Source organism: Salmo trutta, chromosome 37, assembly GCF_901001165.1.
Source record: "Salmo trutta chromosome 37, fSalTru1.1, whole genome shotgun sequence".
NCBI classification, from domain to species: Eukaryota; Metazoa; Chordata; class Actinopteri; order Salmoniformes; family Salmonidae; genus Salmo; species Salmo trutta.
The window spans coordinates 27,506,032-27,567,330 of record NC_042993.1 but is presented as its reverse complement, the minus strand read 5'-3'; the positions used below and the strand labels follow the sequence as shown (position 1 = coordinate 27,567,330).

At 42.1% G+C, this 61,299-nt stretch overlaps 3 protein-coding genes across 3 annotated transcripts; 1 reads left to right on the top strand and 2 right to left on the bottom strand.

Moving 5' to 3' along the window:
- Nucleotides 1-2,406: 2,406 nt before the first annotated feature.
- On the bottom strand, nucleotides 2,407-11,289 carry LOC115177192 (smad nuclear-interacting protein 1). The gene is made up of 4 exons (XM_029737756.1): nucleotides 10,992-11,289; nucleotides 5,279-5,402; nucleotides 4,490-5,118; nucleotides 2,407-4,231 (listed from the first exon to the last, which is right to left on the bottom strand). The coding sequence occupies exons 1-4, from the start codon at nucleotides 11,156-11,158 to the stop codon at nucleotides 3,979-3,981; spliced, it is 1,173 nt and encodes a 390-aa protein (XP_029593616.1). The 5' UTR covers nucleotides 11,159-11,289; the 3' UTR covers nucleotides 2,407-3,978.
- A 74-nt stretch (nucleotides 11,290-11,363) lies between these two features.
- Nucleotides 11,364-18,812, top strand: dnali1 (dynein, axonemal, light intermediate chain 1). The gene is made up of 7 exons (XM_029737758.1): nucleotides 11,364-11,507; nucleotides 11,639-11,737; nucleotides 11,981-12,117; nucleotides 12,253-12,422; nucleotides 12,669-12,847; nucleotides 13,370-13,534; nucleotides 18,645-18,812. Exons 2-7 carry the CDS (start codon nucleotides 11,657-11,659, stop codon nucleotides 18,678-18,680), a joined length of 768 nt encoding a protein of 255 aa, XP_029593618.1. The 5' UTR covers nucleotides 11,364-11,507; nucleotides 11,639-11,656; the 3' UTR covers nucleotides 18,681-18,812.
- On the bottom strand, nucleotides 18,813-48,078 carry LOC115177191 (nucleolar GTP-binding protein 2). The gene is made up of 16 exons (XM_029737755.1): nucleotides 47,884-48,078; nucleotides 47,396-47,486; nucleotides 47,069-47,163; nucleotides 46,628-46,767; nucleotides 38,516-38,700; nucleotides 38,172-38,238; nucleotides 37,416-37,574; nucleotides 29,586-29,699; nucleotides 28,810-28,938; nucleotides 23,593-23,697; nucleotides 22,703-22,861; nucleotides 21,972-22,079; nucleotides 20,927-21,420; nucleotides 20,310-20,386; nucleotides 19,664-19,746; nucleotides 18,813-19,492 (listed from the first exon to the last, which is right to left on the bottom strand). Exons 1-16 carry the CDS (start codon nucleotides 47,945-47,947, stop codon nucleotides 19,349-19,351), a joined length of 2,214 nt encoding a protein of 737 aa, XP_029593615.1. The 5' UTR covers nucleotides 47,948-48,078; the 3' UTR covers nucleotides 18,813-19,348.
- Nucleotides 48,079-61,299: the final 13,221 nt, after the last annotated feature.

The following is a 61,299-nucleotide window of genomic DNA, read 5'->3' as shown; positions in this document are numbered from 1 at the left end:
TATCAATGCATGCACACAAACTATCTAGGTCAAATTAACTGTTGGATTTACAGAGGCTCTTCTACGACCTCTGCTGGCGTAGCCAGAAATTCGTTGGGTTGGCCTGCAGAAATGTTGCTATTGAGATACGTTTGTCGTTTTAGAGCTAATCTCATGCTATTCTACACATTTTGCTATGATGCTGATAGAAAATATTGCTATTTTAAAGCTAATTTCCTGTAATTCTACACATTTTGCCGTGGGAGAAAGTGTGTTTATTTCCATATTGTAATGTGTCCTGTGTTTTTTAGCTTGCGTGTCTCAGAGCTCCATGTCTTATCTGTACGCACGGACCACTCCATAAGTAATACTTTTGTCACCTATTGGCCTGTAGAATTATTATTATTAAACATGTATTCATTAAACTGGTAACGGGGATCTTCAGATAAGTCTTGTGAGGCTTGTTTGCCTCTTGAGCAAAACAACCGACATGTATGTATTCATGAGATAAGGGTGATATGTGCAGAGGTCGTGGATTGAGATATAGCCCATGCAGAAATATATCCGTTTTAAACAGACGGATTTTGGTGGGGATTTTTTCATGTTAATTTGATTTCCGCAGGGCCGTGGAAATTGTATAGGGTTAATATGCCATATTTCATATTTGGGCAAAGAGCTCCATGTTTAATAATGGGATGGTCCATAGTGAGGGGCCATAGCTACAATGGTACTGGTTTCACCTGTGAGCTGGATTTACCTTCTAGCTTTGGTATGTGAGATGTGTGGGAGGCCGTCCATAGCCTGGTATACCCCAACCTGCTATAGTTGGTTTAGTAGGGTAGGACTGGTTAAGGCTTAAGTTTTCAATTTAGATTGAACTCTGTATTTTGAGTCTGTTCATTTTGTAAAACGTAAATGATGTAAATATTCATTCCTTCATTGGATTTCATCATTCACCGGGAACCACCTTTCACTGTTAAAAAAAAAACGGGACATTATTTTGCACCTGATTTTGCTGACTCCTGCTACTTACTGCCTATAAGGCTGCATCAACATTGAGTCTCTACGTCTAATCAGAGACAATTTGGCATTTTTCAAGCTAATTTCCTGCAATTCTACACATTTTGAAATGGGGCAGAGACGTTTTGTTGTTGCAGCTTTAAAGCTAATATCCTGCAATTCTACACATTTTGCTATGAGGCAGAAAACCAGAACTGTGTTATGTTCCAAAAACATTTCAAGGGGAATACAAGAAGTATTGATGGAGTACTATGGAGCCTCCAAGTCCCATGTTGCCCTGGGTTAAGAACATACACTGTAGAAAAGGAGCTAGGCTATGTGTTATATTTGTTCTTAATTTCGACATTAATAGTAGAATGATAGTGTTTCACAATATTCTTTCCACAAAAAAATGTATTAGGTCACACAAAATTGCATTTATGGGTAGAGCCTTCTTATTGGTCAACAAAAGACGACCATATCGTGGTCAAATTGACAGTTTCCTTTCGCTTCCGTACAGGTTAGCTGACGTCACAACAACGATGTGCGTTTACAACGGGCAGTAGGCCGTGTGTTGTGGTTCTGGATGGCCAGATAAGCTAGCCAGATAAACTAGCCAGATAAGCTAGCAACAATGACAAGACACTGACATGTGGTGAATCCTTAGTGGCTCGTTTCAGCTCAGTTGTACCATGTCTTATTTGTAGGTGTTTTGACTGATGTCCCATCTATGTTAATATGGCCAAACAAATGACTAGCTATCTAACCAACAACCTAACGATGTATTTGAGAAAGAAACAAGTGCTCATTGTGCAACTTTGTGTTTTCAATAAACATTGGAGATGGACTATGTTGACAAATGCTGTCAGAAATCTATGCCAACCCCGTGTTTTGCCCCATAGTTGCGCACTTGTTGGTTTTGTTGCTAAACAATCAATCCCTTCTATATCCTATATCCCCAAAGTAAGATTCCACAGCCACAAAGTCAAAATTGGCTACAAAAAAATAGGTTAGGGTTTAATTTAAGGTTAGCATTGCGGATGTTAGGGTTAAATTCAAATGTTAAGAGAAATTGTTGAAATGGGCGGGGTTTATGACTTTGTGGTTATAGAAACGCGTGACGACAAATCGACTGGGGCCAGCAAATCTCATCGTCAAATCGACTGGGGCCAGCAAATCTCATCGTCAAATCGACTGGGACCAGCAAATCTCATCGTCAAATCAACTGGGGCTGTGCGATTTCTACATGTTTGACGTTTGCTGTCCCCAGTCAATTTGACAAGAGACAGTTCGTCTTTTGTTGACCAATAAGGCTGCACCATTAGAATGCAGTTGTGTGTGCCCCCAATAACATTATTTGGGAAATATATTATCACTGTATAAATTAAGGACATTTAAGGACTTTCATGAAATTACAATACAAAAATGTTACATCTAGCTTTTTTATTATTACATTACATTGTATTGCATTACACCCTCTAAACTTACTCGACAGATACCAGTCTTTGGCCAAAATATGTTAAATTTGCTGTGGTTAGCAATATTCATGTAATTTTTTTTATCTGGCAGTAGCTCTGTGGCCCACTATTTGAGAACCACCTGGGGTATTCAACTCTTAATTAACCTACGAGGTCCAGAGCCTGCTGGTTCTCAGTTCTACCTGATAATTAAATGTACACACCTGGTGTCCCAGGTCTAAATCTAGTACCTGGGGGGAAAAAAATAAAAATGCAGTGTAACTGGCTTTGAGGTCCAGAGTTAAGTTTGTGGGGTCTACGTGATACTATTACTGACGATATGACGGAAATGAGAAAACATTACTCACCCAAAGCAGCGCGGCATAGGACTGCAGGCAAGGCTAAATAAACTGAAATAACTGTGGTTACCAGAATTTTGGGTACATTAGTCTGTAGAGCCTGCGAAATTTACATCTGGTTTATAACTTGATGTGGCTTACTGTGTGGTTACGATGGTTTACTTGAACATACATTAAGCATCAAGGTTATGGCGAACAAATATCAACAAAACTAAGAGTCGTTCACAACCTTTATGTACAATACAAAATATCTAAAATGGAACTACAATGCAAATGGTGTTCAAAAAAGTAAAAAACAAAATTGTCTTTGTTGTGGGAATAGTCATGCTGTACAGTGTGGTATGAGTTTTCTCCAGAAACCTCCATAGCCTACAGTCAATTCGGTGGTAAAGACTGAGTAAACGAGAATACACTGCGACACATTTTTTCCTACGTCAAAAGCAGCACACATTTAAAGCAGATACATACACGCGTATGCTGTCTTTACTCCTTGTTGCAACGCTCAAATACACTATATGATGAATCCAGCGTTCACATTCAATACATCCAGTGTATTTACAGTTAAGGTCTGGACATAGGCTAGCCTTCAGCAATATACTAATTTGTATTCAATGTTCTATTCCAAAAATATAATAAAAATAATTTTTTGTAAAGTAACTTCTTTCTGGCATTGAGCACTTGTGTTGAACATAAGCAGTCAGATATGGGGGGGACTCAACCACACGACTGATCTTAAGCTAATGTCCTGAGAATAGAGAGTACTGAGACCTGTTACTGCAGGTTAAAGCAGGTTTTTATGACCGCCAATTAGAGACCACAAAGACTTCTCCTACCACTTTTTTTTATTTATTTGTTCCGTTAACCCTGAAAGCTGCTTAACCCAACACGCCATGGGTTCAGTTCATTGTTCCATCCGTGTTAAGGAGATGGCCAACAGGTGGTAGGCATCAGTGAACATTATTTTCCAACAATACACTTGACTGGAATAATCCGTGGCCCTGTCAGAATACTTGAAAGAACGCACATTTCCTTCCTTGTTTCCCTGAGGTAAGAACATATTTACAAAGCAAAATCCTACTATTTTCAACAATCCAACCATTTAAGCTCTGTAATTACTTCAAAAAGGAAAGCAGGACGAAAGGACGCATGTCCCAACTATTCGAAAAGGCTCGGAGGTCTTGCATTCACTCATCCAGGCCCTCGTCATCTTCCTCCGCCCTGGCGTCCACTTCGGCTGTGTCGGAAAACTCATGCAGCAGGACGTACTCGCGGCTACTGAAGCCAAACTTGAGCACGTCCTTCTCCTTGAGCTCGTAGTAGCGCTGCGCCTCAATGCGCTGGTTGTTCAGGTAGGTGCCATTGCCCGAACCTAGGTCAATGATGTAGGGCTTCACCCGCCGCCCGCCAGTTCCATCCGAACGCGTGAACTCCACCAACCTGGAAATCAGCAGACACAGAAAGAACTACATTACCCAGAGCTTGAAAGTGTCCCAACCTAGAGATTGAAATCACATAAACACAACAGAACTACATTAACCAAATGTCAAAAGCGTCAGACCTCAACAAAATGTTGGGAAATTATGTAAGCAGGAAAATTACAATTTCAAAACAGAGACCATTTTCGAAGGATTAGCAACTAAACTAATGTCATCCCGAGGGCCTGATTTGAGCAACCAAGTGATTGTCAGATCTCACCTGTACTGGAACACAGCGTGCTGTTTGGAGCAGGAGGGGTGGTCGATGGGGATATCAGCAATCTTCCTCTGCCGCCCCATCAGGTAGGCACTCTGCCTGTGGACGTACATGACCGGGAGCTGCTCATCGTTCTTGAAGGGGTACAGTCGCCACCTGCGCTTGGGGATGCGAGCCTCGGGGGGCTCGTTGTACTTGATCACTTCCCCCCTGAACGTGTTGGTATCTTCCGTGAGCGCACCAGACAGTTCAAAGTTGGGCTTCTCTTTATCGACTGGGGGGCTGTCTTTGCCCTCGCCCCCCTCTTGGGTACCTTGTCCGAAAGCTTGTCGCTCGTCATTGTTCTCCTCAAACCGGTGCCGGTTGTCCCGTCGTTGATTGTCATGCTGCTGTCTCTCTGCCTGCTGCTCCTGGAAGGAGCGGGATTCTCGCTCTCTGGGCCTGTCCCCACCTCCACCCCGCTCTCTCTCTCCTCGTTTTCTCTCCCTGGGTCTGTCAGACTCTCCGTGTCCGTCAGCCTGCTCCCACCTACTTCGCCGCACTGGTGGCTCCGAGGGCTCTGGCATGTTGTTGCGGTCACGCCTTCTATGGTCATCGGCACCTCGGTCAGCACCGCGGTGGTCACCCTGCTCCTATTGGGGAGACAGTGGGACAAGAGCATTAGCCTAATTCCCGAGTCAAAATTACTTGGTAAAGTGTTAATAATGAAAGAACATATTTGCTGCATTAAATGTTTTACATGAATGCATTTCCCCAATTGTTACATTTACTCATAAGTAGAGACAGAATCACCCGCTTTATTTTGACATCGGCACCGCGGGGAGAGCTTCGGCTCCTGCCGGTGTTTTTGGGCGATCTGTCTCGTCTTCCCAACGCCCTTCTACCTGGCGAATGACCTTTTGCCCTGGGTGGCGATCTAGTCAATCAAATCAACAAGGAAAGGCTTTAAAACCAATAGTTAATTTAACACCAAGGCTAGCTAGCTACAATGGACTGCTCCTACTGGATTCTTCTCTGAGCGACACGTGACAAATAATTCGTAATACGGGGTTTCGACATACAGGATGGCCGCTGGCCTTGGGAGTCAATCATCGGTGTCAGTGGCCTGCTTGGGCCAGTGAAAATAAATATTGTAATAATGCTATTTTCAATCTGGGACATAGATTTGATGAAAAACAGAAATTCCCAAAGCTGTTACTTCTTTAGGCACATTATTTATAACACGCAGCGCACACATAGCCGTTGAGACGAATAATCTGTCGGGCAGCAAGAGGATGCAGCTCAACAGGTTGTCGCGTAGAGCAGCTCACAGAAGAACGACAGCAGCAGCAGGGAAGACGTTTCAACTTATGATAACTACCAGTAAAAGCTAAGGCAACAATAGTTATGCAAACCGGGTATTTAAAAAGTTTGGTCCGAAGTCATGGTTAAATCTTTGCGATGCGCAATTCAGTCATCCGGCTCTGTTTGAATGAACAAATTGTAAATGCTTTACTAAAAAAAAAACTTCCCAATTTGTTTAGCAAACTCTGGCATCACATTTAGGCTACATGGTACAGTACAGAAACACCATTAGCCAAATTGTCTCTTGCTAGGGTGCGCGATTGAATTGAAAGGCAACAACACCCCCCTCCAACACTACATTTTTTCCAGACCTCAAAACTGGTCTCCTGATGTGGTTTAATCATTGTTTGGGACTTAGAACATCAAATTTTTTATCATTTTCTATATATAAAAAGATTTTGAGTGAAAACCAGACAAAAAAATAGGAAAACCCAGAAACTGGGAAAAACAAAACTGGGGAAATGGAATTTAGAAAAAGATAGCAGGACCCTATAAAATCAGTTGACTGTTAAAAACCACGAATAACACCTTTTGAGATTACATTAAGGTTTTATAAACAATCAATGTAAATATTATATTGTCAAGTTAAAATGCAATTATTAGTGTATGGAGTGTAGGTTATTATAGGCTACTTGCTCAGCTCGCAAAATATGTATACAATCAACTGATATTTATATTATCCACGCATTATCCTTTTTCCTGTGACATCTTGGCCCAGGACAGTATATAATTTATTCCATTTGGACCAGTAGCTTTCAGTTGGCACTGGGCCGGTGTGCCACTGGTAAATTGACCATTTATAGCTAGTCTGATTAATCAGGCTGTAATACAGAACTGGTATATACAGCCTGAAACTAATGACAGCAAAATCATGTAAATGTTCCTTAAAACAAACTTTACCTTGTTCCGAACCATATACCTACCGGCTCTCTAAAAAGTTGGGTAAAATTGAGAAAATGAAGGACAAACCACTCAGACAACCAGTAATGTTTAAATGTAATTTTATTCAACATTCTGGAGGCATGAGTTTCGGGCTGCGTACCAATTAACTGTGTATTACTGCCTGATTAATCAGACTAAACACATACAAGGCCCTCCCTCGTCATCCGTCGGGCAAATCTGACCATGACTCCCTTCTCCTGCTTCCTGTTAACAAACCAAAGCTCAAAACAGGAAGTACCAGTGATGTGGTCAATATGGAAGTGGTCGGAAGCAGACGCGAGGCTACAAGACTGTTTTGCTAGTACAGACACTTGTGATATGTGGCAGGGCTTGCAGATTTATTTTATTTAACCAGGTAGGCTAGTTGAGAACAAGTTCTCATTTGCAACTGCGACCTGGCCAAGGTAAAGCATAGCAATTTGACACATACAACACAGAGTTACACGTGGAACAAACAAAACATACAGTCAATAATACAGTAGAACAAAAGAAAACAAAAAGTCTATATACAGTGACTGCAAATGAGGTAAGTTAAGGCAATAAATAGGACATGGTGGCGAAGTAATTACAATATAGCATTTAAACACTGGAATGGTAGATGTGCAGAAGATGAATGTGCAAGTAGAGATACTGGGGTGCAAAGGAGCAGGATAAATAAATAAATACAGTATGGGGATGATAGCCCATCTGTTAACAGCCCATCTATGTACAGGTGCAGTGATCTGTGAGCTGCTCTGACAGCTGGTGCTTAAAGCTAGTGAGGGAGATTGTTGCAGTTCGTTCCAGTCATTGGCAGCAGAGAACTGGAAGGAAAGACAACCAAAGGAGGAATTGGCTTTGGGGGTGACCAGTGAGATATACCTGCTGGAGCGCGTGCTACGAGTGGGTGCTGCTATGGTGACCAGTGAGCTGAGATACGGCGGGGCTTTATCTAGCAGAGACTTGTAGATAACCTGTAGCCAGTGAGTTTGGCGACGAGTATAAAGCGAGGGCCAACCAACGAGAGCGTACAGGTCAATGGTGGGTAGTGTATGGGGCTTTGGTGACAAAACGGATGGCACTGTGATAGACTGCATCAAGTTTGTTGAGTAGAGTGTTGGAGGGTATTTTATAGATGACATCACCAAAGTCGAGGATCGGTAGGACGGTCAGTTTTACGAGGGTCAGTTTTACGAGGGTATGTTTGGCAGCATGAGTGAAGGATGCTTTGTTGCGATATAGGAAGCCGATTCTAGATTTAATTTTGGATTGGAGATGCTTAATGTGAGTCTGGAAGGAGAGTTTACAGTCTAACCAGACACGCAGGCATTTGTAGTTGTCCACGTATTCTAAGTCAGATCAGCGAGCAGGTGCGGGCAGTGATCGATTGAATAGCATGCATTTAGTTTTATTTGCGTTTAAGAGCAGTTGGAGGCCACGGAAGGAGAGTTGTATGGCATTGAAACTCGCCTGGAGGTTAGTTAACACAGTGTCCAAAGAGGGGCCAAAAGTATTCACAATGGTGTCGTCTGCGTAGAGGTGGATCAGAGAATCACCAGCAGCAAGAACAACATCATTGATGTATACAGAGAAGAGTCGGCCCGAGAATTGAACCCTGTGACTGCCAGAGGTCCAGACAACAGGACCTCCAATTTGACACACTGAACTCTATCAGAGAAGTAGTTGGTAAACCATGCGAGACAATCATTTGAGAAACCAAGGCTGTCGAGTCTGCCAAAAAGAATGTGGTGATTGACAGAGTCGAAATCCTTGGCCAGGTCGATGAATATGGCTGCACAGTAATGTCTCTTATCGATGGCGGTTATGATGACGTTTAGGACCTTGAGCGTGGCTGAGGTGCACTCATGACCAGCTCTGAAACCAGATTGCATAGCGGAGAAGGTACGGTGGGATTCAAAATGGTCGGTAATCTGTTTGTTAACTTGGCTTTCGAAGACCTTAAAAAAGACAGGGTAGGATAGATATAGGTCTGTAGCAGTTTGGGTCTAGAGTGTCAACCCCTTTGAAGAGGGGGATGACCACGGCAGCTTTCCAATCTTTGGGAGTCTCAGACGATACAAAAGAGAGGTTGAACAGGCTAGTAATAGGGGTTGCAACAATGTCGGCAGTTAATTTTAGGAAGAGAGGGTCCAGATTGTCTAGCCCGGCTGATTTGTATGGGTCCAGATTTTGCAGCTCTTTCAGAACATCAGCTATCTGGATTTGGGTGAAGGAGAAATCGAGGGGGCTTTGGCGGGTTGCTGTGGAGGGTGCCGGGCAGTTGACCGGGGTAGGGGTAGCCAGGTGGAAAGCATGTCCAGCCGTAGAGAAATGCTTATTGAAATTCTCAATTATAGTGGATTTAAAGCCCATTTTTCCGGATGACTGTGATATCTAATTCGCAAAACAGATCCACAGATAACGCAATCTCAATTGCACTTCACAATGCCCTCTCCCACCTGGACAAGAGCAGAAATAACTATGCAAGTATGCTTTTCAGACTACAGCTCAGCATTCAACACCATAGTCCCCTCCAAGCTCATCACCAAGCTAGGGGACCCAGTGACTGAACCCCTAACTCTGCAACTGGATCCTGTGTAGGCAACAATAACTCTGCCACGCTGACCCTCAACACAGGGGCCACTCAGGGGTGTTTGCTTATTCCCCTCCTGCACTTCCTGTTCACCCACGCAGCTGCATGACCACGCACGACTGCAACACCATCAAGTTTGCTGACAACACGATACTGGTAAGCCTGATCACTGACGCCGATGAGTCAGCCTACAGGGAGGTCGACAGTCTTAGAGTGTGGGTGGAAAGATTTGGCAAGGGACCTCTGACCCTCAAAAAGTTCTACAGCTGTACCATCGAGAGCATAATGACAGGCTGCATCACCCCTCGGTATGGCAAATGCAACGCCCTTGACCGCAAAGCACTTCAGAGGGTGGTGCAGACAGCCCAGTACATCACAGTCAGAGGAAGGCTCGAAAAATTGCTAAAGACTCAAGCCACAGACTATTCACGCTGCTGCCAGGCGGAACATCGGCTCTCAGGCCAACAGGCTCCAAGCCATAAGACTGCTCAATAGCCAGTTAATGGTACCAGAACTATCTGCATTGACCCTACGCACTCACTAGACTACATACACTGACACTCCCACAGACAATACAAACTACACACGCACACACTCATTTGCTGCTGCTCTTTATTTTACTCAATCTATTCTGATGCCTAGCGACTTCACTGTCCTCATGTGCATATCTACCTCAAATTGCTCGTACCTATGTACATTGACCTGGTACTTGCTGTATATACTGTCAAATCAAAATCAAACAATGAGGCTATACAGGGGGTACTGGTATTGAGTCAATGAGCTGAGGTACAGGTTATGGTAGGGCCATTCTTGTGTATTTTAATAATTGGGAAGGGCTCGTAAGCAAGCATTTCACGGTAAAGTATCCAGTGCTTGTGACATTTTTATTTGAGTTCTAGCTAGCTATCACTGTTTCCAGTCAACTAACATTAAATGAGCTAGCTAATTGAGGGAAAACTAGGCGGCATTCAGTCATTTACTTTGCCCACTACCACCTCATAAGAACTAAATACAATCCTGACACCGTGTTAACGTTTAGAAACGTCAATCATCACTTCCATACGTCTTAAAAGACATATGGAACTTATCAGCGAGAAATAAATAAAAAAATACACTCAATCTAACAGTTTTGCAGATTCATTCAGCTATGGTTCAACTATGCTTACACTGGTGGTCGGTCGCCTCGTCTTCAGAAACAAGCGCTTTAACGTGGATATATTTCAGTGTGGAAACACTAACCTTAATCCAATCAAGGCGTGTATCAATTTAACTTTTTATTTTATTTGTATTAATATTTATATGAAAAATAAGATCATGCTTCCAAAGCCGTACCGCCAGCGACGCGTGTTAATGTTCAGATTGAGCGTCGGTGCTCATAACAAAACTCGCCGTATAGAAGACGCCTTTGTTTAAAGACTTGTGTAATGTAATGGAACAAGAGTCGTGATCGAGGGCTAATTGAGGGTTATAAGACTAAAGCACAACAATAACGCCTACTAGTTAGCTAAATCGTTAGCTTGCTCAATCGTTAGCTTAGTGGCTAGCTAGTTGCTATTATTGATATTGTGTAACATCATGGCCTTGCAACCCTACGGTGTAATTTGTGTTCGCTAGCTACAATACTATACACCCATGAAATCAGGCTACCTGCTTGTTCGTCTCCTCTGCGGCGGTGGGCTTGGGCTGCCGTTGGACCCCGAACTCGAGCGCCGTGATCTCTGGGGCCTAGCTGGGCTGTGTTTCTCTTGTTTGATTTTCGGTTTTGAGTCCCGCACCGGAGATTCCACCATTTTGTGCCGCCTCTCTTTTTCCATTATGAACCTTAACCAATAGTTGAAAATCGACTAAATAGAGGTCATTGCGAATACATATGTATAAAAAGTGATCAACAAACTCCACTGCAAACGCTGACAAAGTTCTCTATTGTGCGCAAGGAAACGCGTTTCCGCTTCCGGCAGAACGCTTTAAATATTTTTCACCGTGACTATGGACTAGTTCACTTTAGTTCCGTTGTAATATTGCAGACCTATTCTATCATCTTTTCAATAAGGTCGTACACCTAGACAATGTTATACTTAAATGTATGTACTTAATTTTCCTTCCACATTTCATAGCGTCAAAGGTTTGAAAGAACTCAATCATGCCTTCGAGCAGCTCGGATAGGTTAGTGAGTAGCGCAAGGAATTAAGTTGCCATGGTGAAAATAAACAATTAAACGTCTTCAATTCACATTTCAACAACACACATTCCTTGAGACATTACCTGCTACAACCAAACACTTTTTTTATGTGTAGTGTAATCAAAGTATCACAATGATTCCTCCGGCTGATTCTCTGCTGAAATATGACAACCCAGTCTTGGTGAGCAGAAACACAGAAAAGAAGTCTCCAAAGGTAGGATAACGTTAACAAAACACGTTTTAATGCTGGCTGCTAACGTTAGTTACAGTAGCTAAATGTATCCATGTAGTGGTATCTAACATACATTATGTCCACTGTCATTATTTTGAAATCAATGTCATGCCAATGTTCCTAGTGAGCTGTGAGATGTCAATCAATTGCATTTTTTTTTTTCTTCAACAAACTGGCTGAAGATTGATGTTCTTCTAATCTAAATTATGTGTACTGCAAATTCAGGCACGACCCCTGAAAGTGGCTCCCCAACAGCCTGCCATGACTGGCCCTGTGCCACCTCCACCCAAACCCAAGACCCCCTCAGCCGATACCAACAAACAGCAAACCGAGGAGATCCTTAATGCCATCCTACCACCCAGGTATGACATGACATCTTTACTGATAACACCCTTCTCCCTATTTTTTCCTCTTAGGGAAATTAACCAATATTCCTGGTTTTGCAAAACCTGAAATTTGACAACCCTGTGTTAATCTCAGTTCTACCACTGTTACAGGGAATGGATGGAAACCAACCAGCTGTGGGTGCAGCAGGTGTCCAGCACGCCGTGTACCCGCATGGACGTGGTGCACCTACAGGAGCAGCTGGATCTGAAGCTGCAGCAGAGACAGGCTAGGGAGACAGGCATCTGCCCAGTCCGCAGGGAGCTCTACTCCCAGTGCTTCGGTAAGGAGACAGGGGAAGGCAAGACGAGATGAGATGCATGGACGGTAGTAATAGTAGAAAAGTGTGTTGGATACAAATCCTAAAAGCTGGGCCAGTTTTCAAGAGGACCTAGATTAGGCTAGCCTCAAGCTGGTTCTGAACTAAAAATCAATTTCACTGGGTTTAATCTGTGTCCGGGAAACTGGTCCTAAAGAATGTTGCATTGTGAGTTTGTGTTTAAAACTCTAAGCCATTGATTGCCTGTAGATGAGTTGATCAGACAGGTAACCATCAACTGTGCTGAGAGAGGACTGCTGTTGTTGCGTGTGCGAGACGAAATCCGTATGACCATTGCTGCTTACCAGACACTGTACGAGAGCAGTGTGGCCTTTGGCATGAGAAAAGCCCTGCAGGCTGAGCAGGGCAAGTCTGACATGGAGAAGAGGGTAAGGAAATGGGTCACACACAAACATTTTACACTTTTCTAAAAATAAATTCGAATTTTACGACCTTTGCATCATTGTAGATTGACCTCTACATTTAGAATGCTTGACCTGTCTGCAGTGTCACTGGAAAACTTTTCAAGCAACCAAGCTAGTGTAGACCAGCAGAGGGAGCCATCTTCCTAGCCCTCATGGCTGCATTTACACAGGCAGCCTAATTCTGGTCTTTTTTCCACTAATTGCATCTTTTGGTCAATCACATATAATATTTTCACAGATCTTTTTCAGAGTTGATCTGATTGGTTAAAAGATCAAATTAGTGAAAAGAAATATCAGAATTAGGCTGCCTGTCTAAACCCAGCCCATGACGTCAGAGAACGCTCAGCTTTTACCACTTCATCTTACAGATAAAGCTAAAGAGAGTGAATGAAGAGAAACAATCCAAGTGAATGGACTGCTGCACCATTGAATGATTAAAAACCTTTATTACCCCAAAGTGAATTTCATTTGCATCTACTTGTGTAGATCTCCGATTTGGAGAACGAGAAGCGGGACCTGGAGAGACAGGTTAACGAGCAGAAGGCCAAGTGTGAGGCCATTGAGAAGAGGGAGACTGAGAGACGGCAGGTGGAGGAGAAGAAACACACAGAGGAGATTCAGTTCCTGAAGAGAACCAACCAGCAGCTCAAGGTAAAGGCGTTCAGTCATCATCATTGTGCGGTCTTGCCAACTCCTATGTGCATTGTCATGCCAAATAAGGCAGCCAGGATTTTCCTAACTCATAGAAAGTCTTTAAAATTAAATCAATCAATTGATGTCATTTGAAATATACTTTACAAAAATATACATGCAACATCAAAAGTGTTGGTACCAGCTGAAATTATCCCAGAAACTTTCCACATACACAAAAAGCTTTTCTGTCAAATGTTGTACAGAAATTAGTTTACATCCCTATTAGTGAGCCTTTCTCCTTTGCCAAGATAATCCATGCACCTGACAGGTGTGGCATATCAAGAAGCTGATTAAACAGCATGATCATTACACAGGTGCACCTTGTGCTCGGGACAATAAGACCACACGCTCCCTCAACATTTTTGAGGGAGCGTGCAATTGGCATGCTGACTGCAAGAATGTCCACCAGAGCTGTTGCCAGAGAATTTGATGTCAAATCAAATCACATTTATTTGTCACATACACATGGTTAGCAGATGTTAATGCGAGTGTAGCGAAATGCTTATGCTTCTAGTTCCGACCATGTAGTAATATCTAACAAGTAATCTAACAATTTCACAACAACTACCTTATACACACACAAGTGTAAAGGAATGAATAAGAATATGTACATAAAAATATATGAATGAGTGATGCCCGAACGGCATAGGCAAGATGCAGTAGATGGTATAGAGTACAGTATATACATATGAGATGAGTAATGTAGGGTATGAAAACATTATATAACGTGGCATTGTTTAAAGTGGCTAGTGATACATTTAATTACATCAAGATGGCAAGATGCAGTAGATGGTATAGCGTACAGTATATACATATGAGATGAGTAATGTAAGGTATGTAAGCATTATACACTGCTCAAAAAAATAAAAGGGAACACTAAAATAACACATCCTAGATCTGAATGAATGAAATAATCTTAAATACTTTTTTCTTTACATAGTTGAATGTGCTGACAACAAAATCACACAAAAATAAATCAATGGAAATCCAATTTATCAACCCATGGAGGTCTGGATTTGGAGTCACACTCAAAATTAAAGTGGAAAACCACACTACAGGCTGATCCAACTTTGATGTAATGTCCTTAAAACAAGTCAAAATGAGGCTCAGTAGTGTGTATGACCTCCCTACAACGCCTGGGCATGCTCCTGATGAGGTGTCAGATGGTCTCCTGAGGGATCTCCTCCCAGACCTGGACTAAAGCATCCGCCAACTCCTGGACAGTCTGTGGTGCAACGTGGCGTTGGTGGATGGAGCGAGACATGATGTCCCAGATGTGCTCAATTGGATTCAGGTCTGGGGAACGGGCGGGCCAGTCCATAGGATCAATGCCTTCCTCTTGCAGGAACTGCTGACACACTCCAGCCACATGAGGTCTAGCATTGTCTTGCATTAGGAGGAACCCAGGGCCAACCGCACCAGCATATGGTCTCACAAGGGGTCTGAGGATCTCATCTTGATACCTAATGGCAGTCAGGCTACCTCTGGCGAGCACATGGAGGGCTGTGCGGCCCCCCAAAGAAATGCCACCCCACACCATGACTGACCCACCGCCAAACCTGTCATGCTGGAGGATGTTGCAGGCAGCAGAACGTTCTCCACGGCGTCTCCAGACTCTGTCACGTCTGTCACATGTGCTCAGTGTAAACCTGCTTTCATCTGTGAAGAGCACAGGGCGCCAGTGGCGAATTTGCCAATCTTGGTGTTCTCTGGCAAATGCCAAACGTCCTGCACGGTGTTGGGCTGTAAGCACAACCCCCACCTGTGGACGTCGGGCCCTCATACCACCCTCATGGAGTCTGTTTCTGACCATTTGAGCAGACACATGCACATTTGTGGCCTGCTGGAGGTCATTTTGCAGGGCTCTGGCAGTGCTCCTCCTCTTCCTCCTTGCACAAAGGCGGAGGTAGCGGTCCTGCTGCTGGGTTGTTGCCCTCCTACGGCCTCCTCCACGTCTCCTGATGTACTGGCCTGTCTCCTGGTAGCGCCTCCATGTTCTGGACACTACGCTGACAGACATAGCAAACCTTCTTGTCACAGCTCGCATTGATGTGCCATCTTGGATGAGCTGCACTACCTGAGCCACTTGTGTGGGTTGTAGACTCCGTCTCATGCTACCACTAGAGTGAAAGCACCGCCAGCATTCAAAAGTGACCAAAACATCAGCCAGGAAGCATAGGAACTGAGAAGTGGTCACCACCTGCAGAACCACTCCTTTATTGGGGGTGTCTTGCTAATTGCCAATAATTCCCACCTGTTGTCTATTCCATTTCCACAACAGCATGTGAACTTTATTGTCAATCAGTGTTGCTTCCTAAGTGGACAGTTTGATTTCACAGAAGTGTGATTGACTTGGAGTTACATTGTGTTGTTTAAGTGTTCCCTTTATTTTTTTGAGCAGTGTATAAAGTGGCTAGTGATAAATTGATTACATCAATTTTTACATGATTAAAGTGGCTAGAGTTGAGTCAGTATGTTGGCAGCAACCACTCGATGTTAGTGATGGCTGTTTAACAGTCTGATGGCCTTGAGATTGAAAAACAGCTTCTGTCTCTCGGTCACCGCTTTGATGCACCTATACTGACCTCGCCTTCTGAATGATAGCGGGGTGAACAGACAGTGGCTCGGGTGGTTGTTGTCCTTGATGATCTTTATGGCCTTCCTGTGACATCGGGTGGTGTAGGTGTCCTGAAGGGCAGGTAGTTTGCACCCGGTGATGCGTTGTGCAGACCTCACTCCCCTCTGGAGAGCCTTACAGTTATGAGCGGAGCAGCTGCCGTACCAGGTGGGGATACAGCCCGACTGGATGCTCTCGATTGTGCATCTGTAAAAGTTTGACTGTTTTTGGTGACAAGCTGAATTTCTTCAGCCTCCTGAGTTTTAAGAGGCGCTGCTGCGCCTTCTTCACCACGCTGTCTGTGTGGGTGGACCATTTCAGTTTGTCTGTGATGTGTACGCCGAGGAACTTTCCACCCTCTCCACTACTGTCCCGTCAATGTAGATAGGGGGCTGCTCCCTCTGCCATTTCCTGAAGTCCACGATCATCTCCTTTGTTTTGTTGACATTGAGTGTGAGGTTATTTTCCTGACGCCACACTCCGAGGGCCCTCACCTCCTCCCTGTAGGCCGTCTCGTCGTTGTTGGTAATCAAGCCTACCACTGTAGTGTCGTCTGCAAACTTTATGATTGAGTTGGAGGCGTGCATGGCCACACCGTCGTGGGTGAACAGGGAGTACAGGAGAGGGCTGAGAACGCACCCTTGTGGGGACTAAGTGTTGAGGATCAGCGGGGTGGAGATGTTGTTACCTACCCTCACCACCTGGGGGCGGCCCGTCAGGAAGTCCAGGACCCAGTTGCACAGGGCGCAGGTATTCCTCTTGTATATTTCTCTACCATAAGCCACCACCAACAATTTAGAGAATTTGGCAGTACGTCCAACCGGCCTCACAACCGTAGACCACGTGTAACCACGCCAGCCCAGGACCTCCACATTCGGCTTCTTCACCTGCGGGATCTTCTGAATCCAGCAAACCGGACAGCTGATGAAACTGGGTTTGCACAGCTTTAGAATTTCTTCACAGTCCGCTTATCTGCGTGCTCGTTGACCTGACTGCAGTTCGGCGTCGTAACGGACTTCAGTGGGCAAATGCTCACCTTTGATGGCCACTGGCACGTTGGAGAAGGGTGCACTTCACGGATGAATCCCAGTTTCAAACTGTACCACAGGTATTGAAGAGTGGGACAACATTCCACAGGCCACAATCAACAGCCTGATCAACTCTACGCGAAGGAGATGTCGTGCTGCATAAGGCCAATGGTGGTCACACCAGAAACACTGGTTTTCTGATCCATGCCCCTACCTTTTAAAAACTTCTTTTTTTTATTTTTTATTTTTTTTAAATCTGTGACCAACAGATGCATATGTTATCCCAGTCATGTGAAATCCATAGATTAGTGCCTAATGAATTTATTTAAATTGACTGATTTCTTTATATGAACTATAACTCAGTAAATATTTGAAATTGTTGCATATTGCGTTTATACTTTTCAGTGTCTTCGGAAAGTATTCAGAACCCTTGACTTTTTCCACATTTTGTTAGGTTACAGCCTTATTCTAAAATCGTGTTTTCCCTCAATCTACACACAATACCCCATAATGACAAAGCAAAAAAACAGGTTTTTAGAAATGTTTGCTATAATTTATATTAAAAAAATAACATTTACTTAAGTATTCAGACCCTTTACGCAGTACTTTGTTGAAGCACCTTTGGCAGCGATTACAGCCTCAAGTCCTCTTGGGTATGACGCTACAAGCTAGGCGCATCTGTATTTGGAGAGTTTCTCCCATTCTTCTCTGCAGATTCTCTCAAGCTCTGTCAGGTTGGATGGGGAGCGTTGCTGCACAACTATTTTCAGGTCTCTCCAGAGATGTTCGATCGGCTGGGCCACTCAAGGACATTGAGACTTGTTTGGCATTTGTCTGTTGAAGTGTGATTCATCACTCCGGAGAACGCATTTCCACTGCTTGAGAGTCCAATGACGGCGAGCTTTACACCACTCCAGCCGATGCTGCTTGGCCATGGAAAACCCATTTCATGAAGCTTCCGTTGAACAGTTCTTGTGCTGACGTTGATTCCAGAGGCAGTTTGGAACTCGGTAGGGAGTTCCAAACTATGCGCCAGCACTCGACAGTCCCGTTCTGTGAGCTTGTGTGTCCTACCACTTCGTGGCTGAACCGTTGTTGCTCCTGGACATTTCCACTTCACAATAACAGCACTTAAAGTTGACCGTGGCAACTCTAGCAGGGCAGAAATTTGACGAATTGACTTCTTGGAAAGGTGGCATCTTATGACGGTGCCACGTTGAAAGTCACTGAGCTCTTCAGTAAGGGCATTCGACTGCCAATGTTTGTGTATGGAGATTGCATGGCCGTGTACTCAAACGTATACACCTGCCAGCAGCGGGTATGGCTGAAATAGCCAAATACAAAAGTATGTGGACATCCCTTCAAATTGGTGTATGTATATTTGATAGATATTTTTAACATTTCAATTTCTTATCCTTTACAGGCCCAGCTGGAGGGGATCATTGCCCCAAAAAAGTGATTCCTTCATTCCACAAGTGATCTATATCCAGCAGATTTCAGATGGTCCAACACAGCAGTATGTAATAAAAGTCTACTTCATAACCATAAAGCCTTGTGTTACTATAGCAGAATAAAATGTAAAAAAACCAAATTATTTGTTCATATTCTTTATTTTATGGTATGACATGTATATTTGGATAAAAATTGTCACTTGATGTTTTTTTTTCATCCAAAAGTGCAGTACATATCCTGGGTGCCAGTGTTTCTGCTCTCTAGCCAACTCCTTATGGAATTGTCGTGCCAAATTTGACAGTTCCATAAGGAGTTAGCAAAATAATGAATACAGACTGGCACCCAGGCTATGCAGTACAAGTGTACTTTTTTTGGGGGGGGGGGGATGACAGACTCATCCTTTCACTTTGCAGTGAAGCTCCATATGAGTTTAAGTAATAGTTTGACGCAAGTGATCATTGTCACTTCGCTGAAGGTCACTCAGGATCAGGTTAATGCGTCAAGCATTAAGAGGTTAATCAAAACCTAATTTACTCAATGCCCCTTACCCAAATCACTTTCCATCAAGATACCAAGAGTAGGTACCAAGATTCTTAAAACAATTCATTACAATGACATGGTCATTAAAATAAATATTTGTTAGAAATATCCCAGTTTGGTCTCATGGACCCCAGACTAGCGCTTCAATCTCTTGGCTTTCTTGCCCTCGCTGGGCGCCGTAGGTATCTTTCTGTTCTTGTTCTTGTTCTTGACGTTGTGTGTTTCGTAATAGCGCGTTCCAACTTTCTTCACCTTCTGAGCACGATCCGCTGCTCTCCTCTGCAGGGGGGGGGGGAGACAAATGAGGGAGATTTAAGCCTGAGGAAGAACAGTGCCTTCATTCATTCCATTAACAATAGCGGTAGGGGAGCGGCCATCCATCGAAGGCATCCAGTCTAGATAGATAGGCCTGTTTGATGTCAAACAACAGGGTAAGTGAACACGCAGTACCTGCTTGGATGTTAGACTTCTGTTTGGACGCATGGGCTCCTCTGCCTCATCGGTTTTCCTCTTCTTGCCAACCTGTGTTACGGCTGAAGAACAAAAGGTTGGCCAGTAAGTGGATGACCCGTAGGCATGGAATTACTAAAACACTTAATATGACATTCCCATTCTATTTATATGGTTTGATTGCTTGTTTGGTTTCAGTTTGACAGCGGTCTTTGGCCAAATACCTACTCTAATTATACATTCTATCTGCTGCTATCCATGAAAACTTGTATAAAGTCTGTACTTTGTGTAAAGGAAAGTGCATATTTTGCTAGAAGGCCCTTTTATTCTTTGATGGAATACATTTGCCGGGTTAAAAGAAAATACATCCCATGACTGAAACTTAAGTTGATCTCAGATCAAATGTCTGCAGAGGGAAGTGAAACTCCCCTTTCATGTAAAAAAATAATCATGACCATTATGCTTTTAGGGAAAGAGGATCATTTTGTACATGTATTAAACTGCAAGGTAGACCAATTCCAGTCCTTTTCAATTGGAAAAAGAATCCATATGACAGAAATCCATGACAGAACTTTAACCCCTGCATTTGGCATGTCAGGTAAGCCCACAAAGGAAAATCACAAATAAGTTTAAATGAAGTTGTTACCTTTAGGTTGAGGTTTATTCGCCGCCTGCTTCACTTTCATGTCTGTGAGCACTTTGTCAGAGAATGCCTTCGGAATCCTGTACAAAAAAAAGAACAGTAGAAAGAGTCGTCACATATAACCTCATTACTCCCCAGTTTAGTCCTGTTGGAATTTGCTGAGCCGACAATGGAAAGCAAATTGGCCGCAGACGACTCTTATTTGACGTTGTTGAGCGAGGGCGTGAGCTGAAGTTCACCAGCGAGAGAGACAGTTGGTGAGTACGCGGAACATGACATAAATGGTGATGGAAAACCCCATCTATCAGACATAACGGTATGAGCAGCTGCCAATCCCCAGGTGCCTGGACAGTGAAAAATGGGGCATGTTTCACCTCAAAGGACCCAGGCACCCTTCATCTCTCTACGGCTTCGTCCCAAATGGCATCCCATTTCCTACATGGAGCACTACTTTTGTAGTTCACTATATAGGGAATAGGGTGCCACTTGGGACAGAGCTATGCCTGTCTTTTGGACAAGCTCTGGGGTTGATGTGGGTTTGTTAGAAAATAATAAAGCACATCTTCAGAACAAGACTGAAATGATAAGTGGTGGGGAGAACTGAGAAGAATAAGACAAACCGGATGGCGGAGAAGCGCTTGAGTCTGGCCCGGTCCAGGAACTGCTTGTACTTCGCAATCTTCCCATCCAGCTCGCGGATCGTCTCACGCGAACTCTTTTTTTCCTCCACCTTGGCAGGCTGACCGGCTGGGGTGGCGGCGGCACCCTCAGCATCTCCAGCTGCTGTTTCCCCACCCCCCTTCTCTTCATCTCCATTTTCCTCTTCCTCATCCACGTCCGAGCCGGATAGGTCCGAAAAAACGAGGTAGTCGGTCTGCACGGGTGCCAGGTCTTCATCGTTGAACTCGGGCGCCACATTGATCTTGCCGAAGTTCTGCCGTACGTTAGAGAGGATCTTCTGCACCTGCTCATGTTTGTGTTTCTGCTGCTGCTGGGCCTCCTGCTCGGCCGACACGGCAGCCACCACCTCCTCGCTCTGCTCCTCTGTTGCTCCTTCTTCCTGTACATGCTCTGTAGCTTCTGGTGCCCCCTCCACTGGTAGTACATCCTTGCCCTGAAAACAACACACCAGTCAGTACAACTTTCATAATCATGGCTAGGTTCCGGTTCTCCTGAAGTGTGAACTTGCACACTCATTCAACATGGATTTTAAAATGATGGAAACTCCCTCCAGCCAATGCTTACACCAATCCAAGAGGGAGTGTGCAAGTGCACACTTCAGGAGAAAGGTAGAGAATCAGGATGCATGCAGACCATGTGTACATTTCAGATTGAGTGGACAAAATTGCCCACCTGCCATCTTGTTGCTCACCTGAAAGGACCACAAAGACAATAAGACTTTGGGTTTTAGCCTCAATCATTTTAATGTATGCATTGTTGTCCCTGGCTGGAGCAGCTTTATCTATTTTTACTTGTCAAATAAAGCAAATAAAAAAAGAACTTGAGCAAAGAAAGTCAATGTGGCAAGGCCTGTGATGATATTTTACATTTAGCCAGAGGGTGGCAGACTCTAACCAGAATGTGTGCTAACATTACTGTTGAGAATGTCTCTATTTTCGTATGCGAGGGAGAGGGTTTTATTCCGGCCGTTCGTCCACCTCTCACCTCATGCTCTCCCTCACAGCCAGGGGGTTTTACGAAAAAGGGGATGCGTCCTCTCTGCCAGTCGTTCAGCACCATTTTGGAGACACAGGGAAGGTCTGGCTCACCCCCCTGCAACAGATAATGCATTAGGGAAACATGAGAAGAAAATAAAGTAGGAATAAATGGAGCGTCCTTATATGCCACTCGGGATTGATGGGTTCTAAGTAAGCTTTCGGGTCAAGTGTAGAATTTCAAACTGATCAAGAAAATGGCCCAAACAAAAACAGAGTATGTTTAGGGAAGATCATTTTTACCACTGACCTACAGCTTGTCAAATACAAAGATATATCCTGAATATAACATACACCTTTCAGGACTAAAGTATATTGTGACATTCAAATTCCCTTGACCACAAAGAGTTAGAAAGATAATTCAGATAGATGAAAGATGGTCAGAAATGAAGACAAGCAGCCCAGACCATGTAGCCTGGTGGTCTCAGATCTGTGCCATCTTGCCAATCCATATGGTCATTAGCATGCCAAACAACAATCATACCCTGTACTGCAATTACCCTGTACTGTGACTTCAGCCCCCATTGATACACTCCAGGGTTATGTTAATTAAGTACCAAACGAGACAACTGACTGAAACAGGGAGGGACTATCCGGTCGTGTCCAATAAGAAACACTTCTGTTTTCGGTTAAAATGTTTTCCCTACAGTGTGCGCTAATTAATATGACACAGGTCCTGACCTTAAGGAGTTTGCCCATGCGCATCGCCAGTTTCTCCAGGAAGTCCTCTGGGGAGCTCCAGGTGGGGATGCGGTACGTCTTCTGGATGTACTCTGGTTTGGCCCGCTCTAGCACCGCCGGGATATGCTCCTCCGGGTTACGGATCTTCTCCACTTGCACCTGGGAAACAGCAGTGAAGCATACAGTGATACAATTGTTAGGTTAGAAATGCTACAGGTTTAGACATGGAAGTATAAAAATAAAAAAAAATTGGTGAGAAAGTTAGACGCACAAATATCATACCCCCTAGACATGCTAACCTCTCACCATTACAATAACAGGGGAAGTTAGCAATTTGTTCATCTAACTTTCTTACCCATCATTATTCACTATTCATTAAGGACTATCTGTAATCATGGTAGCATCCACATTAATATACAAGCGTTTAGAAACATTCTATTCTCCATGAAAGTGACTTCAAAATGATACAGTATTTACCTTTCATTTCTATTGGGCACAAAATTATCTGAAACGCAACTAAAACAAACTACAAATGCATCCAACGAGTTCGTAGAGTCACAAGCTTGATGAAATCACTGCGTGCTAGGAATATGGGACCAAATACTCAACTTTAATACACAAGTGAATTTGTCCCAATATTTTTAGTCCCCTAAAAGTAATTTCCAAACAGATTACCCAACATGGATGAAAATATCCTCAAATTAAAGCTGACTGTCTGCACTTTAACCATTTCAAATCCAAAGTGCTGGAGTACAGAGCCAAAACTATTTTCCACTGTGCCAATACTTTGAGCTCACTATATAACCCTGCCTGCTCAAATAAAACAATAAAAAATGGTTTACTACAAACAAAACAACCATATAGATTATTGATGGAGAAAAATAACATACCACTCCTTTCAACACGATGTCGCTCTCGCTGTCTTCAGAGGGGTAAACTACACCTGGGCAGTCGATGAGGAAGATGCGTCGCATCAGGGTGATGTACTGCCACACCTGGAAGAAGAGATGTAGCAGAAATGAAGACCCTACTGCATCAACAAAACAGATCTTAAAAAAAGAGGACAAACCATTCAGAGCGCACCCCAGAACCGTCCACATTTACTTTGTCAGCCAACAAGGTGAGTAGAACTAGCGAACAGCAAAAGCACTAGTTTATGTCAATCTACTATCCCCCATAGTACAAAAGTTGAACTAGTGTATTCTGCCATTAGCGGGAAAACACGATTATCAAAAGTGACCGCAAATGCAATTATGAATGTAATGCTTTTATTATATTATGGTGAAAATTATCTTCCTCAAACTTGAAACTCACGAGTTGTGCATGTATGCCAGTTAGGCTCTATACCCACTGTAAAGCGGATTAACTCGTTTCGTTTTAAGAAGGTATTTTGCTACTTTGGTTGTGATATAAACCTTAACAAAACATATACAGTAGGCCTACATGAGGTGTTGGAAAAGGTGGGCCAAACAAGCCCCCATTAACATCGACGGGGCTGTAGTGGAGCAGGTCGAGAGTTAAGTTCCTTGGTGTCCACGTCACCAACAAACTATCATGGTCCAAACACACCAAGACAGTCGTGAAGAGGGCACGACAACACCTTTTCCCCCTCAGGAGACTGAAAAGATTTGGCATCGGTCCCCAGATCCTCAAAATGTTCTACAGCTGTACCATCGAGAGCATCCTGACCGGTTGCATCACCGCCTGGTGTGGCAACTGCTCGGCATCTGACCGTAAGGCACTACAGAGGGTAGTGCGTAAGGCCCAGTACATCACTGGAGCCAAGCTTCCTGCCATCCAGGACCTATATAATAGGCGGTGAAGCGGAAAGCCCAAAATATTGTCAGAGACTCCAGTCACCCAAGTCATAGACTGTTTTCTCTGCTACCGCACGGCAAACGCTACCAGAGCGCCAAGTCTAGGACCAAAAGGCCCCTTAACAGCTTCGACCCCCAAGCCATAAGTCTGCTGAACAATTAATCAAATGGCCACCGGACTATTTACATTGACACCCCCCCCATTTGTTTTGTACACTGCTGCTACTAGCTGTTTTATCTATGCCACTTCACCCCTACCTACATATACAAATGACCTCGACTAACCTGTACTCCCGCACACTGACTCGGTACCGGTGCCCCCTGTATATAGCCTCGTTATTATGTTATTGTGTTACTTTATTGGTAAATATTTTCTTAACCAACAGTGCAGTTCAAGAAGAGTTAAGGGCTTGTAAGTAAGCATTTCATGGTAAGGTCTACACTTGTGTTTGGCGTATGTGACAAATAAAGTTTGATTTGAAGTCACAAAAAAAGGTATGCATTGTTTCTTGCCTTACACTGGGCATCATCCACAAGTGATAGGCTAATATTGTAACCCATCAAACTATTCTTGATTTAAATATTCTTTACATATACACTAAATAAAATCTGCGAAATGTATTTAGAATGGAACATTATCATGCACCTGTCTCGAAACAGGGGCAGGGGGAAAAAAAATACATGTAATCTATGCTTAAATAGCAAATGGAGGATGCTTTTCTCGTGATTCATTTTCATGCCTGCCAGGTAGGCTATACTCCTGTTGCAAAGACAAGCAATGTGCTTAATTCTAGGAAAGTTGAGATATATAGTAGACCTAGCCTATAGAAAGGTGATGGGAACCTCTTCTTTTTAATAGAAGCCATCACTCTGTTTTCTTACGCAATTGCATAGCCTATAGAAATGTTGCGGAACATGAGCTCTCATGAAGTGTTTGACAATGCAAATGTCATCAAAAATATAAAATCAGAGTGATTAGAAGGACAGAGCGCCGAGTACCTGGCAGTTAGCGAGTTTGGTAGGCTACTAATGATCATCAGCCGTATCAGAGCTTGGAGAAGCCTAATTAGCATGACTAAACAGTCACGTAGAATTTGACTACCTTCATGACTGCTGGTGTGGCGGTAATACGGTCACCGTAACAGCCCTAATCAGGGCCCTAATCACCGCCGTGTTGTCGGCAAACTTAAAGTGTTGGAGTCGTGCGTGGCTAGGCACCAAAACTGGGTGGTTGGTAATTTATAGTCTTACAAATCTATACATACGTTTGTTCATTTCAATGATAATCAATCATACAAAACTAGATTCTATCCACTTCCTCATTCTCTGACTAGTTGTTGCATAGAGATCGCAATGTTGTATGGGTCTCAAATGGCGCTGCCCGTGTGCTTACAGACGCTAGAATGGGACAGATAAAACATTACTAGCTCTATAAATCTCTATGCAACAATGGGAAAATAATGAGAAAGTGGATAGAATCTCAGATCTTATGATTATCAGTGAAATCACGTTTCACATTGAATTTATAAACTACAAAATGGTAAGACCTATTTTTAATGTAAAAGTTTATGTCACTCTGCACACAAGCTTGTTAGCTAGTTCTGGTCTAGCGCGCAACTCCAGGCAGCATTACGTGTAATGTCCAACGTTAGTTAAGCCAAATCTCTGAAATTCAAAGACATTAAAGTAGGTATAATTCTGTAGGCCTAATTCAGATAATGCATGTCATAAGAACAAGATGCACAGTGCTCTCCTCACCCACAAAATGTCAGACCCTACACTACGTGCACAATTATTAGGCAAGTGAGTATTCTGATCTTAGCATTATTTCTATGCACATTTTCCAACTCCAAACCATATAAACTTGAATGCTTATTGGATTTAAATCATTTTCAGGTGATATGTATTTGTGTAATGAGGGAGGGTGTGGCGAAAGTGAATAACATATTCAAGGTGTGCGTAATTATTAGGCAGCCTCATTACCTCAGGTAAAATGGGCCAAAAAATAGATTTAACTGACACTGAAAAGTCAAACATTTTAAAATTCCTTTCAGACAGATGCAACACTCTCGAAAAAACTATTGAGGCGTGACCACCGGACAATCAAATGTTTTGTTGCGAATAGTCAAAACGCATGGAGAAGAACAGGCACAAATTAACTGCAAAAGACTTGAGAAGAATTAAACGTCAAGCTACCAGGAACCCATTATCCTCCAGTGCCACCGTATTCCAGAACTGCAACCTACCTGGAGTGTTCAAAAGTACAAGGTGTCAAGTGCTCAGAGACATGGCCAAGGTCAAGAAGGCTGAAACACGACCACCACTGAATAAGATTCACAAGTTGAAGCATCAAGATTGAAAAATCTGTCCTCAGGTATTATTTCTTTGCCCAAAGGTTTTATGGACAGATGAAATGAGAGTGACTCTTGATGGACGGGCCCGTGGCTGGATCAGTAATGGACACAGGGCGCCACTTTGAGTCAGGCGCCAGCAAGGTGGAGGACGGGTACTGGTATGGGCTGCTATCATTAAGGATGAGGTAGTTGGACCTTTTCGGGTTGAAGACGGACTGAAACTCAACTCCCAAACATACTGCCAGTTTCTGGAAGATTCTTTCTTCAAGCAGTGGTATAGGAAGAAGTCCTCAGCATTCAAGAAGGCCATGATCTTCATGCAGGACAATGCTCCATCACATGCATCCAAGTACTCCACTGCTTGGCTAGCCAGCAAGGGCCCCAAAGATGCCTGAATAATGACCTGGCCCCCTTTCTCACCTGACTTAAATCATATTGAGAACTTCTGGGCCCTTCTCAAACCTGAGGGAAGACAATACACTTCTTTGAACAGCATTTGGGAGGCTGTGGTTGCTGCTTCAGCAAAAGTTGATCGTGAACAGACAGACTCCATGGATGGAAGGCTCATGGCAGTTATTGAAAAGGAGAGTGGCTATATTGGTCACTGAATATTTTTGAAAGGCCAAAAATGTTATTTAATTGTCATTGTGTGTTACTTATCTTCTACACTTACTCTAAAAATGTAGAATAAACAAGTGAGTGGGGAGAAATTATTTTTGTAATTTAGTTGCCTAATAATCGTGCACACATATATTCCTGTGAAAAAAACAAAAAACTCACTTTCCTTTGTTAAACACTCAGGTTTGAGGTACATAACATTTGATTGACTGAAACCATTGTGTTTGTTCAACAATAAAATGAATCCTGAGGAATACATTTTGCCTAATAATTGTGCACGCAGTGTACACTTGTCTGTCCAATGCATGTACATAGCTTGCCCGCTCCATAGCAAGCAGCTCTATCCATTGGTGAAGTAATTTAATGTTGAGGTAAATTGTTAAAAGTATCGATTTCAGAGGTTTAAAAAGGAACACAAAATAACAGACTAAACAACTGGGAAATGATTTCAGTTCCAACCCCTGGTAAGGTCCCCTGCTTTTGAGAGGAGCTGGCCACTGTACTAAGAATCACATTGCTTTTCTCTTCTGCCTGAAAACCAATACTCATATCCCCATTTGGACAACGGAAGGAAACATTTGACAAGCTTTTTCTTCTTCTTTATACACAGAACATAAAACGCATTGCACATCCATTCAAACAACCAGGGCGAGAGAGAGAGAGTTAGACAGGAGGGCCAGCCTAATGCTGAACAACCTTGTTTGGCCACAGACAGGCAGACAGACAGACAGACGCTAGCAGCCTCTGGCGAGAGCCACCTTGCAATGGGCGATAAACTCTCGCTGGTTACGCGCCGATCTGATAGATCCCAAAGCGGAGGGGGAAAAAAAAACGTTGATCTCGTTTGCACGCTCACAGCTCTAGCAACAGACAGCCAACTCCGATACTATCACCCTGAGTGGGGTTTCCAGACCTCCAGATCCACCGTTTGGTTCCAAACAGGATGAACAGGTCCAGAGAGAGGAACTGAAGAATGAGGGTTATTGTTTCTTGCTTTTTGGCCACGTCTCTGCCAGGTATCAGACGTGTATAATCGAGGCGGAGGGTTTAAATACATATACTTCAGCGCATCGTTGGGAAGTTACTTAGGATATGAGTAGCACACTGATACACAAACAATGCAGCCGCCAACATTCTATTCTGTGCTCTCTCTTAGCAATCAAGGGAATTGCGTGAGATCGTCCCCCCTGCATTGGCCATTATTGAGATTACATGGACGTATGTACATTGCTCATCATGACACCCCAGGTATCAACATGGGCTTATGTTCAAGTGTTTTTATTTTAAAAAGGTATATTTGAGGGGAACAATACCATACCTTGGTCTCACCGGCGAGGGGTGCCACGTTGCAGACCTTCTTGGAGCGTAGCGTGTTGATGACGGAGCTCTTTCCCACGTTGGGGTAGCCGATGAACCCAACGCTGATCTGCTTCTTGTCTGTGTGGAGCTGAAAAGGCAAAACAAGTTAAAATAGCAGTTTCCTGAACAACAGTCTATACTTAACCCATCTTCAATTCCGGACAGCAACAACTCCAGACCACACTTTGATGTTGGCCAAAACTAATAAAACACGTGACCATGTAATCTAAAAAAGCTTGTTTTCACAGGCAAAAAATAGCTACTGGAAGCAGATAAGTCTACACCATGGATCAAAAATCTGTCAAAACCAAGAGGTAGGTATAAATATTAGTCTCTAAACTTTTCTCCCGAAAGGTAAAATTCTAACAGCCACTTTTTTTGTACAACCCGATCATGGCAACATTGGTATGTTTTTCCTATTCAACACGGTTATCTTAAACCCAACAAAGAAATTGTCAGCGATATACCTTTCAACTTGATTTAACTAAGCCTGTGCTCTCCTGAGCATCCAAGGCCCTGTTTTATGGCCCGTGCGTACCAAAAATAGCTTGGCAGCAGATGTGAGGACCCCGTGCGGAGCCGTATGCTCATAAGGGTGGTTAGAGTCGGGTGCCATGACAAAAGTTGGCCATTTGTACCAACCTCTGCTCCTTAGGGACCTACTTTTGACCAAATGGGGAGTTTAGTTCGGTCCGTGTGGAGTGGGGGACTCGTGTGTGAGAAGGCGGTGCCTACCTTGCCAAACTGCCTGAGGAGTTGGATGAGGGAGCCCTTGCCGAACGAGTTGGTGAGGCTGGCATGGAAGGCCAGGGTGGGGTACTCGGCGGAGAGCACGGCTACCCAGCGTTTCTGGTTCGAAGACAACAAAACAGACAGACCTAAGTCAGACAGACATGGACATACATTTACTCTATGTGAAATGTTAGTTTGCACAGCACGTGTGTCAGTATGTCGATAATAGTCTACAAACCAGGCGAATATCAAACACATCAAATATCCTGCAAGTATGTACAATTCAGTTGGCCATTGAACAATTTATGTATCATTGCTCTAGGGGTCGGGCAGAATCTTCTCCTATGCTGATGGAGTAAATAATATACTTTTGAGCGGGAATGAGAGGTGGTTACACAAGATTAGCACTGAAGAATAACCCATTTAAAACACAGGCACAAACAGTGTGTCATTTCAATGTAAGTCTGACATTCATTCATAATGTGTGCTGAACAGTGCATCTCCAGCAAAATCCTGCAGCACATCATGAAAACAGTTGGCGCGGACACCATCCTTCCTGTTTTGGTGACCCCCGAATCCATCCACCCACACACACACACACTATTTGAGGCCACAAGCTACCCTTTGTCAAGGTAGAGCAAGCATGATACGGGATTGAAAGAAAAAAAAAGTTGTGGATAACTACTTACATAAAACTCCTGAGAACATCAACTCACTCCAGAAAACAATTGACATAGAAGGCATTGCCAGTCTTGATCATATATTAGTCTCTTGATCAAACACTACTGAGCCAAACCAAACTGAGCTGGTTTATTTTCCATCTGCCATAGTTGCTGGAACCGTGTTGAAAAAGACAATGTGAAAAGAAAGACAGCTCAGTACAGTTTGGGCCGGCACAATAGCATGAACGGGGTACATGTGTAGGCTTGGCCAGAGGTGTGGACTCGAGTCACATGACTTGGACTCGAGACGGACCGAAATCACAATGATGACTTGAGACACGACTTGATAGAAAATAAAACTTGAGACTTGGAGCCTTAAGACTCTGGACTCAACTTAGACTTGAAATGATCTGGGCAGGTTGTGTCACTACTCACCATGCAGCCAGACAGCATCGCACTTGAAATAAAACGGATTGGCTTGTGAAACGCACACTCGCCCCTCTGATTGGACCAGCAAGCTGTCAATCAACACAGGTCGGGTGGGGGCAGAGCATCAAGCAACAATTACTAGCATAGCTGGTCTTACCGTGTGTCAAAATTGCTTGCAATTGATAATTGAGTTACGAAGCTTGCATTAGGAATTTGTTGCTAAATTAAGAATTACAAAATCAAAATAATGAAAAGGGCTGTCTGGTAGCCTCAATAGATGGTCACAAAATCGTTTGTCTGTAGGACTATAAAAAAAGGTTCTATCTGCACAAAGCATAGTTCTGAGATATTGAGCATCAGATTTAACATACTAGATATCAGAACTGTTTTGTAGTGAATAATAATTGTTTTAACCCATTAAAGGTCCTCACCATAAAAAAGGTACCTAAAGTAGAGTATCAAAATCCTGCAACATTAGAAAATGATTTACCATCTGCAATTGCAGATAGAACTTCATGACTCTGAAATGTCAATCTTTGTTCAGCCATAAGTTTGACACTTGTTCTATGTTCAGTTTTTAAGAAGCCTTTAGCTATTTGAATCGGCAGGGACTGGGAAACTGGTCAGAATTGAAGGATCAGACGAATTACTGTCATCACTGAACAACGATGTGACATTTACTATATATTTTTTTCTTCCTTTATTTAACTAGGCAAGTCAGTTAAGAACAAATTCTTATTTTCAATGACGGCCTAGGAACAGTGGGTTAACTGCCTTGTTCAGGGGCAGAACGACAGATTTTGTACCTCGTCAGCTCGGGGAATCGATCCTGCAACCTTTCGGTTACTAGTCCAACGCTCTAACCACCAGGCTACCTGCCACCCCTTTAAAGATACGTTTTTTGCTTGTGTGCCATTATTGCTGGTTAGACTAGCCTAAAGCATACAGTGCCTTGCAAAAGTATTCACCACCTTGGCTTTTTTCCTATTTTGTTGCATTTTATTTGGATTTCATGTAATGGACATACACAAAATAGTCCAAACTGGTGAAGCAAAAAGTATTATTACCTGTTTAAAAAGAAAACTGAAAAGTGGTGCGTGGATATGCATTCACCCCCTTTGCTATGAAGCTCCTAAATAAGATCTGGTGCAACCAATTACCTTCAGAAGTCACATAATTAGTTAAATCCCACATGTGTGCAATCTAAGTGTCACATGATCGCAGTACATATACACACCTGTTCTGAAAGGCCCCAGAGTCTGCAACACCACTAACAAGCGGCACCATGAAGACCAAGGAGCTCTCCAAACAGGTCAGGGACAAAGTTGTAGAGAAGTACAGATCAGGGTTGAGTTATAAAGAAATATCCAAAACGTTGAACATCCCACAGAGCACCATGGCACTTCAACAAACCTGCCAAGAGAGGCCACCCACCAAAACTGACAGACCAGGCAAGGAGGGCATTAATCAGAGAGGCAACAAAGACAACCCTGAAGGAGCTGCAAAGCTCCACAGCGGAGATTGGAGTATCTGTCCATACGACCAGTTTAAGCCGTACACTCCAGAGCTGGGCTTTAAGGAAAAGTGGGCAGAAAAAAAACATTGCTTAAAGAAAAAAATAAGCAAACACGTTTTGTGTTTGCCAAAAGGCATGCGGGAGACTCCCCAAACATAAGAAGGTACTCTGGTCAGATGAGACTAAAATTGAGCTTTTTGGCCATCAAGGAAAACGCTGTCTGGCACAAACCCAACACCTCTCATCACCCCGAGAATACCATTCCCACAGTGAAGCATGGTGGTGGCAGCATCATGCTGTGGGGATGTTTTTCCCCATCGGCAGGGACTGGGAAACTGGTCAGAATTGAAGGAATGATGGATGACGCTAAATGCAGGGAAATTCTTGAAGGAAACCTGTTTCAATCTTCCAGAGATTTGAGACTGGGACAGGGGTTCACCTTCCAGCAGGACAATGACCCTAAGCATACTGCTAAAGCAACACTCGAGTGGTTTAAGGGGAAACATTTAAATGTCTTGGAATGGCCTAGTCAAAGCCCAGACCTCAATCCAATTGAGCATCTGTGGTATGACTTAAAGGTTGCTGTACACAAGCGGAACCCATCCAACGAAGGAGCTGGCGCAGTTTTGCATTGAAGAATGGGAAAAAAATCTCAGTGGATAGATTTGCCAAGCTTAAAGAGACATACCCCAAGATATTTTCAGCTGTAATTGCTGCAAAAGGTGGCTCTACAAAGTATAGACTTTGGTGGGGTGAATAGTTATGCACGCTCAAGTTCAGTGTTTGTCTTATTTCTTGATTGTTTCACAAAAAAATATTTCAAAATGATACAAACCCCCCAAAAATCAATTTTAATTCCAGGTTGTAAGGCAACAAAATAGGAAAAATGCCAAGGGGGTGAATACTTTCACAAGCCACGGTCCTTAGAGGGAGATGGCAAAGACGGGTTACTATAAATTTGGTATCGTTTGATTGGTCAATGGTAGTTGTTTTAGGTTGAAAAGGTTTACACCTCAGATGGTATCAAGGTCTGTTGTTCGCTCTCTTATCCTGTATCCAGTCCATGGAGGAAGGTTGTATGATCAATTCTCATTTCCTAGGCTTCTATGTCTCTGGCCTAATAGGCATCTTTGTTCATGCTTTGTCTTGTAAGTTAAGATCTATATACTTGGAATAATGCTTGCAACTTAAGCTTTATGCCTCATTTTACAAAGTAATTAAATACACTTCTATTTAGAATTCCATTCTCAGACATTTCTTGATTGCCTATTACTGTCACTCAACTGTAGTCTCTTGCATATTGCCATTTATCTTTTGGAGTAAGATACATATTTTAATAGGCTAATTGCTTAGTCTTACTATGAGACGCACGGGAGGTGTATATACACTGAACAAAAATAAACGAAAATTGCAACAATTTCAGACTTTACTGAGTTACAGTTCCTATAAGGAAATCAGTCAATTGAAATAAATTCATTAGGCCCTAGTCTATTGATTTCCCATGACTCGGAATACAGATATGCATCTGTTGGTCACAGATACCTTAAAAAAAAAGGTAGGGGCGTGGATCAGAAAAAACAGTCCGTATCGTGTGTGACCACCATTTGCCTCAGAGTTGATCAGGCTATTGAATGTGGCCTGTGGAATGTTGTCCCACTCCTCTTCAATGGCTGTGAGAAGTTGTTGGATATTGGCGGGAACTGGAAGACGCTGTCGTAAATGTCGATCCAGAGCATCCCAAACGTGCTCAATGGGTGACATGTCTGGTGAGTATGCAGGCCATGGAAGAACTGCAACATTTTCAGCTTCCAAGAATTGTGTACAGATCCTTGCGACATGGGGCCGTGCATTAACATGCTGAAACACGATTTGGTGGCGGCGGATGAATTTCACGACAATGGACCTCAATATCTTGCCACTGTATCTCTGCGCATTCAAATTGCCATCAATAAAATGCAATTGTGTTCGTTGTTCGCAGGGTTGCAAAGGGTCAAAAACTTTCTGGGAAATTTCTGGAATTTTTCCATGGGAAGTTAAGTCCGGGAATTTGGGGAATTTTGCTTAAATTCATCAACAAAAAAAAAAAGTTAGCTTATAACAGTGAACCTTTTTTGACAATATGCTTTCTGGTAAGTTTTGATTACAATACTGGGTGGGGTGAATATATTTTATATGACATACATAATTTTTTTGTTAACTAGTAAATAGCCTACAGCAAAGTGTGTTTAAATCATTTCTAACTTGTTTACAATTTCTGCTAGTTAGTGTTTTCTACCATGTGGGTTTTTAGCTTTCTTGAGCCTGCTAACTGAGAAGTGTTAATTCACCTGTTTCCATACATGTTTCATTTTAAAACATTTCTTACAAAAGGAGTTGTTTAATCTGATTAACTATTTATCTGTACATGGAATTGTATGTTGTTTTTTTACCCATTTTTTTCTAATCTTTACAGGACAATGCCACGGGCACTATCTGATGTGTGGAGACATTTCACTGCAACTAATATAGAAGGAAAAGCTGTGTACATTTGCAAATACTGTGTCAAATCATATGTGAAGAATGCAACAAAGATGCAGAATCATCTTGCCAAGTGATCACAACAAGCAACCCCTGACAAAAAGTCCCTCTACTTCTATTCGAGGTGAAAATGATGACTGGTTCACCTCTGATGCTCACAGGCAATGTGTATTGGAAGAGATTTCTGAACGTTCTTCGCCCAGCATACACCCCTCCGACCAGACATGCTTTATCTACAAATTTTCTGGATGCAGAGTTCAACAGAGTTCAAGTGAAGGTCAAGCAAATCATAGAGAAAGCAGACTGTATTGCAATCATCTCTGATGGGTGGTCGAATGTTTGTGGGCAAGGAATAATTAACTACATCATCTCCACCCCTCAACCAGTATTCTACAAGAGCACAGACAAGGGACAAGACACACACCGGTCTCAACATTGCAGATGAGCTGAAGGCAAATGAGCTGAAGGTATTTGCACTGGTGACAGACAATGCTGCGAACATAAAGGCTGCTTGGTCTAAAGTGGAGGAGTCCTACCCTCACATCACACCCATTGGCTGTGCTGCTCATGCATCGACTCTGCTCCTCAAGGACATTGTGGCACTGAAAACAATGGATACACTCTACAAGAGAGCCAAGGAAATGGTTAGGTATGTGAAGGGTCATCAAGTTATAGCAGCAATCTACCTCACCAAGCAAAGTGAGAAGAATAAGAGCACCACATTGAAGCTGCCCAGCAACACCCGTCGGCGTTGTGTTGTCATCATGTTTGACATTCTCCTGGAGGGGGAGTCTCTCCAAAGAAAATGGCCATATCGCAGTCTGCCGATATGGACAGCCCCATCAAGAGGATCCTCCTGGATAATGTATTTTGGGAGAGAGTGGTAAGCAGCCTGAAACCTACAGCAGTAGCCACTGCACGGATTGAGGGAGACAATGAAATTCATCAAAAAGCGTGAAGACTTCTGCCTGAAGTCATACATGCCGCAGTGTACATGTTGGACCCCAAGCATCCTGGCAAGAGCATCCTGTCTGGTGCAGCGATCAACAAGGCCTATGGTGTCATCACTAACGTGTCTCGCCACCTTGGCCTGGATGACGGCAAGGTTCTTGGCAGTCTGGCAAAGTACACTTCCAAGCAAGGGTTTTGGGATGGAGATGCAATATGGCAGTCGTCCCAACATCTCTCATCAGCTACCTGGTGGAAGGGACTTTGTGGATCTGAGGATCTTTCCCCTGTTGCCTCCATCATCCTCCAAATCCCACCAACATCAGCCACCTCAGAGCGCAACTGGTCCTTGTTTGGGAAAACACACACGAAAGCAAGCAACAGGCTGACCAATACAAGGGTTGAAAAAGTGGTCGCCATCCAGGCAAATTTGAGGCTTTTTGAGCCCGACAATGAGCCATCCTTAACAAGGTTGGAATGTGACATTGAAGATGAGGCCTCAGAGTCTGATGTTCAAGAGGTGGACATTGAGGAGGTCCAGGGAGAAGACATGGAAGCCTGAGAGGAAGACAACCAAAGCTTTAGATTCTAGACTATCATTTTACAGATGTATGTTGAAAAAGTTTTTGGGAGATGCAATGGATCATTGAGGATCATTCAATATTCTCTTTCTTTTGATTTACTTATATTTGTCTCCAAGATTATAAATATATCCAATGCAAAAAACATCTACATTTAAATGGCATTAATATTCATTCCCATGGAAAGTTTCCACCTCTGAATATTCCCCAAAATGTGCAAACCTAGTTGTCCGTAGCTTATGCCTGCCCATACCACAACCCCACCGCCACCATGGGGCACCATGTTCACAACGTTGACATCAGCAAACCGCTCGCCCAAACACGACACCATACACGCCATCTGCCTGGTACAGTTGAAACCGGGATTCATCGCTGAAGAGCACACTTCTCCAGCGTGCCAGTGGCCATCGAAACTGAGCATTGCCCACTGAAGTCGGTTACAACACCAAAAAGCAGTCAAGACCCTGGTGAGGACGACGAGCACGCAGAGGAGCTTCCCTGAGACGGTTTGTGCAGAAACTCTTTGGTTGTGCAAACCCAGTTTCATCAGCTGTCCGGGTGTCTCAGAAGATCCCGCAGTTGATAAAGCCAGATGTGGATGTCCTGGGCTGGCGTGGTTAAGCGTGGTCTGCAGTTGTGAGGCTGGTTGGACGTACTGCCACATTCTCTAAAATGACGTTGGATGCAGCTTATGGTAGATCATTTCATGTTAATTTATCTGGCAATCGCTCTGGTGGACATTCCTGCAATCAGCATGCCAATTGCACACTCCCTCAATTTGAGATATGTGGCATTGTGTTGTGTGACAAAACTGCACATTTAAGATTGGCCTTAAAGTGTGTAGGCCTTCTTGTTCTTTACTGGCTTTGTATAGTCCCCAGCACAAGGTGCACTGTGTAATGATCATGCCGTTTAATCAGCTTCTTGATATACCACACCTGTTAGGTGGATGGATTATCTTGGCAAAGGAGAAATGCTCACTAACAGGGATGTAAACACATTTGTGCACAACATTTGAGCATATGGAACATTTCTGGGATCTTTTATTTCAGCTCATGAAACATGGGACCAACACTTTACATGTTGCATTGATATTTTTGTCAGTGTAATACGCATAGACAATAATTATTACCCCCCTACACGTGCATTTGTCTCAGGATAGAGTAAAGGGATCTCTTACCGTGACCCAGGTAGGGATAAGGTCACACTTGTTGAGCACGAAGATCAGATGCTTCCAAGGCTTCTCCTTCCTCATGTAGGTCTCGATGCTCTGCGAGCGCGTACCCATGGGGTCGCGGGCATCCAGCACCTGTATGATGACGTCTGACGAGTCTATCACCTGTGGGTTAAGGAGTGATATTGAGAGAGGAAGGCAGAGTCAGGGTTTGGACATAACCAGGAGTGCTAACTCATCTCAAATCACTATTTTTCAGAAACATTTTTTCAGTGATGTAAAGGCGTAAGCATGACTGTCACTGTGGTCCATTTCTCCTCTATGGCAGTGACTGAGGCTGCATGACTGCAAAGCCTAGTCAGACTGGCCTGCTTGTTCTTACGCTTGCGTATCCAACCCCATCACTGCCTGCACACCCCAGCTCGCCATCACGGCTAAATAACATTTTAAAACGGATAGATGCACAGAAAGAATGGAGAGAGAAAAGCAGCTGTGTAGACTAATGGCTTGTTAGGGGATGCGGATGGCTGCTCACAGCTGTTACACGTGATATTATTGGATGACACATTCTGCTATGACATATCGGACATCACGCTCTGAACTTTGATATTCTATTTGTAGGAAGCGTAGGGATGCATTCTGTAATTCATTTCGATATGATAAGTTTGCATCCCTGATACCTGCACCGTACGCAGTATCTATTAGGAAATATCAAGGTGAACTAAAATAAACATTCCTAGATCAGATAGAAAGATGCTGTACCTTGTAGAGTTCTCCCCAAATCCTCTTCGACTGGCCCTTCTTGAAGATCTCCTCACGAGCCTCCTCTCTGTGTGAAGATAACATACAGTGCAACAGGTGCCACACCCGAACAATAACCACAGACTGGAACTGCTCATGTGGTCCAACATACAGTCTAAAGCTAGGCTATATTATCAAAACAAAGAAAATGGAGTATCAATCATGGAATTGGGGTAGTAGTAAATAGAAAATGATTAGTAGTTATTGGTATACCTGAAAAAGCCCAGTACATTTGGAAGGCATTGTCACCGCCAGTCAAAGTGACAGTAGCCAGTGACAGAATTAACAGGAGCTACTGCACTCACCTGACCCCGTCGTCCTCTGTGACCAGGTCGCGGTCCTTCTCAGCGCTGTAGGTCTGTGCCGAGACCTCAGCCTGTTCTGCCAGGTCCTTCACGTCTCCCACCATCAGGTTGGGTCGTTTACGCTGCGCCTTGGGCCCAAACGTGGTCTCAAAGCCCTCTGTGTCCAGGATGTGTACCTTAGAGTTCTGCAGAAGATGGTGGCCAAGGGGAGGAGACGGGGAGAGATAATTTAGACAAAACTGTTTGACAGAATGCACTGGTTAGATAACAGGAGGAGAAACAGGGGCTTTTGCTATCTATTTGAGAGGCCATTCTATCACAGCTGCTTCCTGAGGAGAGAAGCAGCAGGAGGGAGACATTAGGAAGACAGACAGGGGGAAGACTTTACGATAGATGTGAAAGATGGATGTGGAAATGTGTGACGATAGATGCGATTATGTCTGTGCTGTACTCTCGTATTATGGTCTTCAAATGGGTGTCTGAGCTCTATAACCATAAGTGTCCTCAAAATGTCTGCAAGTTGTTCAGCTGCCTTACAGACAAACCACAACCCAGGGGGCTGGAGAAGAGCAGTTCTGTGCTCGCCCAACAGATTTACGGCCGCCTGCGTTGTATCACAGAGTGTGGCTTTGTAATGCTGCATGCAATGCAAAATAAATACTTCCGCTAAAGCAACCGTTTCTTTCTCTCCCTCGTTGCGAAGAAACAAGCAGAATAAAAACCCAACGGCTTGGAAGGGGTTACAGTTGGAACACAACTCTTGGGTGGAACAGTAGTAGAGAGAAAGAACAGTGATGTAGAATTCCATGTGTGTTCCGTGTGAGGTATAGGTTAGGTTATAATTAGTTGGAGCAAACTGCAAAGCTTTATGCGACGGAGCTGGTGGCCATGTTCCAGGGGTTCCAACAATAAACAACGGTGGAGAACAAACACAGCACACATAACCTCAAGTATGCAGTGAAACTGTCAATAAACCGTATTGTCTGAGCCAGATCTGATTAGGAGTTAAAATATCCTCCGACACAGCCGTAAAAGGTAGCCTTAGTCCTATTGCAACTTGGAGAGAGAGAGAGAAAAACAGTTTACGGATCTTGTCAAAAGCAACGATGTTTAAGATTTCAGCTTCACCTTGACCATCCGCCAGGATGTTTTGGAGGTTGTTCTTTTTAATGTGTCCATCCCCTCCAGTTTCCTTCTTCCACCCCTTCTGGTCTTGTTTTGAAGTGTTCTAATGCTCAGCCTGGCTTTTTAAATTAAAATCTAACAGTAAATGACAATTTTTCATCCTTGGGGGGGGGGGGGGGGGGGGGCAAAAACTCAAAATACGTGCCACCGACTGAAGACAGAAACTATGGTGAAAACATCACCATAAAATAGAATAAAGAGACCTGACAAAGACCTTGGCGAGAATACTCAGCCAACAAACAGTGAAGATCAAAAGACAGAGAACCAAAATTGACATCCAATTAAAAATTATTTATGCAACGTATCTGGACTTGCTCACATTGCTTTGGCATGGGGCTCAATTCCCTAAATGGCGTAAGACATAAAATGGCAAGAGGAAGGAGGAGTGGGTAAAGGAGGGAGAGTAAAAAAGGAGAAGGCCATTCATCTCCAATAGCTTTGAGCGTCTTCAAAGGTCTTGCACGCATATGGAGCTATTTAGAGGGAAAAGAACAGAAAAACTCAGTCAACAACAATGTTCAGAGAGAACATGAAGAACTGGACAGAAGTCTTGTTTGTAGTCTTTTGGGGCGTTTTTTTTTTTTTTAGCTGGGCGAAATGGACAATAAGTCATATTGTGATAAATTTGACCATGTGGCTCGATAACAAACACAAGAACATTCACTGCCCATTAGTGGCAGGGCTCTGGACAATTACCCAGTAAGACAGATGGCAGCCTATGATTAAAAAAGCTATTATTTCATGTAGCATATACAGGGAATGCAAAACTAATATTTTGATATGAAACCTGTCAAAATAAGATCCAGAATTATCAGATTTATTTTTGGCTCTTCAGAGAATTTGATGACATCTTTGTTCATATTGGCCTATAAGCTATATTATTCACATCCTGAGGAAGTGCAAACTCAAAATATTTTGCTAGATTGATAACTCGAAATATTTTTGTGTTTATATATAGCCATGTAGGATAATTTATTAATCCATCAGTAAAATGTAGGCTAATGTCCTACAACAACTTTTCAGCGCCAGGTGTAGCCTACTTGATGTAACTAAAAACAGTAGTAGCTTAAAAAAAATTAAAAATGTTTTGCCTGCAGTAGCATTGTGGTCAACGGTCATGCTTCTCAGAATGTATCTCTCCCTCCGCCATCCGCACAGCAGCGAAACAGGGACAGGCAGATCCTTTCATAGCAGGAATCAACATAATGCATACGCTATTACTGTTGACCAAATGGTTCTAGAACAATCTACAGGAACGTTGTGTAGCAAAAATCACCCGGGGGTGCAAAGTTGGCCAACTGCATCGAACTCTCTCTTGCAAAACACAACTCGATACAGGCAGGTTGGTTCAGTGTGAAGCGGAGCAAAATGAGCGGGAATAGGCCAGTTGGAGAGGAAGATCCCACCTGACCTGTCAACCCGTGCATTTTTCACCTCACAAATACAGCCTGGTTAAACCGGAATGAACGCTCAGTCTGGTGTAACCAGGCTCTAAGAAATAGGCTACCTGAGGAAAACAGAGTAACGATTTTACAATAAGTTAACTACTGACTTTCAGCATCAATAAAGAGAAGGGCACTCAACTTGTACTGCACTGACTCAGATGACTGATGATTGGTTAAAAAAGAATAAGATGATAGCTGGAGTTGTATTGTTAGATTTCAGTGAAGCCTTTAATTTTATTGATTATAAATTGTTATTGAAAAAAAACGAACTTGCTATGGCTTTACATCACCAGCCATCACATGGTTGCAGAGTTATTTATCCAACAGAACTTAGTGTTCTAACATCAGATATACTTTTGTGTATGTGGACACCCCTTGAAATGAGTGGATTTGGCTATTTCAGCCACACCGTTGCTTACAGGTGTATAAAATATGAGCACACCGCCATGCAATCTCCATAGACAAACATTGGCAGTAGAATGGCCCTACTGAAGAGCTCAGTGACTTTCAATGTGGCACTGTCATAGGGAAATCTTAATGCTACAGCATACAATGACATTCTAGACAATTCTGGGCTTCGAACTTTGTGGCAACAGTTTGGAAAAGGCCCTTTGCTGCTTCAGCATGACAATGCCCCGGTGCGCAAAGCCAGGTCTATACAGAAATGGTTTGTCGAGATCGGTGTGGAAGAACTTGAGTGGCCTTAAGAGCCCTGACCTCAACACCATCAAACGCCTTTGGAAAGAATTGGAACGCCGACTGCGTGCCAGGCTTAATCAACCAACATTAGCAGCCAATCTCACTAATGCTCAAAGCTGAAAGTCCTCGCAGCAATGTTCCAACATGTAAGTGGAAAGCCTTCCCAGAAGAGTGGAAAATGTTATAGCAGCAAAGCGGGGACCAACTCAACATTAATGCCCATGATTTTTTGAATGAGCTGGTCGAGGAGCTTGTGTCCACATACTTTGGTCATGTAGCGTATGTGCAGTGCAGTGTCCCTCAGGGCAGATGCCTTGGGCCGTTACTCATCTATTTTTCCTTTTACAAATGTTTTACCACAAAGCTATAATGACTGTATGCAGATGAGTCCACACGCTACATTTCAGCAACCAAAGCCAGAGAGCTCACTGAAATTCTAAATAAGGAGTTAGTCAGCATCAGAATGGGTGATTCATAATAAACTCGTCTTAACTACATTAAAACTAAAAGCATTGTATTTAGTTCAAAACATTCTCTAAGACCTAACCCTCAACTGGAGTTGGACATAAAGGTGTGACCATTGAGCAAGTTGAGGAAGCTAACCTCCTAGGTATTACATTGGATGGTCAATTATCATGGTCAAGTCATATTAACAAAGTTGTGGTGAAGATGGAGGGGTATTTATGTTATAAAAAAAGATGGTCTGCATTTGACACAAATCAACTGTACTAGTTGTTCAGGCTCTGGCCTGGTCCCATCTTGATTACCGTCCGGTAATAGGGTCAAGTGCAGCAGAGAAAGACCTAGCAAATCTGCAGCTGGCTCAAAACAGAGCAGCACGCCTTGCCCTTAACTGTACATAAAGAACTAAAATCGACAACATGCATGCCAGTCTTTCTTGGTAGAGGGTTGATGAGGGATTAACTGCTTCTGATCTACTTTTTATAAGAAACATTACTGGTGAAAATTAGAGGTCAACCGATTGATATTTCAAAGTCGATTATTCAAGGACCAAAAAAAGCCGATATCGATTAAAATCGGACAATTACCATACATACATACATACACACAGCTGAAGTCGGAAGTTTACATACACTTCGGTTAGAGTCATTAAAACTCATTCTTCAAACACTCCACTAATTTCTTGTTAACAAACTATAGTTCTGGCAAGTCGGTTAGGGCATCAACTGTGTGCATGACACAAGTCATTTTTCCAACAATTGTTTACAGGCAGATTATTTCACTGTATCACAATTCCAGTGGGTCAGAGGTTTATGTACACTAAGTTGACTGTGCCTTAAACAGCTTGGAAAAGTACAATAAATGATGTCATAGCCTATCAGAAGCTTCTAAAGCTAATTGACATCATTTGAGTCAATTGGAGGTGTACCTGTGGATGCATTTTGAGGCCTACCTTCAAACTCAGTGCTTCTTTGCTTGACTTCATGGGAAAATCAAAAGAAATCAGTCAAGGCCTCAGAATAAAAAAACTGTAGACTTCCACAAGTCTGGTTCATCCTTGGGAGCAATTTCCAAACGCCTGAAGGTACCACGTTCATCTATACAAACAATAGTACGCAAGTATAAACACCATGGGACCACGCAGCCGTCATACCGCTCAGGAAGGAGACGCGTTCTGTCTCTTACAGATGAACGCACTTTGGTGCAAAAAGTGCAAATCAATCCCAGAACAACAGCAAAGGACCTTGTGAAGATGCTGGAAGAAACGGGTACAAAAGTATCTATATCCACAGTAAAATGAGTCCTATATCGACATAACCTGAAAGGCCGCTCAGCAAGGAAAAAGCCACTGCTCCAAAACCGCCATAAATAAAAGCCAGACTACGGTTTGCAACTGCACATCAGGACTAACATCGTACTTTTTGGAGAAATGTTCTCCGGTCTGATGAAACAAACATAAAACTGATTGGCCATAATGACAATCGTTATGTTTGGAGGAAAAAGGGGGAGGCTTGCAAGCCGAATAACACCATCCCAACCGTGAAGCACGGGGGTGGCAGCATCAAGTTGTGGGGGTGCTTTGCTGCAGGAGGGTCTGGTGCATTTCTCAAAATAGATGGCATCATGAGGGAGGAAAATTATGTGAATATATTGAAGCAACATCAAGACATCAGTCAGGAAGTTAAAGCTTGGTCACAAATAGGTCTTCCAAGTGGACAATGACCCCAAGCATACTTCCAAAGTTGTGGCAAAATGGCTTAAGGACAACAAAGTCAAGGTGTTGGAGTGGCCATCACAAAGCCCTGACCTCAATCCAATAGAAAATGTGAAAAGCGTGTGCGAGCAAGGAGGCCTACAAACCTGACTCAGTTACACCAGCTCTGTCAGGAGGAATGGGCCACAACTCACCCAACTTATTGTGGGAAGCTTACGGAAGGCTACCCGAAACGTTTGACCCAGGTTAAACAATTTAAAGGCAATGCTACCAAATACCAATTGAGTGTACGTAAAAACTTCTGACCCACTGGGAATGTGATGAAAGAAATAAAAGCTGAAATAAATCATTCTCTACTATTATTCTGACATTTCACATTCTTAAAATAAAGCAGTGATCCTAACTGACCTAAGACAGGGATTTTTACTAGGATTAAATGTCAGGAATTGTGAAAAACTGAATTTAAATGTATTTGGCTAAGATGTATGTAAACTTCCAACTTCAACTGTATGCATTTGTAATAATGACAATTACAACATTTTTAACTTAATATAATAATAATGAAACATGTTCAATTTGGTTTAAATAATGCAAAAACAGTGTTGGAGAAGAAAGTAAAAGTGCAATATGTGCCATGTAAAAAAGGTAAAGTTTAAGTTCCTTGCTCAGAACATGACAACATATGAAAGCTGGTGGTTCCTTTTAACATGAGTCTTCAATATTCCCAGGTAAGGGAAGAGTAGCAACAGTGCTGAAATTTGTCCATTTACAGACAATTTGTCTTACCGTGGACTTTCTTTCAGAGATACTTTTGTAACCCTTTCCAGCTTTATGGAAGGCAACAATTCTTAATCTTAGGTCTTCTGAGTTCTTTTGTCTGAGGCATGGTTCACATCAGGCAATGCTTCTCGTGTATAGCAAACTCAAAAAAAAAAAAAAAAATTTGTTTGTTTTTTTAAAAGGGGTAGGGCGGCTCTAACCAAAATCTCTAATCTCGTCTCATTGATTCGACTCCAGGTTCGTTGACTCCTGACTCCAATTAGCTTTTGGAGAAGTCATTAGCCTAGGGGGTTCACATTTTTCCCAACCTACAATTATGAATGTTTAAATTATGTATTCAATATAGATTAAAAAAATACAATTTGTGTGTTATTAGTTTAAGCACACTGAGTTTGTCTATTGTGACTTAGATCAGATCAAATTTTATGTCAAATGTATGCAGAAATCCAGGTAATTCCAAAGGGTTCATACTTTTTCTTGCCACTGTACACGGAACATTTGCGTTGTAACATTATTCTACTAGCAACTAAATTTGAATGACTTGAGTGAGAATGATGAACATACAGTACCAGTCAAAAGTTGACACACCAACTCATTCAAGGGTTTTTCTTAATTTTTACATTGTAGAATAATAGTGAAGACATCAAAACTATGAAATAACATACAGAATCATTTAGTAACCAAAATATATTTTATATTTCAGATTCTTCAAAGTAGCCACCCTTTGCCTTGACAGCTTTGCACACTCTTGGCATTCTCTCAAACAGCTTCATGAGGTAGTCACCTGAAATGCATTTCAATTAACAGGTGTGCCTTGTTAAAAGTTAATTTGTGGAATTCTTAATGCATTTGAGCCAATCAGTTGTGCTGTGACATGGTAGGGGTGGTATACAGAAGACAGCCCTATTTGGTAAACGACCAAGTCCATATTATGGCAAGAACAGCTCAAATAAGCAAAGAGAAACGACAGTCCATCATTACTTTAAGACATGAAGATAAGTCAATCCAGAAAATTTCAAGAACTTTGAAAGTTTCTTCAAGTGCAGTCTCAAAAACCATCAAGTGCTATGATGAAACTAGCTCTCATGAGGACCGCCATGACTGCTGCAGAGGACAAGTTCATTAGAGTTACCAGCCTCAGAAATTGCAGACCAAATAAATGCTTACAGAGTTCAAGTAACTGTTCACTGGCTATTTGACAAAGAAGGAGTGATGGAGCGCTGCATCAGATGACCCGTCCTCCACAATCACCCAACCTAAACCCAATTGAGATGGTTTGGGATGAGTTGGACCACAAAGTGATGGAAAAGCAGTGCTCAGCATATGTGGGAACTTCTTCAAGACTGTTGGAAAAGCATTCCTCATGAAGCTGATTGAGAGAATGCCAAGAGTGTGCAAAGCTGTCATCAAGGCAAAGGGTGGCTACTTTGAAGAATCTAAAATATATTTAGATTTGTTTAACACTTTTGTTTACTACATGATTCCATGTGTATTTCATAGTTTTGATGTCTTCACTATTATTCTACAATGTAGAACATAGTAAAAATAACTCTAGGGGTAATTAATATGGTATTTTATTTTTTGAAAGAAATTGAATATATTATTTTAGATGTTGTACTAAATATGGGTTAAATAAAAATAACTATTTATCAACATATTGTTCAATGTTTTAAAAAAAATAATAAAGGCCAGTGGTTATTCTGTGACATGTTTTGCAACGGTATTGTTTCAGTGTCCTGATACTAAACCTGGTATCGATGTCAAAATGCTGGTATCGTGACAACACCACAGTGTGCTCAAATTAATGCGCCCCTGCTTGGTACTCACGTGTGCCTTGACTCTGTCGTGCAGGAGGGACATGGGCAGCCTGCTCTGTTTCATCACGATGCGGTATGGGTCCTTCTTCACTACACCCATCTCATCCTGGAACTTCTGTAGGGATGACTGCTTGATGACCCGAGTGTTTGCTGAGACCAGAGGGGAAGAATTAACCAGTGTGTGTGTGTGTGTGTGAGTTGAGGCTGCCATCTTATCTCTCCGTACACAGATATTTAAAAAATGGCATAAAACAGATTTATTCTTACAAATCATGGGTTTGCTAGTCATTATTGACAAGAACTCCACCATTCTGTATAAAGTTTCAACTAGCCAATCAAATGCTTGACAAATTGCCATTATACCTGTCCAATCAATAATAAAAACAGACCCAAGAGAATGTGTGGATTAACCTGAGACAGTGTGGCAATTGCAGTTAACAGCACTACTCACCAAACCATTTGATGTTGGGCTCCACTCTGGCCTGTGTCCCATCAGCCACAGTGGACTGGTACGACAAACGCTTGATCACCTGGCCTCTGTTGTTGCTAATGGCAGAGGAAATAGTCAGTGGTCACAAAACCAGGTGCATGGAAATTATATTACAACACAATCATAAAAATAAAAAAATAAATGAAGAGGAGTTACATATAGAATACCAGGAACTGGTGTGCTTTATCTGGGTAAAGTGTCAACCCCTGACCTGAGAGTTACACTAGCATTAAAGTAAAGAGTTAATATGGAAGTGTCACATGTTTGTTTTTTTCCTCCATCATTTACCATCTCTGCTTTTGTCTGTACATATTCAGACGCCTGACAGTTGCCCGGTCCCTCATGCTGTTGCCTGAACCTGCAGGAGTCTTTGGTCGGTCTGTAAAAGGTAGAGTCGTAAGGTTATGGTGAAATATGCCACACAGTGTTAGGTGTGTTGTGGTATTTTGGGTTAATTAATTGTCAGTGTCAGAACAATATTGGAAATCCATATAAAAAGTGTGGTTCTCAATTTTGTTATGGAAGTTACGTTGTGTTTTTGGCATAAAGTTAAACAGAAATTGTAGCTAAATTAGCTAGTTACTGAACTAATGTCAGTGCCAAACATATTGTATACATTTCCATTTGTAGCTAACATTAATGTCATATGGACCAAATGTTTCTGTGTAGTTAGACGAAACAGACAGATCAATCAGAGAGAAAGTCTATCACGTTAGCTAGCTAACATTAGCTGTAAACAAACAGTAACGTTACATCACGCATGGACTGTAACTTACCAGGATTACTGCTGGCCGCCGATGTGTTTATCGTGCTTTTCCCCTTGAACCGTGGCTTCACCATCTTGACAGGTTATCTGACACACACACGTAGACAATATACTCAAAATGTCAAGTTATAGCTTCAACTTCTTCTATGTAACCGAACCACGTGTCCTAAACCAGAGTCCCACACATTCCGGAAGAACGTCATCAGAGAGCGACAATACATGTGTTATTTTTATAATGTTTATTTTTTAGTATAAGTATACAAACAGGCAATGATACCATATGCTAAGGGGTACAACAAATTACAGATTATAAAAAGACCTTAAAATATATACATATATTGATTGTTTTAACAGCTTTCTTATTAGAAGAATGTATAATGGTCTTAATGTACTGTTCAAATTCCTTACAGAAAACACGGAAGTGTTTTTTTATTACTGAATTTACATTTATGAATATGACATTTTTCCATTAGCACAATTAGATTTATGAGGTAAAATTGTGAGTGTCTTTTTTTTGTCTTTTTGTTTTTTTTGTCTTTTGTCTTTTTTTAGTTTCTTCAAGTAATGATTCGCAGGGTAATACTTATGGGTCATTCCGAGAGACCTACATTTACATTACATTTACATTTACATTTAAGTCATTTAGCAGACGCTCTTATCCAGAGCGACTTACAAATTGGTGCATTCACCTTATGATATCCAGTGGAACAACCACTTTACAATAGTGCATCTAAATCTTTTAAGGGGGGGGGGGGGGGGGGGGGTTAGAAGGATTACTTTATCCTAACCCAGGTATTCCTTAAAGAGGTGGGGTTTCAGGTTTTCAGACCTCTTTGACCTTGTTAACAAGCAGGTATTTGTGTGGTAATAACCAGACTTTTCCCCAACAGATATTTTAGACAGATGTATTCCATTAAGTTGTGACATAAGGAATGGATACAATATCCCTTTGAAATAAAGCACGTATAGATCTGTTCTGAGGGAACAAGGATAAACACATTTTTCCTACTGGAGAGTCAACTGGATTAAGCGAGGGTAGGTCAAGAAGGTGAGGTCTGGTTACACCTCTAAACAACATGAGAGTTCCAGATGGAATAGCATCAAAGACTATGGCAAACTCTCTAGGTGTAACAGGGATATTGTAACGAGATAAAAATTCCTCATAATTGAGTAACAATCGTTCTGCATTTAAAGTTGACTCACCAGCAGGATATGATTATTAAACCAGTTCTTAAAAAATAAATACTTTTTTCTATACAAAATATCCTTCCAAATGAAATACCAATGCAGGGGGAAAAAATCATATTTATATATTAACGACCACGCTAAGAATACTTGTCTATGAAAAGCAGATCATTTTGTAGGAATCTTATCAATGTTATCCAGGCTGCATCACATCCGGCCGTGATTGGGAGTCCCATAGTGGCGGCTCACAGCGTCGTCCGGGTTTGGCCGGGGTAGGCCATCATTGTAAATAAGAATTTGTTCTTTACTGGCTTGCCTAGTTAAATCAAGGTTAAATAAAATTTAAAAAACAATAATTACAAAGTAACATAAAATTGAAGCCACCAAAACGGGAGAACATACAATGAGGGATGAAATTCCAAATTGAAGTTAGATTCTATAAGAAATGTTTATCCCAATTTATCTTAAGATCTTAAGATATAATAAGGGATGAAATTCCAAATTGAAGTTGGATTCTTTAAGAAATGTTTAGCCCAAGTTATCTTAAAAGTATTATTCAAAGTAGGAAAATCCCAAAAATTGAGACCACCATATTCATATGTGTTCATAATGACCGATTTCCTAATATAATGTGTACGATTCTTCCAGATGAAGTTGAAAAGCATCTGGCCGACCGCTTTACCTATTTTGTAGGGACTGGGCTGCATAAGTAAGTCTGGAGATACCTTCAGCTTTAGAAAGCAATGCTCAACCTTTCAAGGATAAATCACTTTGCAAACAATGGTTCAACTACTTTTTGTTTTTTTCAATAATATAAAATTGAATGAGCATCTTTCCTGTTGATCCTTAGATATGGTAATCCCAAGGTATGTTACTTTTTCCTTGACTGGAATATTGCATATAGAGGGTATCACACTTTAGCAGCAAACAATTCACACTTATTAAGGTATAGGCAAAAACCAGATGCTTTGGAAAAAATATTTATCGGCTGCTTTAGGAATCTGGTCAGCATCTTTCAAAAAGAGAGTGGTGTCATCTGCAAGCTGACTTATGATAATATCTCTGTCAGCAATAGAGATCCCTTTTATATTGAACACCTGGATTTAACAAAACTTGTAAGAAGTTGGGTTGCAAGCAGGAAGAGGTAAGGCGAAATTGGCCAACCTTGCCTAATTCCTCTTTTCAAATCAAATCTAGGAGAAATGTCATGCTTTAATTTAATGGAACTGTTCCCATTTATATAAAGAGTTTTAATAGTACTACAAAATAATTCCCCAAAGCCAAATTTCTCAAGGGAGAGAACTAGAAACTCATGTTCCACTGTATCGAAGGCTTTATAAAAGTCTAAGAAGACAATAAATCTCTCTTCGAAGATTAGATCAGAATAGTCAATAAGGTCTAACACAAGTCGGATATTATTAGATATATGTCTATTCCTCATGAAGCCAGATTGGGTCTCTTCTATAATTGAGTCCAATACTGCCTTCATTCTTTTTGCAAGTATAGAGGCTAATATTTCGTAGTCATTATTGAGCAGACAGATTGGACGCCAATTATCGAGGAGAAGCAAGTCTTTCTTGGGCTTAAGGATACTGGTAATCAGACCTTGAGTCAAACTGGGAGGGGGAGCATTATTTGCAATGCTTTCAGAAAAGACCTCCAACAGAATTGGGGCTGACTGTTGAGAAAACGTTTTGTAAAACTCAGCAGATATATCATCAAGAGACATTTAATTTTTAAGGTGTTCAATAGAATAAATGATCTCTTCAACTATAATAGGGTCATCACACTGTTCCCTCTCATCCTCCCCAATTGATTTCACATCCCCCAGAGAGTTAAAAAAAAGAGTTGAGGACATCTCACAATACTTAGAACTATATAAATTCCTGTAGAAGTTACAACTAAAGTTAGAGATTCATTTGGGATCATCTGTGATGAGACCATTAGTATTTAATTGTTAAATTGTATTATTTTTAGAGTGGTATTTTTCTAAACTGAAAAAATAAGATACATTTTGTTCACCCTCCTCTAGCCACTTTTTCCTAGATCTGACAAAGGCTCCCTCTGCTTTCAGTTCATACATATCATCCAACTTGTTTTGTAGCTCAAAAAGAACAGATTTGTCCTCCTCTGAGAGACTTTCAATAGGCTTTTGAACAAGAGAGGTGATCTTTGTAATTACACTTTCTTCTTCAGCTCGTCTTGGCAAGAATACTCCCATATTTTCTGAAATATTTTCCAACCTCATGTTTAAAAAGCTCCCAGTTATTACTGTATGAATTGTCATTCATAGCTTTGTTCCAGAAGTGTGTAATTAAATTGGTTATCTCCATCTTGACCAACTCATGTTTTAATATAGAGCTATTAAGCTTCCAGTAGGATTCTCTGCCAAGGCCATTATCAGAGATAAAAAGTTTAATGTCAATATAAATAGCTATATGTAACGGGAGAGTAACGGGAGAGGCCAGGATGTTAACAGAAATACTCTGTTTATCAAAACATTTAGACACCAGCCAAAAATCTATGCATGATTGTCTGGAAGCGTGCCTTATTACTCCAAGTGAAAGACTTGCCATTAGGAAACTTTACTCTCCAAATATCTATAATATCCATCCTTTCCATAAACTGCCTCAAACTTCTATTCATAGAAGTGGACTGTCCCGGAGGCCATCTATCAATTAAATGATTCGGAGAAATATTAAAATCCCCACCTACTATAAGTAAAGCATTAGGGAACTTGCTTAGCCAATGGAGAATACGCTTTTCCAAAGATTCAAGTAACTGATCATATACAAGTTTGGAATTGTACCCATAAATGTTGGTAATAATAATAATAATGATGTTGTTACAGTTGATAACAAGACAAAGAATGTGACCAAAAGGGTCACATTGACAATACATGTACCAAAACACTGATCTGTATACAATGACGAAACGTATTAGGCTTATGCCGCATTCAAAACAACTGGGAACTTGGAAATCTCTGACTTCCAGTTTCAGTGTATTATTTTTTTTTTAAATCAAATAAAAGGGCTCCGAATGGGAAAACGGAATTCCAACTCGGGAACTCTGGCCTCTTCTAGAGTTCCGACTTTCCCACCTGAAGATCACTGACGTCATGATTTGACCTTGTATTTTCCGAATTCCCTGTTGTTTTGAACGTGGCACAAGACTCAGAAAACAACTCGGAAAACAACGAGGTCAAATCATGACATCAGTGATCTTCAGGTTGGAAAGTTGGAGCTCTAGAAAGATGGCAGAGTTTCCGACTTGGAATTCCAACTTGGATGCCGTTCAAAACTTTTTTTTCCAGTTGGACCTCGTTTTTACCCAAAGTTCCCAGTTGTCTTGAACGCACTGTTGTAGGAAATCTGAGATTTCCAAGTTCCAAGTTCCCAGTGGCTTTGAACGTTGCATTATTTGGACAGACTTTAGTGATAGGTATGGTGCGTTCAAGACAACTGGGAACTCTAAAAAAAAAAAAAACGAGGTGAAATCATGATGTCAGTGATCTTCAGGCCGGAAATTCAGAGCTCTAGAAAGATGGCAGAGTTTCCGACTTGGAATTCTGAGTTGGAGGACCGTTCAAAATTATTTTTCCCAGTCGGAGCTCGTTTTTTCCCAGAGTTCCCAGTTGTCTTGAACACACTGAAGTCGGAAGTCGGAGATTTCCGAGTTCCCAGTTGTTTTGAAGGCTACATGAAATCTCTCACTTCACCTCTTCCTCTCTGACCATGTGATGCTCAAGTAAGGGTCAGTGCTATCCTGGATCATTAGGACTTCTCCACCCTTACCTTAAACATAACCCTTAACCCATAGCCATATAGTTTCACTAATAAAGGACTATTAAAAGCGCAGTGCACTAAATTACTTTTTTTTATTCAGATTTCTCAGGGGATGCTGTAGCGCCCTCAGCACCCCTACTTCCCGCGGCTATGCCCTAGCCCATCTATAGGGTTAGGGTTACTGTTCCCACACAGCCATACATCCATGTTACAGCATGTATTTACAGAAGACAGAGGGACCACCTGTGCTAATTAGTTATCTAGCATGCTCCACCTGTGTGTAATGGATTAAGGCCACCTGAAACATGTTGTCAGTGACCATGTTTACATGCACACCAATATCGTGTTATTATTCAGGATACTCAAGTATTCTGTTTTTGAGTTGACACATTCTGTATAAACCTCAAATCTCGTTTACAATAACCCGAAAAAGTATGTATCCCGGTGTTAAAAAACCCAGATAAGATGCCTGGGATATGCTGATCTAAAACAGGATACTGTTGCATGTAAACATCTTATCCTGTTTACTGTTGTATTGCGCTCTGTACAGGCTTAGTTTCACATATCATGGATGTTGTGTGATGATGTTTTCGTCAAACAAATCACTTCAAAAAGCAGGTTACCTGCGCAGTTCATTCCAACATAATAATTTAGCCTACTATAATTAATTGACTATAATTTACTACTGGCTACTACTGGCAGTTCATTCCAACATAATCATTTAGCCTACTATAATTAATTGATTATAATTTACTACTGGCTACTTTCACCCCTAATTTAGACAAGTTTCTGCTTATAATTTCCAACATTTGCTTGGCCATGATATAATTTCCGACATTTGGGAGGCCATTTGTTTGTCAACTATAGTTTGATCCATGCAGCTTCTCTTCTATCATAACTTGTTCCCCCAGAAGACTAAATAATGTAGTGCTCACCAGAATAATGTCTTACATCGATAGAATTAATGCATTAGTAATCTATACTGAAGAAAAATATAAACGCAACATGCAACAATTTCAAAGATTTTATTGAGTTACTGTTCATATAAGGAAATCAGTCAATTGAAAAAAACTTATTCGGCCCTAATCTATGGATTCCACATGACTGGGCAGGGGTGCAGCCATGGATACTTTGGAGGGCATAGGCCCACCCACTTGTCAGCCAGGGCCCACCCACTGGCGAGCCAGGCCCAGCCAAGAATGAATCCCCCCCCAGACTATCCCGCAGGTGAAGAAGCCGGATGTGGAGGTCCTGGGCTGGCGTGGTCACATGTGGTCTGTGGTTGTGAGGCCGGTTGGACGTACTGCCAAATGCTCTAAAATTATGTTGGAGGCAGCTTATAGTAGAGAAATGAACATTAAATTATCTGGCAACAGCTCTGGTGAACATTCCTGCAGTCAGCATGCCAATTGCACACTCCCTCAAAACTTACGAGATCCAGTATGTGGCATTTTATTGTCTCCAGCACAAGGTGCATCTGTGTAATGATCACGCTGTTTAATCAACTTCTTGATAGGCCACACCTGTCAGGTGGATTGATTATCTTAGCAAAGGAGAAATGCTCACTAAGAGGGATATAAACAAATTTGTGCACAACATTTGAGAGAAATAAGCTTTTTGTATTTAAGGAACATTTCTGAGATTTTTTTTTTTTCCGCTCATGAAACATGGGACCAACACTTGACACGTTGTGTTCATATAATTTGTTCAGTGTAGTTAACACTGGTTAAGGTTTCTGTTTCATTTAAGGAGCAGGGAGAAAACACAATAACTCCAAAACAGTGCAAAGATTGGTCCTGTGCAAAATGGCAATGTCTCATCAGTTTGAACAGTTTTAAGGAAATGAAAAGCTGAGAAAACGATGAAACACGTATGGGTGCATATTTTATGTGGTTGAAATAATGTCTGCTTGCTTAACAGTGTCAAAGACAACACATTACAAACGCATTCGCATTTTCTCAAGCGATGCAAAAAAAATCTATATTTCTTCACTCCTGTTCCCGAAACAAAATGAACATTTGTTGTATAATTTCATTGCAAGAAATGCATAATTCTGCAGGAATTCATATTATACTATACAAAAATATAAATGCAACATGTAACAATTTCAAAGACTTTACTGAGTTACAGTTTATTTCAGGAAATCAGTCAATTTAAATAAATTCATTAGGCCCTAATTTATGGATTTCACAGATATGCATCTGTTCGTCACAGATACCATAAAAAAAATGGCCCTCACAATGGGCCTCAGGATCTCGTCACACTATCTCTGTGCATTCAAATTTCCATAGATAAAATGCAATTGTGTTTGTTGTCCGTAGCTTATGCCTGCCCATACCATAACTCCACAGCCACAATGGGGCACTCTGTTCACAACGTTGACATCAGCAAACCGCTTGCACACATGACGCCATGCATGTGGTCTGCGGTTGTGAGGCCGGTTGAACGTACTGCTATAAAACGACCTTGGCTTATGGTAGAGAAATTAACATTCAATTATCTGGCAACAGTTCTGGTGGACATTCCTGCAGTCACCATGCCAATTGCACACTCTCTCAAAACTTGAGACATCTGTGGCATTGTGTTGTGTGACAAACTGCATATTTCAGAGTGGCCTTTTACTGTCCTCGGCACAAGGTGCGCCAGTGTAATGATCATGCTCTTTAATCAGCTTCTTGATATGCCACAACTGTCAGGTGGATGGATTATCTTGGTCAAAGGAGAAATGCTCAATAACAGGGATGTAAACAAATTTGTGCACAACATTTGAGAGAAATATGATTTTTGTTTGCATGGAACATTTCTGGGATCTTTTCTTTCAGCTCATAAAACATGGGACCAACACTTTACATCTTTCGTGCAGTATATATTACCCTACAGGTGAGAGGTTATAGGCCTACAGTCAGTGTTCATATTTCAGTTACTATCCATTTAACCCATATATTTAAATGAGGTAAATTCTGTTTATTCATAGATACAGGGATACTCATGAGCGGGATATCAAAGGTGCATGTAAACAGCTTATCCCGGATAACACCTTAAGCGGGATATGAGCTACTATCATGAATTCTGTGCGCATGTAAACTTGATAATTGAAAAATACTGTCTGCTGGAACTGTGATGAAGCCAGTTAAAACACTGCATAGTAAGTGTATATTTTAGCATTTGTGGAATAATTTTGATGTGACATGAAAGTTAAGGGCTTTATGTTTCGAGAACCGTATAGCAATTGAGAATCAATTCACATTTAGATGGCGCTTTTGGCTGTTTTGGCTGGCAGAGCCAGTTACCTATGAAAATAATATATAACATCCTTGGATGTTAAGGAGTAACGCTAGGCTCCTTAAGAGTACACCTACATCCTGGTCCTATGCAGTTTTGTCCAAAAATCATTTAGCTGGTGTTCTAAGGTCTTCTGCTTATTTTACATTCCCAAACAAATTCCCAAACGGGTGCTGTTTAGCCAAGCGAAATACTAACAATGCAAACCACGTCCCAAAACGACCAATAAAATACATGTTCTGTCTTTTTCGAGGTGACTTCCCCTGCCCTCCCTCCCCAAACTAAATGTTCTGCTCATTCACTTTTTTGTAGAATTTGTCTTTTTTTTATCACCAACTGAGAAAGCAGTTTTTTATTTAGACCCTATTTATATAGTAGCTTATACTGATGATACTAGCTACTAAATACTATAATTCTGCACATTGCTGCTTTTTCCAGAAGAGGGTGCAATACTGTTGTATTGGTTTGCTTGCCTGGGTCATAGAGGATTGTGCACAAAAGTGTAGATTAAGCCTTTTACTGTCAATCCTATACATCTATTCCTATTGCAACTGTTCTTTCAGGTTATACATTGGGATTATAAATAGCCTTCCCATTTTAGTTTTACAGTTGCACTTTATTTAACCACATAACAATTTATTTTATACCCTACCCATGTGTGCAGTTTATAGGGCTAAACATCTATTTATATAGGCCTAACTACCAACTTTGGACTGTTTGTCATACATCTTACCTGTCTTTATGCTGTTGTTTCCATTCAGCATTCTAAACTGAAAACACTGTCATTCTAATTACTTATCCACTAATGTATTACAAAGTTAGCCTAAATGCATCAGTTTCAGCTCAAATGCAAATGTTGGTTAGATTACATTGTTATAGTGCAACAATCTGTGCTCATAGCAGATAAGTTTATGAAAATGTGGTCTTCAAGGTATTTTTGTGTGTGACGGTACAGCCCTGACAAATATAATAAATGTGTTTTGCCTACAGTCTATAGGCTAATACACTTGAAACCTGTGCAGATACCTTGTGGAATGCGTAGATAATGGCATCAAAGGCCTTGCACATTGCCAATAAGAAACAGGCATACCCAGCTTAATAATGGTCCTCTATATCCATTTTATATGACGTTTAAAGGAATTTAAAAGTGTTTTACCTTGACTGTGTGTTTAGAGGTATTTTACCCTGTCGGAAGAGACTTGTAAGGTTCCACTTTAACAGCCTGCTGAGTATTTTTTTTACTTTCATCATCAAGGTACACTACCGGTAAAAAGTTTTAGAACACCTACTCATTCAAGGGTTTTTCTTTATTTTTACTATTTTCTACATTGTAGAATAATAGTGAAGACATCAAACTATGAAATAACACATATGGAATCATGTAGTAACCAAAAAAGTGTTAAATCAAAATATATTTGAGATTTGAGATTCTTCAAATAGCCCCCCTTTGCCTTGATGACAGCTTTGCACACTTGGCATTCCCTCAACCAGCCTCACCTGGAATGCTTTTCCAACTGTCTTGAAGGAGTTCCTACATATGCTGAGCACTTGCTGGCTGCTTTTCCTTCACTATGCAGTCCGACTAATCCAAAACCATCTCAATTTGGTTGAGGTCGGGGGATTGTGGAGGCCAGGTCATCGGATGCAACACTCCATCACTCTCCCTCTTGATAAAATAGCCCTTACACAGCCTGGAGGTGTGATGGGTCATTGTCCAGTTGAAAAACAAAGGATAGTCCCATTAAGCGCAAACCAGATAGGATGGTGTATCACTGCAGAATGCTATGGTAGCCATGCTGGTTAAGTGTGCCTTGAATTGTAAATACATCACAGACAGTGTCACCAGCAAAGCACCCCCACACCATAACACCTCCTCCTCCATAGGGAGGGGGTGGGAAATACACATGCGGAGATCATCTGTTCACCCACACATTGTCTCACAAAGATACGGCGGTTGGAACCAAAAATCGCCAGTTTGGACTCCAGAACAAAGGACAAATTTCCACAGGTCTAATGTCCATTGCTCGTGTTTCTTGGCCCAAGCAAGTCTATTCTTATTATTGGTGTCCTTTAGTACTGGTTTCTTTGCAGCAATTCGACCATGAAGGCCTGATTCACACAGTCTCCTCTGAACAGTTGATGTTGAGATGTGTCTGTTACTTGAACTCTGTGAAGCATTTATTTGGGCTGTAATTTTTGAGGCTGGTAATTCTAATGAACGTATCCTCTGCAGCAGAGGTAACTCTGGGTTTTCCATTCATGTGGCGGTCATCATGAGAGCCAGTTTCATCATAATGCTTGATGCATAATGCATTATGCATTTCATTGTAGTTGGTAGGAGACACTATACTGTCTAACAGAAGCAGAACGCTTCAATCGAGTACAGGCTAAACTGAATAGACAACAAAGACAGAATGCAATATGGAATTTTATTGAATAGTTTGGGGTATACTCATCAGAGCCAGATGCTGATGACAGGTAGCCCTATGCTAGGCAGCTGGCATCAAAACCCCCTCGCTGGGGGAAAGGAGTTCCAATGACGGGCCTTAAGGTTATTATGCTGGTGGTGGTGGGGAGGCGGATGGTTGTCAACAACTGTTGCTGAAAAACAACAAGTGAGAGAACTATGCTGATGATGATATGTTTGCAGTCATTCCCACTATGCCCATTTAATAGGAAACACAGTAAATTATGTTCTGCATACTTGATGAATTTAACAAGCATTCAGACCAGCCTTCTTGATTCAACTTTCGTAAACTATATACTATGTCACTTTGTATCATAGGGGTTTTGCAAAGTATTTTACATTTTCAGTAGGTTGACTTTAAACAGACAAAGGGTACGTCCCCAAATGAAACCCTGTTGCCTATTTAGTGCTCTGCTTTTAACCAGGCCACATAGGGCTCTGGTCAAAAGGAGTGCACTATATAGGGAGTAGGGTGTGCCATTTGGGACGCGGTCAAAGTGATCCTGTTGATGTTTGCCATGTGAGATGGGTCTATATTCTCCTCCACTTGTGGGGTAAGGTTATTTATGCCCTACTCTTCAGGCAGGTTTACAAAAGCATGTATCAGTGCTCCCAGACTCTGGAGCGTCTAAGCTGTGTCTTGGAGGGAGAGTGAGGTCACAGAGCTCTCGTGCAGACAGAGCAAGCGGCGGCAGACACAGCTAAATTACACCACTGCAATAAATTGCAGATTTAGCAAGCAATCTTGTATTAAATTACAGGATTCTGCGTGTATTAGTTTTTATAGAACTATATAACAAAGTGGGCTAGCAAGTAGGGGAGCCCCATGTGCTCTGGCCACTCATCCAGGAGCCAGTGTGAGAAATATTTGACAGATGACTTGCAGAGTGCTTCTCTTCCCTTTCTTCTTCTTGGGTCCTCTTCTGGAGCATCATGGGAAGGAGAACTTGTTTATTTGGTCTCTGCCTCTGCCCAGGGCCAACGAGCGAGGTCATGGCATCCCTCTTGCGGGTTGGTATTGACGCAATCAAGTTCTTGGATGGATGCGGACCTCCTCCGTGGAGCGTGTTCGTGACTGACGTCACAGAAGTAGGACGTGAGATCCAGACAACACCGTTTCCCAGCAGAGCTATCAGAGCTGATCATATGTTTTATAATAAACACAACACTGGACCTCGTATTGTTCTAAGAGTCAAGGCGTCTCATAGTATACTGTATTGTTGGGTAACACTTTACGTTAAGTTGCTCTTACACCTGTGGATACTGTAAACGTTGTCGTTAGGCCATCATTGCTTTGCTTTGAGATTATTCAGTTATGTCTTAAGTAACACCGCAGGGCTAATGATGTATTCACCTTTGATGTAGCTATAATTAGGCTAACATATAGAACAAGGTTCAGAGACTGCAGAGGTGGTGTCTTCAAGCTAACCTAAGTATGTGAGGGTTCAGAAAGGCTGGTGCAGTTTAATGAATGAGAACCAATTCCCCTTGATGGCTTACCTGTACCTGGCAACATAGATTATATAAGACAGAGAAACCTGAGCTGCTCTATTGCTGTTCTATGGCTGTTGATGGAATGCAGGTCAAACTCAGGTCAGCGTTGTTTAGGTGTTCACAGGAACATGTAGTGTGTGGCCTCTGTCTTCATTTTGTCTGAGCAAAACAAATCACACAACTTCTTCAGAATCTGTAACTGAGGACAGATTTTGGCCTAAAGGAAAATGTAATTCCAAAACACAAAGGCAGGCGTTAAAAGCCCCCCTTCTGTACAATGCTAGCCCTGAAAAATCTCAAAAGGCCACAGCAGCATCAAATTAAAGCTGGTATAAAACCGCAGTGCCCGAAAAGCACAATGATTCGTCATAAGCAATGCAATTAGGCGATTCCTCCCTCGCTATTGTTTGGCTGGGCACTAATACACTGTGGCAGGAATTATAAACATTTTATTTTCGTTGAAAACATTTGTTCTCTCTATGCACTAGCTAGACAAATGCCAGATGCAGAGGATACAACGAGGCTAAAAGGTACAGTTAGTTGCCTTTTTAAAATCGACAGCATGCAGCGAGAGGGGATGATCAAAACAGGCTAGGCCTAGTGAGTTATTCCACTTCGGCTCGCCGTGGCGGCGCATTGAAGTAAGCTCCTAATTGACTGTGTATGTACATTTGTAGATAATATCTCAGTGTGGTTAATTAGAAGGGTCTCAAAGCAGCTCTGCTTTGAGTCAAAATGGGATACGTGGCCCTGGTGAGGGAGTACAGCCTTCGACCGGCCTGACTAAACAAAAAGAGATGAATTGCTGATGGTCTAAGCTCTCTCTCGCACTCTGAGCGCTGTGCTGTGCTGTGGAGACCCTGCTGTAGAATACCTGCTCTCATGACAAGGGGGTTTCAGAACTTGACTGAAGTGCTTCCGAAGTGCTGACGGAGCCACTGCTGCTTGGAGCCATTTCATCAAAATAACCCAGAGATGTTCCACCACATTCGAATGGGATCACCCATCGATGGAGAGAAGTCGTAGATGCAGTTGTGGGTTGGAAACGCAGAGAAACGAGATTCCATCTTCTTTGGGCGGTAGCATGTTCAGCAGAGCCAAACCCAATTGTTAAGGCGGTTCCAACGTCCCCACTTTGTGTCATTATATAGCATTTGAAGATCCTCTCGAGGGCTTGTGGTTTTTGCTATGAGGCAGCGGGTATCTCAGCTCC

Bases quoted from the DNA above. Each gene is read 5' to 3' on its own strand.
- LOC115177192 (XM_029737756.1), bottom strand. From the start codon at position 11,158: ATGGAAAAAGAGAGGCGGCACAAAATGGTGGAATCTCCGGTGCGGGAC. The intron at 5,403-10,991 runs GTAGCCTGATTT...TTGATTGACTAG, and splicing joins CAGAGGAGACGAACAAGCAG to ATCGCCACCCAGGGCAAAAG. The intron at 5,119-5,278 runs GTGATTCTGTCT...TCTCCCCAATAG, and splicing joins CCGATGTCAAAATAAAGCGG to GAGCAGGGTGACCACCGCGG.
- dnali1 (XM_029737758.1), top strand. From the start codon at position 11,657: ATGATTCCTCCGGCTGATTCTCTGCTGAAATATGACAACCCAGTCTTG. The intron at 12,423-12,668 runs GTAAGGAGACAG...GATTGCCTGTAG, and splicing joins GCTCTACTCCCAGTGCTTCG to ATGAGTTGATCAGACAGGTA. The intron at 12,848-13,369 runs GTAAGGAAATGG...CTACTTGTGTAG, and splicing joins AGTCTGACATGGAGAAGAGG to ATCTCCGATTTGGAGAACGA.
- LOC115177191 (XM_029737755.1), bottom strand. From the start codon at position 47,947: ATGGTGAAGCCACGGTTCAAGGGGAAAAGCACGATAAACACATCGGCG. The intron at 47,164-47,395 runs GTAAATGATGGA...CTCTGCCATTAG, and splicing joins TACAGACAAAAGCAGAGATG to CAACAACAGAGGCCAGGTGA. The intron at 22,080-22,702 runs GTCAGGACCTGT...TATCTGTTGCAG, and splicing joins GCATGGGCAAACTCCTTAAG to GGGGGTGAGCCAGACCTTCC.